This window comes from Nylanderia fulva, unplaced genomic scaffold (assembly GCF_048542155.1).
Source record: "Nylanderia fulva isolate GAGA-0341 unplaced genomic scaffold, ASM4854215v1 Scaffold452, whole genome shotgun sequence".
NCBI classification, from domain to species: domain Eukaryota; kingdom Metazoa; phylum Arthropoda; class Insecta; order Hymenoptera; family Formicidae; genus Nylanderia; species Nylanderia fulva.
In genome coordinates this window covers 6,809-78,897 of record NW_028190535.1, presented here as the reverse complement: position 1 = coordinate 78,897, position 72,089 = coordinate 6,809, and the positions used below count along the sequence as shown (strand labels likewise).

General features: G+C 33.2%; 2 protein-coding genes across 2 annotated transcripts; both read left to right on the top strand.

Moving 5' to 3' along the window:
- The first annotated feature begins 17,272 nt into the window (after positions 1 to 17,272).
- LOC146721563 (uncharacterized) lies at positions 17,273 to 18,754 on the top strand. The gene is made up of 2 exons (XM_085486618.1): positions 17,273 to 17,381; positions 17,535 to 18,754. The coding sequence occupies exons 1-2, from the start codon at positions 17,273 to 17,275 to the stop codon at positions 18,752 to 18,754; spliced, it is 1,329 nt and encodes a 442-aa protein (XP_085342744.1).
- A 12,201-nt stretch (positions 18,755 to 30,955) lies between these two features.
- On the top strand, positions 30,956 to 58,506 carry LOC146721562 (uncharacterized). Its single transcript, XM_085486616.1, has 4 exons — positions 30,956 to 31,136; positions 45,089 to 45,318; positions 56,018 to 56,222; positions 58,496 to 58,506. Exons 1-4 carry the CDS (start codon positions 30,956 to 30,958, stop codon positions 58,504 to 58,506), a joined length of 627 nt encoding a protein of 208 aa, XP_085342742.1.
- Positions 58,507 to 72,089: the final 13,583 nt, after the last annotated feature.

Genomic DNA, 72,089 nt, shown 5'->3' with positions numbered 1-72,089 from the left:
AATTGAAATAATATACAACCTTGTGGACAGATGTTTGTTGTTATCACACCCACAATTTTTTAATAAAAATTTGGAGTTAATCATTAATATATCACAAGCAATGGTTACCCTCTTGATCTGATTTTTAATGAAATTAATCATTGGATAGAACACCTCATATCTAAAAAAAGCATTATAAAAAGACAAGCTAACATAGAAGGAACAGAAATTATTGAAAAGAAATCAGTTAATAAAAAATTCTTTGTCATTCCATATATAAATAGGATCTCAGAAATGATTGTCGCTTCTCGGTAAAAAATACAGAGTGTATAGTAGAATACAGATGTCTCAACAAACTTGATAACATTATTAAAGCACAGAAAGATAAAACTAAACATACAATTCGAATGTTGTTATTATAAGATCAATTGCAACAATTGTAATGCATCTTATGTAGGCCAAAGGAGGAGGCAATTACAGACGAGACTAAAAGAACATAAAAATAATATCAGGTTGCACTCAACAAAATATTCAGTAATTTCTGAACACATAAGAAATTAACACCATACATTTAATTGGGATAAACGTAAAGATTCTGGACAACGAGAATCATTATTATAAAAAACTCATCTCTGAGATGCTACATATTAAAGAACAAAAAAATGGGCTAAATTTAAACAAAGATACTGAATTACTCAGCGAGTCTTATTTTGATAATTTGGATAAATTAGCGAACAATAAATAATAACAAGACAAATAGGACATTAACGGTTTAAACATAGGTATTAGATCATATATAAACACGCACATTCTTCGATTAAGTAGAGTTTGAAATGAGGTGTCTTTTTATATTGTTGGTCTTGTCTTGTGTCATCTTCAATAACTTTTTCAAAAAACGTGGTTCAAACTGTCAGGAAGGACGATGTCAAGTAAGCATTGCTAATTGTAATTGATATATATTTTAATTTTTGACATATGTGAATCGTCAATTTTTTATTAATCGCAGCGCCTACGGAACGTATTAATTTCTCGCATATTAACGATGAAAACTTTTCGAGATTTGATTAAAATCAAAGATCATATCGAGGCGAACATTTGTTGGATATGACGGATTGAAACATGCTTTAAACTGCTCATAAATTCTCGACTCTTATTGAAGAACTAACATTAATTTTCGATATTATGTGAAATTTTTATATGATTTTGTATTTTTTAATAATTACTGTAATATGATACTGAGAAAGACCGCGTGCGGTTTGAAACGTTTATTTTATAATAATTGTAATGTTCGCTTAAGTTTGAGTATAGAATGTTTGTTGTTTTTACATAATAAATAATAATCCTTAAGGTTGCCAGTAATAATTAATAAAAAACCACTCCTCAATGTTTAAAGTCGACCAGACTGGCAATAATTTATATAAATAATTATTTGAAATACAACAACGTTTCGGCTGTCATTGCAGCCCTTTTCAAGTACATCTATAAAAAAAAAGGTTCCATCAAAATAATTATAATTTAATACACTTATTCGCAACAATTAATTATACATTCAAAAACAAAAATGTGTTACATACCAAATTTAAAACAGTAAATCAACTTCTATGCAAACTACCGACAATGTTAACGCTTGTTTTGATGAACAATGCAAGACTGACAGAAGTAAGCACATATTAAATAGATGTTAACTGTTCGCAAGAATCTTAGTCACTAAGCGTTAAGAAGATAGAGACGAAACTAAATGTGTCTTTCGTAGTTTAAATCGTCATAATAAAGTCAAATAAATAAAAATAAATAAATAGGTGGATATAAAAATAAAAATAAAATTAAAAGTAAAAATAAATATAAAACGACTTAAATAACGTCAAGAACACGATCATAAATCCCACTGAAATTCTCCGTATCTTTCTGTAAATTAATACTTTTTCCTTGTTTTTTATGTAAAACATTTCTGCAATTTCTCTTTTTCTTGTCTGTTTTTCCTCATGCAGAATCACCGGAGAATCCCAACGGAACTCATGATCGTTGCAAGTCCGATGTAAACTAACGACAGAATGCAATGTCTTGTCTTTTTTTATGTTATTTCTATGTTCTTTAATGCGCGTTTCTAAATGTCTCTTTGTCTGTCCTATATAAGCCGAATCGCAATTCGCACAATCAATTTTATAAACAACATCAGTTCTTTTTAAGTTTTTGATCCCATCTTTACCTCTTTTTATCAACGTGTCCAATTTTTTTGGGACAGTATACAAAGCATCAATTCCACTTTTATTGATGCCAACGCGTAATATTCTCGCTAAGATCTTTAATGTAACGTAACACAATGCAATTTCGCGTATCAAATTTATTTCGATTGGGCGAGTTAAGATTACCGCCAAATTTAATCGCTCGAAGTCTTTTATTGATGTTTTTGTTTATAATTGTTAACGGGTAACAATTATTAATAAGGATTCTTTTGATTAAATTAATATTTTCTTCATGAAAAATAGGGTCAGCGAGTAAAATAGCCCTATCAACTAGGCTTGTAATCACGCTAATTTTATATCTCATAGGATGATTTGACAGAAAATTAATATAGCGGCCTGAAAACGTAGGCTTTCGGTACCAATTAGTCGTCAATCTACCACCGATACGTATAACGTTCGTATCCAAAAGGGCTGCAATGACAGCCGAAACGTTGTTGTATTTCAAATAATTATTTATAATAAATTATTGCCAGTCTGGTCGACTTTAAACATTGAGGAGTGGTTTTTTTTTACATAATGTTTTATGTTTAGTTTATACATGAAATAAATTTTATTTGACAGAAAAACTCTAATAATTGCTCGATAAGTTGGCCTTTTTATCTATCACTAGAGAATAAAAAATATCCAACAATAAAAAAAAGGAATAGATATATTATTCTCTGGTTTGTTTTATTTATTTATTATATTTATTTTTATTTATTTTATTTATTTATTATATTTTTATGTTTTACTCCCTGCTTTATCGCTTGTTGCTATCTCTTATAGAAATTTATCACTATATCGTTATTACACATCGTTCAATAAGTCCCGAGACTAACAACGAAAACAACATTTTTTTTCAAAAATCATTTTTATCATCAATATAATCTCCTTTTAGAGTGATACAATCTTTTCAACGCCTCTCCAACATTTCTATACCATGTTTATAGAAGGATTTATCCTTTGCTTCAAAATAGGCTTCAGTTTCGGCAATGACCTCCTCATTCGAGCCAAATTTTTTTCCCTGGAGCATTTTTTGAGATCAGCAAAGAGCCAGTAGTCGCTGGGGGCTAAATCTGGCGAATACGGAGGGTAGGGAAGCAAATCAAAGCCCAACTCGTTGAATTTTGCCATTATTTCATGGACTTGTGGCATGGTGCATTGTCTTGGTGAAAAAGGATTTTTTTCTTCTTCATGTGCGGTCGTTTTGCTGCGATCTCCTCCTTCAAACGTACCAACAAGTCAATATAATAATCACTGTTGATCGATTTATTTTTTTTCCAGGTAGTCAATGAAAATCACGCCATGTGTATCCCAAAAAACAGACGCCATGACTTTGCCAGCAGACTGCTGCGTTTTTGGACGCTTTGGGCGGCTTTCGCCAGCCGCGCGCCACTTAGATGATTGCCGATTTGACTTCGGAGTGAAATGATGTATCCATGTTTCATCCATGGTCACGTATCGACGTAGGAAATCCTTTTTATTGCGAGTAAATAGCGATAAACAGCTCTCTGAATCGTCGATTCGTTGCTGTTTTTGTTCCATTGAAAGCAATCGCGGCACCCACTTGGAAAAAAACCTTTTTCAAGCTCAATTTTTTATGAAGGATTGTAAATACGCTTCCAGATGATATCTGTGTCATTTCTGCAATCTCACGGACCTTCACTTTGCGATTTTTCATTACGATTTTTAACACTTCACTCACATTTTCCGGTACAACAGCTTCCAATGGCCTACCCGAACGTTCCGCATCGTTTGTGTCCGTACGACCACGTTTAAACTCAGCATATCAACGACAAATCGTTGATTTGGATGGAAAGGAGTCCGGATAACATTTCTCAAGCCATTGCTGGGCTTCTACGGTGTTTTTACCCATTAAAAAACAATGCTTTATCAACACGCGAAACTCGCTTTTTTCCATTTTTCAAACAAATTACAAAGTGACTTTGCTCTAACCTCAATAACTCAGCTGTTTGTGGTCCGATCGACGTGAAATTTTTACACGTTTCATGTGAAGGTTCGCACTCTAGGGAAACGTGGCCAGCTTGGTACTACTAGCACTATCTCTGGGTTAGTCTCGGGACTTATTGAACGATGTAGTAATGTCAATTTATCACTCATTTCGAGTACTTAATCACTTATTTCGAGTACTTAAATTAATGTATATCAGTATTTTAAGTACTCGAAATAAGATTAATTAGCATTACTAGTGATAAATTTCTATAAGGAATAAGCATTGTACAAGGCCCTTAAATTAAATATATTAAGAATTTTCTAATATAAAAAGTATTGATTACTAATTTTTTAAAATAATTAGGAGATTTTGCTCCCTTTTTGTCGTCAATTTATTACACATGCGCGTATTGCTTGCTGAGTCTACATTGTATTTATTTTATATATAATTTATTTAACATAGTTTATATAACATATTTATATTAATAGATTTTATATATAAATATTTATATATATTACTATATATAACATATAGCTTATGTAATCTACAATCTTGTGTATCTATCATCTATGATATGTCATCTAGTGTAAATTCATTTTCTGTGTATTCAAGTAATTTACAACTATCAGCAAAGATACAAAATTAATTTAACTTATGCTTTTAACTACATTTTTATATTCTTTGCATCTAAAACAGATAATTATTCTTTGTGAACGATAAAGGAAAATAACAATTTTGCAAATTAGTGCAGTATATTATCAATTAATTGAGAAAATACATACCATATTGACACTTTTTTTGCAATTTCCTTGAAGAGAGTCTTTGACAGAATCTTAATTATCTTTTTAAAATTTCTTTTTTTTACCGAATATATTTTAATTGTTAAAAATTAAAGATAAAGTTCATATTTTGAAGGTGATCGATATTGGTTGATTTATTTTGAAATACACTGAAAAAAATCCATGTACTTTTACATGGAAATTACTAGCTCAGGACTGAAAAAGTTACTTGCTTATCATTGTAATTTTTTTTCCATTTGTTTTAAAGTGAAAATACATATTAATGTAAAAATATATGTAAAATATAGGTAAAATTACTATTTTTATGCAAAAATCATATGTAATTTTAAATTTACCATTTTTAATACTTTATTAGAATTTTATTTTATAAATATCTATCTATTTTTTTATTAATAACATTTTATAGCATTTATACATTCCTAACATTTCCTATGTGTAATTACATGTTCAGTGAAATATTCTTAATCTTGAAAATATTTAAGAATATATTTCATATAAAATTACATACAATCTGTAATCTTCCATGTAAGTATCAATATTGCATGATTTAGCTGGGTCGGAAGAAAACCTAGCTTAATTTTACATAAATATTTTTTCAGTGTATATTTGTAATCCACTAAAGATTAAATAAAATTAGATTAATCGAGATGATCAATATCAATTAAAATAATTAAAGAAGACGTATATATGAGAGGACTGAAAAATGTTTCAGGAAAAAATAAATCACACTTTAGTCCATGATCGATTATTATGGTAAAAGCGTATTTCGAATATCTCATCAAAGCCTGTTAATCGCACACACGCACAAACTGATTTGACAAATCGATAATTGAAAGTTATTCTTGTGAAAAGAGAATGTCAGTTTTATTGAGAGATGTAAATATTTTATTTTAATTAAAAAATATTGATATTAATGTAAATGTATTTGTTCCTAAACAAGATTGATTCCTAAACGAAGATGCATTTCTATTTATATGAGCTTTATTATAAACTTATTATAAGTTTATATATCTTAAAAAATATAAATTTGCAATAAAAAGGAATATCTAGATATTAGCAAGAAAAATATACTTCGTATATAAAATTTAATATTAAATTTTATAAAAAATTTAATCGCATGATTAATATCGTATTATTACAATGAATTTGAAAGACGTTTATATTAATATTGTCCTGATTAAAAATGTATACGTATTTTTTTTCAGGAATTAGTAAGTTTATATATGCTTTAGTATGACATATATAAAATTTATCTATATATATAAGCAACCGTCTGTCTGTATATCTGTATGTCTATATGGACCGCGAACTTTTTTAGTTTTACACTCCACCCACCGCACCCACCACGCATACACGTCTTAATTGACCGATTTTCTCGAATCGGAACCAAAATTTAGCAAATTTTTTGGGGATAGCTTACTATGTGATTTTTTTCCTAAATTTTGCCAACCCACTAATTCCCTACGCACCCACCCACGGATTCACGTATTTATTGACCGATTTTCTCGCAAATGGTACTAAAATTTTGAAAATTTTTGGGAGATGGCTACTATGTGTGTGTTTAAGTACACTACGATCTATCCACCCACGCATTCATGCATTCATTGATCAATTTTCACGAAATTAGTACAAAAATTTCGCAAATTTTTCGGAGATGGCTACTATATGATTTGTTTTTAGTTTTGCCCCACACGCACTCCCGACCACGTATTTACACATTTATTGACCAATTTTCACAAAATTGGTAACCCAAAATTTCACAAAATTTATCGGGAATGGCTACTGTAGTTTTTAAATTAAAAAAAAAGAAATTTTATGTAGAGGAGGTTATGTTTTTCGGAAATTTTTTTTTTAGAATTTTTACGCCAATGTGTTTAGAATGTTCCAAAACATTGAAAAAATGATTTTATTAAGTTTTATATCTCCAATCACCCACCCACCCACGCACTTATCCTCATTTAATAAATCGATTCCCTTGAAAATGGTACAAATTTTGAAATTTTTCGGAGATGGTTATATGTGGTTTTTTTAGTTGTCACCGCCAACCCACGCATCCACCCATGCATTTATACATTTATTGACCATTTTATATCGAAATTAATAAAAAAATTTTGCAAATTTTTTGGGGATGGCGGCGATGGTAATTTTTTTAAGTTTTACATCTTACGCACTTATCCACGCATCCACCCACACACTCACAAATTTATTAACAGATTTACTTGAAATTGGTATCAAAATTTTGCTAATTTTCATGGATTGCTATTATATGTGGCTATTTACACCTCCACTCACCCACTCACGCACCCATCCACGCAAAACCAAATTATAATAGACCAATTCCTTTGAAATTGGTAGCAAAATTTTGAAAATTTTTTGAGGATGGCAACAAACTAATGTTACAAAGCTAAACATGAAATTGTGTGCAAATTAAAAATAACAAAAAGATATTAATAAGCAAAAAAATTATAAATATACAAATATAAATATTTAAGTTTATGCAAAACGCAGCGCAAAATAAAATATTCGGGAGTGAAAAAAAGAAATAACATATAGTAGTCATTCTCGAAAAATTTGCAACATTTTTGTATAAATTTTCGTGAAAATCGGTCTACAAATGTGGAAGTAGTTTGCGGTTATATAGACAGAACAACTAATTTTCAGTATTAAACCAGGTTTCATAAAGGCTTTGAGGACCGGCGCTTCGCGGCCTAGCGTAGCTAGTAGTATATAATTGACAATAAAATAATCAAAGAATAATTATTCGTATCAATAAAAAATATTAAAACGCTATAAATAATGGCAAAGAGTAAAAAAGAAAGAAACTAAAATGTGTTAAAAATTAATCAATTAAAAAATATACTAACAAATAGGCAAATTTTTTCATTTTTATATCGATATATTAAATTGAGCAAAAACATTATTTAATAAAATATTGTTTTTTTTATTTTTGTAAATTAATTAATTTTAAGAGTATGTGTATCTACGAAAAAAATTTTACACGAGTTGCAATAACGTACGAATATGCAGTGAGGTATATCGATGAAATATAAACAGAACAGATATGAAAGTATACAAGCAGATGATAGGCGAATAATTGCAATTCTAAGAATGGAATCAAGAAAATCGAAGGCAAGTTTAGTAACGAGATCATATTTCGCCCTTATAGAAATTTATCACTAATAACGCCAATTTATCACTTATTTCGAGTAAATTACTGTATATCAGTATTTTAAGTACTCGAAATAAGTGATTATTTGGCGTTACTAGTAATAAATTTCTACAAGGGCGAGCAAACAACAGATTATAATTTTATCTAATCGTTATCACTAACTCTCCGCTTCCGCTTTAATTGCTTCATTTTAGAGAAATTTATTTTATATATAATGTGAATTCTATATATAGTGTGAAAAAATAATCTATAAATATAATGTGTGAAAAATAATATATGTATAAATATCGCGATATACAGAAGATCGATATTACTGTATTCCTTGAAAAATAAATCTTTTTATCCATTATCAACTTTCATCATATAAATTAATTAAGGATAGATTAATATATATGCCAATTAATTTGTAGAAGAAAGTATGTCAGGACGAATCAAGGATCGAGTGGAATTTTATGAGTCGTAACGTGATGTATGATGCAGGAATTTAAACAATGCAGAAACGTATTGTCAAGTATATATTTTTTATAATTTCTTACATTAGAATCTTAAGACTCCGTATTGAAATATAGAATAAATTTTATATTCAAGATATAACATATTGGCCGTTTCAGTTTATGATGGTCGAAAAAAATACAGAGAAGGATAATATTAGATCGAAGGAGATTAAATGTCAATTTATCAGTGTTACGTTGACTTATCGAACTTATCTTCCAGGAAGTGAATCTATTTTAAATAATAAATGCACTGTTTTTTCCCCCATAGTGTTATAAACTTGCTGTGGCTTAAAATTTGAAGAATATAAAAATCTCTTCTTCTTAAATATTGATATCAAATATTTTCTGCAGCGAAAAGTACTCGAGTAATAGCACAATTGTGCACTCATAACATATCCGATATGCTGAAAAGACTGTTTTAGAAAAAAATATCTTAGAACTTTGAAATAAGAGCTTGGAACGAGACGTAAAAAAGTGAACTGATATACAATCCCTAAAAAATGAAAAAGAGAAAGAAAGAATATTATACATATAAACTAAAATTTTCTTTAACTTTTTTCGAACAGTCGATTCAGTCGGAATTTTTCGCAACTGCAACTCGGTTAATTTCGGAAGCCGATGAGCCCTGTTTTTGTTATAATCGAAGTTGAGCTTTATTATCCAATATTCTTTGTAGACTTGAAACTGATCTTTCGGACAATGTAAAGTTGTCGATTATGACTCGTTTTTCAGAAATATATCATAGCAAAAAAAAAAATTATTACTTATAAATATTATATTATATTTGAAATAATCTCATACTTGAGATTTAATTTTCACAAACCCTCTAACCCCCCCTACGGAATAAATAATAAAATGCGAGAGAAAAATATAGATTCTAAAGTCGCTAAATCGGGAATCGAACCGAGACCTTTCTCTCGCATTTATTTATTTATTTCAGTAGAGCGGGAGGTTAAGAGGGTTTTTGACAATTAAATCTCAAGTATGAATTATTTCAAATTTTAAGGTCTTTTAAGTTAGTACACCGAGAGATTGATACGTGCCTTGTGCACGGTTATTTCCAACGAAAACTTAATTTCGTTGAGGAAATGTTACGCAGCAACATTCGCGTATGCGTGCGTGTGTGCGTGTGTGTGTGCGTTCTTATTTGTGATTATTATTTAATATTACAGACCTTGATATACTTCTTTTGAATAATATACGTATATAACAGGGTGTCTTTAAAGTCCGACCTGAGCTCTTATCTTGAAAAAGAGCCCAGAAGTATCTCAAATCGTTTAATTGAGATACGAAAAAATGTTTCAAACAAAGTTGTAGGGTTTCGAGAGGGACATAAATCGTGCCATTGATTTGACCTTGAATGATCATTTAAAGGTCACCTTCAATTACTTAAATGGGACTACCTATTTTTCATTATTATATTCTTGGAGACTATCTCAAAGTTTTACAAAACTCTATAATAAGTATTTTTTTCATGAAGTATTTTTTGAGTTATAAAGGTTTGAAGTTAACAATTTTTTGACAAAATGTAAAATTATCTTGTAAAATATTTAGTTTTGATAATCATACCTTAATACCAGTTTACACGGAATAATGAGATCAATCAATTAGTGTAAAAAAAACATAGCTGCTTATAAAACAAGTATGTAGCTGCTTATGAATATTACATATTTTTTTTAAAACAATTATCTGTTTTTTTATACCAGTTAATTATTCCGTGCAAAAAATATCGAAAATTGAATATTTTACATTTTGTATCAAAAAATTGTTAACTGTTAACTTTAAACCTTTATAACTCAAAAAGAACTCCATGAAAACATATTTTAGTATAGGGTTTGTAAAGCTTTTGAAATAATCTACAGAATATAAAATGAAAAATAGGTAGTTCCATTTCCATTTAAGAAATTAAAGATAATTTTTACGTGACCTTCAAATAACTGTTCAAGGTCAAATTAATGACACGATCTTATGTTCCCCTCGAAACCCTATAACTTTTGTTTGAAACATTTTTTGTATCTCAAGTCGTTTTCAAGATAAAGAGCTCGGGTCGGACTTTAGAGACACTCTGTATACATATATATTATTCAATTTATTATTCAATTTATACATATATATTATTCAATTTATGATTGATTGACATTAAAAAAAAAATCGTTCTAAATAATCTTAGAAACTTAATATTACTAAAATATTTACCAAAATATTGGCTGAAACATCGAGAAATCTTGATTTATTGTGAGATATTGATTATCCATGGAGTTTCTCTAAACATATGATGATATTAAATTGTTCCCTGCATTTCCAGGAAAAACCACTATGGTTTTTACATTATTCTAAATGTATGAGACCTAAACAACTGATCGAATTTTACTTTACACTTGAGGTAAAAAATCGCACTTTTTGGACATCCTCCTTTGTCCTGTTCGTAGTTTTTTATATGTAAAAATTACCAAACTTACAGAATCTTCAAAAAAAGTAGTGAGCTTTCGAAAGTAGAGATTTCAAATTTTAAAAACCTTTTTTCAAATTTAAATTTGATTCATTTTTAACGAAGTTATAGCTGACTAAATTTTACCAATTTTTTGAGTAAATTTAAGTGATATCTATAATGGTTATGAGTGTATATTGTATAATCTCTAAAAAACTCACCTTTAAAAAAAGGTAAAAAAAGGCGACCAATTAAGGGCACGCCATTAACAAAAAATTATCCATTGCAAACCCATGTAGAATCCTATCCTATGCAAACCCATGTAGAATCCTATGAAAAATTAATCATTGCAAACCCATGTAGAATCCTAGGCAAAATTAACCATTGCAAACCCATGTAGAATCGTACCCATTGCAAACCTATGTAGAATCCTATGAAAAATTAACCATTGCAAACTCATGTAGAATCCTATGAAAAATTAACCATTGCAAACCCATGAAGAATTGTATTAAAAATTATCCATTGCAAACTTATGTAGAATCCTACATTGCAACACCATGTAAAATAGAATTGTATGAAAAATTATCGATTATAAACCCATGTACAATCGTAACAAAAGTAATGAAATAAAAAAAAAATTGCACCAAGTGAAAGTAGAAACTTGTACCAGTGGAAAATTAAAGTTGCAGACATATATAGAGTCGTATAATGAATCAGTAAAAATTTAAATTTGCAAATGTAGAATCGTACCATAAAAAAACTTATCTTTTAAAAAAAAAGATAAACAAGATGCCAAGTCCATGCGCCATGTGAAAAAGAAATAAAAAAATTTTAGTTAAAAAAACTGGGCGCGCTGCTAAGTTTCAAAATTACAATGCACCTTAAAGTAACATTAATTAATTTAAACACAAAACATATTTCAACTGTAATGAGTTTAAAAGTAACAATTTAATTTTAATATTGTTAGAATATTATGTAGCAGCGCTCCCAGTTTTTTTAACTAAAATTTTTTTATTTCTTTTTCACATGGCGCATGGACTTGGCATCTTGTTTATCTTTTTTTTTAAAAGATAAGTTTTTTATGGTACGATTCTACATTTGCAAATTTAAATTTTTACTGATTCATTATACGACTCTATATATGTCTGCAACTTTAATTTTCCACTGGTACAAGTTTCTACTTTCACTTGGCGCAATTTTTTTTTTATTTCATTACTTTTGTTACGATTGTACATGGGTTTATAATCGATAATTTTTCATACAATTCTATTGTACATGGGTTTGCAATGTAGGATTCTACATAAGTTTGCAATGGATAAGTTTTAATACAATTCTACATGGGTTTGCAATGGTTAATTTTTCATAGGATTCTACATGAGTTTGCAATGGTTAATTTTTCATAGGATTCTACATAGGTTTGCAATGGGTACGATTCTACATGGGTTTGCAATGGTTAATTTTGCCTAGGATTCTACATGGGTTTGCAATGATTAATTTTTCATAGGATTCTACATGGGTTTGCAATAGGATAGGATTCTACATGGGTTTGCAATGGATAATTTTTGTTAATGGCGTGCCCTTAACTGGTCGCCTTTTTTTACCTTTTTTTAAAGGTGCGTTTTTAGAGATTATATCATTCATTTTTGTATATTTTTATGACCGGAATAGAACAATTATTAAACATGTTTATCTAAACTTCTTTGCTTAAAATGATGTGTACAATCATATCCTAGAATCCTGATCATTTCCTCCTTGTTTGAAACGCCTAATCGAATATTCTAGACGGGTCGATTGAAAATCATAACAAATAGAGACATAGTTTATATGTATTTCAAGGAAAAAAACCATGTAATAAATCAATCTGTCACAAAAAAAAACCTATCAACTAACAACAACTAACGGTACTGTAACCGTTCCGCCGAATAGTCCGGTTACAGCGAGCATGCGCGAATTCTTACGGACGCCTCGATTAACCAATAATTACCGCGATCGCCCGCTTACGCATGCCTTCTTAGAACACGCGTTTAGTCTAATTTTACAGCGGCCAATCACGAGTGATGCGCTCAGGTCACCCCGCGCAATATTCAAAATACTCGAGATCATTGGCGCTTTACGTAAGAGTGGGTTCCGTCCTGAAAACCTATAAAGGAAAAGCCCACATTCGGTGTGCAGCTTTTTATCGCTTTTCCGCTGTGAACCGCATATCGTAACCGCTTGATAGATAAACCGCAAAATTCGTTGACGACCACCGCTTATTTTGTACTCTGATCTCGATTACGTTCTCTTCCTGTGAAATTATTAACAGTTGTTATAAGTCTTGTCTGAGTGTTCTGTATTTACGTGTGTTTAAGCATTAAATTCTTTATACAAAAGAGAGTGACTTAGCTTTAGTGCAGCGCGACCTCCTCTCACGCAGCGCGTTCGTGAACATAATTTTTGGTCCTTCGAGCCGGATCACACGCACCGGCAACCGCAAGTTCGTGAACGCGATTCTTCGTGCGGCTAGTGAGAGTGCGTGCATCAACATGGAGGTGGGCACGTTGATCGACTGCCAACGGGAGATCCACGTCCGCATCTCACGCTCAGTGGAATATTTGAGGAAGCTGGGCAACGCCAACATTACCTCCAGTGCCGTCAGTACACGCACCCGAATCCTCGACCAGCTTTGGACGAAATTTGAGGCTCAGCACGACCTCATCCGCGCTGCGCTGAAAGAAAGGTTCAGTGACAGCGATTACTTCAAATCAGGGTTACACGAAGATACCGAGAACCTGTACGTAACGCAGCGGAGCACATTGGATGACTACGCCGAGGGATTCGCATCGACGCCCATGCGTCCAGCCACCGACGTCGCATCACGATCTTCGCTGCCACGCATCAAGGTACCACAGTTCTCTGGCACCTACGCAGATTGGCCATCCTTCAGGGATCTTTTCCTTTCCATTGTCGGGAACAATGGGTCAATCTCAAAAATTGAGCGTCTTCATCACCTGCGCTCAAGTGTGACCGGAGAAGCTGAAAAATTAATCAGATCGTTACCTGTCATCGGCGATAATTACGATCGCGCTTGGGCGATCTTGAGCAAACACTACGAGAATAAAAGAGAACTCATCCGCTCCAATTTTGCCGCATTCGTCAATGTGTCCAAGATGAAGGGAGATACCGCCGACGAGCTGAGCCGCATCCACAACGTCGTCACCACCGTCGTCAACGCGCAGGAGAGCATCGGTCGCCCGATCGACAACGCACGGGATGGACCTCTTCAATTACTTGGTCACTGAACTCTTTGACTCAACCACCCGTCTCGAATGGGAATCATCCACATCGGGATCCACTGAACCACCATCACACGAGACACTTCTCGACTTCATCGGCCGCAGAATTCTGACGCTCAACGCCGCACGACCAAAGGGAGTCACCAAAGTTTCAGGAGATACAACCCGAAGCGCGAGATCCCACGTCACTAAGCACGGACCGATAACCCCACAATGTGCACTGTGTCGCGAGAAACACGCCCTCATGGCCTGCCGAGACTTCAAGGCCAAGTCCTCAGCGGAACGCAGAGCCTTCGTGGAAACGCACAAGCTCTGCTACAACTGCCTGGGGAACCACTTTATCTCACGGTGCCAATCGAAGAAGGCCTGCCTCACTTGCAACGCACGTCACCACACGATGTTGCACGGGGCATCCACCACGTCTTCATCGTCGGAGATCAACACTCCTGCCACCGCATCAGTTTCCACACTTGCCACGACACTAGCCGCTACACATCAGAACGAGGATCGAAAGGCCGTCCTCTTAGCAACTGCGCGCGTCCACATCGCTGACAGGCATGGATTTCCGCACTCAGTGCGAGCTTTGCTCGATCAGGGTTCCGAGCTATCCATTGTCTCCGAGACAGTGGCGCAACGCTTGCGACTACCTCGAGCGCACACGGGACTATCCATCTCCGGGGGTCGGAGGAGCCCGCCCAGGACCAATCCGCGGCAAGATCACGTTGAAGGTAACGTCAGACGTGACCAACGCCGAGCTCTCCGTGGTGGGCTTATATCCTGCCGCGCCTCGTGATGACACAGGGCCCCACCTCAAAGACGGATAAACGCTGGCCTCATATCCAGGGACTTCAGCTGGCCGACCCCCAACTTCCAGGACGAACGACCCGGCTGAACTGCTCCTAGGAGCGGAGGTCTGCTCCTTCATAATTGAGGAGGGCGTACGCAAGGGCGGTCCAGAAATGCCTATCGCCCAGAAAACTATCCTCCTGGGTTGGATTCCTCTCCGGTGGATCTGATGCATCGCAAACCGCGGATCACCGACGCACGCTCCGTATCACTGCTGATTACGACCTCGCTGACCTGGTGCGTCGATTCTGGGAACAGGAACAGGAGCCCACCGCTGTCACGTCTCTCACCCCCGACGAACAAGGGAGCGAGGAGCTCTTTGTGCGCAGTCACACTCGCACTGCCTCTGGGAGATACATGGTGAGGTTGCCGTTCTCCTCACCACCGACAAAACTGGAGGAGACTCGCAAGCCAGCGGAACGTCTTCTGATGGCCATGGAGAGACGCTGCATCCAGGACCCTCGCTTTGGTGATCTCTACCGGAGCTTCCTGCGCGAGTACGAGGACCTACAACACATGACGAAGTTAGCCACGGCGTCGACTGACCGGCAGGGCAAGTGTTACTTACCGCATCATGGGGTCTTCAAGGAATCCAGCACCACCACCAAGTTGAGAGTCGTGTTCAACGGATCGCAGCGAACACGAGCCGGGGAATCGCTGAACACGCACCTCCACACCGGCGCAAACCTCTTCCGCCGCTAGCCGACGTGCTGCTCCGATGGGCGTCAAACCACTGCTACGTCTTCGTCGCCGACATAGAAAAATGTACCGGCAGATTCTCGTGCATCCAGACGACTTGCAGTTTCCAGACGATCCTGTGGCGGCACTCTCCTGACGATGAAGTGCACGAATACCAACTGAGGACGGTCACCTACGGCCTCAGTTGCGCCTCCATTCCTCGCCATACGGACTCTTCAGCAACTGGCCAAGGACGAGGAAGAACATTTCCTCGCGGCTCGGTGGCCTTGCGACGGGATTGTTATGTCGACGACCGTAGTCACCGGAGCAAACCACGCTCGACGAAGCAATCGTGCTTCAGGAGGAGCTACGCAACCTCTGCAAGGCGGGGGCGGGTTCCCGTTACGAAATGGGCAGCCAACCACGAAGAGATCCTAACTGGCGTTCCTCAGGATCATCGTATGCAGCAGTCCCAGCGTGCATGGGAAGGAGAGAGTCACTCAACGCTAGGACTTCGATGGCATCCTCAATATATGAGTTCTCCTTCACACTGCTTCCACCGTCCCGTTCGTAGAGAAATATACGAAGAGACGGGTTCTCTCTGAAACCGCACGGCTCTTCGATCCATTGGGTTGGCTCGCTCCTGTCGTCATCCGCGCGAAGATCCTCATCCAAACTACGTGCTTTCAGGGGTAGATTGGGATGCTCAACTGCCGCCAGCCGACGCTCAATCGTTGGCAACAACTGCTGGGTGGCCTCACATCTTCCTCGACCGCCTGAGGATGCCTCGCTGGCTCGGCACGGGCGATGTGGACTCATCGCTGCAGCTACATGGCTTCCGCCGACGCGTCCGGTGCCGCGGGTATGCTGCCGCATCGCTGGAAAAAATGAAACGTCAGTGACACTACTAATGGCCAAGAGCAAGGTGGCACCTGTCACGCAAGTGACCTTGCGAGACTCGAGCTCTGCGCCGCCGCCTTACTCACCACACTGGACGCAGCATGTGCAACGCACGCTCAACTGGGAGATGCACCCACGCATCTGTGGACGGAACTCGAAGGTCACGCTCCAGTGGATCCAGGGACAACCCCTCGCGATGGAAGACCTTCGTTGCCAACCGGGTGTCTCACATCCAGACCCTACTGCCGAACGCACTCTGGAGACATGTGGCTGGTCGAGACAACCCTGCGGATTGTGCATCGAGGGGCATTAGTCCGTTGGAATTGGTAAATCATACGTTATGGTGGACAGGACCTACCTGGTTGCTGGAGGAAGAGGCGGCATGGCCGCTCACCGAAGTGGACACCCGAGAAGACAACCTTATCGAGAGACGAGCCGGCAGCCTGATGACGAGGAGCTTGGTCCGTCATGGACCTGAGCTCCTCCTCCGCTTTTCGTCGTTGAACCACCCTGCTACGAGTCACAGTATGGTGTCGTCGCTGGCTTCGCACTGTTTGCAGCCACCCAACTGTCACCCCTGGACAGCCACCCACCCGCGACGAATTAGACGGAGCTCTATCACACTGGCTACGAGAGGTACAAGCACTCCACTTCCCTGACGAGGTCACCGCTGTTTCTGCAGGGCCGCACTGTCGCAACACGCAGTCCGTTGGCCAAACTAGCTCCATCGCCGATACAACGTGGCGTGTTGAGAGGTAGGAGGACGCTTAAAAATCGCTCTTGTCACAGGACGAGAGACATCCGATGATTGCGGCCCAACAACTTCATGGCTGACTCGACTGTTGATCGATTGCTCATCACCGCCGGACCTTGCAACGGAGGGGGTGCAGTTGACCCTAGGCTGCTTCGGACAGCGTTTCTGGATACCCCGAGGACGTGCAGCGGTAAAACAGCGGCTTCATCGCTGTGTCACGTGCACAAGGTGGCGAGCGACGACACCACAACCACCCATGGGCAGTCTGCCACGCAGCAGGGTCACGCCAACGCGACCATTCCTCCGCACTGGACTGGACTACGCGGGACCAATCCTCATTCGGACCAGCAAAGGTCGCGGCCACCGCGCCTACAAGGGCTACATTGCACTCTTCATCTGCTTCTGGTCGAAGGCCATCCATCTAGAGCTCGTATCGGACTACTCGTCGGAAGCTTTTATCGCCGCCCTTCGTCGATTTGTCTCTCGACGAGGTCTCTGTGCCGACATCTTCAGCGACTGCGGCACGACCTTCGTCGGAGCCGACCGCACCCTACGGGAACTCTTTATTGCAGCGTCTTCGGAGGGTGAAGGAATCGCACGCGCAGCCGCCAAGGAAGGCATCCGCTGGCACTTCAATCCGCCGGCGGCTCCGCATTTCGGTGGATTATGGGAGGCTGCAGTCAAGTCAGCTAAGTACCATCTGCGGAGGGTGATAGGCGAAACCACCCTCACTTTCGAAGAACTGAGTACCCTCCTCACTCAAATCGAGGCATGCCTCAATTCTCGACCATTGCAGGCACTCTCGGACGATCCAGACGATGTTTCAGCACTAACTCCTGGACATTTCCTGATCGGGGCGCCCCTTCTCGCCATCCCTGAGCCACCGCAGGGAGGCGAACATGGAGACACGAGATCGCGATGGCAACACCTCCAGCAAATGAGAGAGCACTTCTGGGGGAGGTGGTCGAAGGAATATATCCACGGACTCAATCCACGCACTAAGTGGCTCAAGGCCGAGGCCGCACCCCACGTCGGTGATCTTTGCATCCTGCGTTCGGAGCTCACCCCCCCGACCCGATGGCCTCTCGCCCGGATCACGAGGTTGCATCCCGGGAACGACGGTATCGTCCGCGTGGTGACAATCCGCACCGCCACTTCTGAGCTTGTGCGCCCGCTCGTCAAGCTCGTCTTGCTGCCGCGCGCGGATCCCCTTCCGAGCATAAACAGCGCGGACGTGCCGGCCGTCAGCCCGTAAACATTCACCAGTCCCTCACCGCACTGCATTACACACCCGCCATTCCACGTCAAACCCGCATTTTTCTGCCTCAGCTGATCGATCCGCACAATACGATCACCACGTGTTCCCATCGACTCAGCTGTTCGAGTCACGCGATCACCACGTGCTTGCCACCGCGCCAGCGCGCGCGCGCCCCACCATCGATCACGATCGACTTGTGATTCCACGGCCGAAACTCGTCGGTATATTGTCACTGCGCGACAAGGCGGGCGGGATGTTTGAAACGCCTAATCGAATATTCTAGACGGGTCGATTGAAAATCATAACAAATAGAGACATAGTTTATATGTATTTCAAGGAAAAAAACCATGTAATAAATCAATCTGTCACAAAAAAAACCTATCAACTAACAACAACTAACGGTACTGTAACTGTTCCGCCGAATAGTCCGGTTACAGCGAGCATGCACGAATTCTTACGGACGCCTCGATTAACCAATAATTACCGCGATCGCCCGCTTACGCATGCCTTCTTAGAACACGCGTTTAGTCTAATTTTACAGCGGCCAATCACGAGTGATGCGCTCAGGTCACCCCGCGCAATATTCAAAATACTCGAGATCATTGGCGCTTTACGTAAGAGTGGGTTCCGTCCTGAAAACCTATAAAGGAAAAGCCCACATTCGGCGTGCAGCTTTTTATCGCTTTTCCGCTGTGAACCGCATATCGTAACCGCTTGATAGATAAACCGCAAAATTCGTTGACGACCACCGCTTATTTTGTACTCTGATCTCGATTACGTTCTCTTCCTGTGAAATTATTAACAGTTGTTATAAGTCTTGTCTGAGTGTTCTGTATTTACGTGTGTTTAAGCATTAAATTCTTTATACAAAAGAGAGTGACTTAGCCTTAGTGCAGCGCGACCTCCTCTCACGCAGCGCGTTCGTGAACACTCCTAAAGCACCCTATTTATATAAATTTACCCATATGTGTGTGTGTGTGTGTATATGTGTGTGTGTGTGTGTATATGTGTGTGTGTGTGTGTACTAATGTCGAGCATTTTTTATACATTTTCTATTAAATTTAGATAAAAGTTGCAGGATTTCGAAAAAGAAAAAGTTGACACAGACTTTTTCCTAAGATGTGCGAGTTTTTCAAGGGTATTTAAAGGTCACTTATATTTCAAAAATAGAATTACTTAATTTTTCCTCATATAAAATCGATTTAAACCTCTCAATTTTACTATAAAATTGTAAGGTTATAAATTTTTACATAATCTTTACATAAACTTCGAAAATTACAAATATTTTATTTTATGAAATATTCAGTTTATGAAAATTATGGTAACTATCTTTTAATTATTCCCTTTTGCCCATCTTCCCAACCCTTACAACCTTTTATAGGTGAATATTGCAACAAGGTTTATATATATAAGTATCATATAACTCAGGTATTATTAATTGATGTTTACATTTATGACATTTATTTTTATTAGACTTACTTAGAGCTCAATGCTCCACATTTTTTGCAAAAACTGTTTATGCTACAGATTTTCAATATGCTTTTAAAAAAAAATGAAAAAAAAAAAATGATTGAATTTTCCTTTTTTGAATTATTCATCTAACAAGGGACATGTCACAACTGTCCGGAACCGATTTGATTCTCCTTGAAATATGTTGTTAAATACACAAATCTAAAAGACACGTATTTTTTTATACGTGCGCAATTTGAGTTTTAAGGGGTGAAACACCCCTTTAAAGAATAACGGTATTTTTCTTTAGGATCAAATATCTGCTAAACTATAAGAGATATAAAGAAAAAACGTACAACAAATTTTAATGGCTTGAAGAGTACTTTAAAGTTATATGAACAAAAATTTTTTTTTTTTTTTTTTTTTTTTAAAAAACCCTCACCACCTAATTTTTTTTTTCAAAATTAAAAATTTTGTTTTACCTAATTTAAAAGCTTATTTTTTTCCAAATTCAACCATGTGTAATAAAGTTATGTTACGAAATATCATTTTCGAAAATTAATTATAAACGCTCCCGTATATACGCTCATCCGTGCTATGTGCGTAAGTAATTACCGTCGAACAATAAAATATATAAAAAATGTTTTTGTATAATTCTTATTTATGTTTTCTATGTATTTATAACTGCGTATTGTGTATATTTAGATTTAAAAAAAAATTTTTAAATATAATTAATAAGAATTTTTTAAATATACCCCCTGCTTTCTTATTATTTCTTTAATATTTAATTTCTTCTATAAAAATTAAAAACAATTATATTTTATAATAAAATTATTTTTTAATTGAATCTTGCGAATACCAATGTCGCAATATTTGGCATAAACAAATTTTATATCTTACGTTAAATGAATCATAAGATAAGATTATGTGTACGTGTTCCAGATAAGTTATAATTTTTACAATAAAATCTTTAATACGTTAAAATAAATAATAAAATAAGATTATGTGATGACGTATTTCTGATAAGTTAATATAAATTGTTCATGTAGCAGCATAATTCTCACAGTCGGTGTAGTCTTTTCGTTGTAATAATATCTGTGTAAACTGTTCTTTTATTGCAATAGAAAGCAAAATATAACATCTTTGAATATGATTATCAATCCGCTTAACGTTGTTAGACTTTTATTGGTGTCAATAAATTCAATATATTTAACAGAAACGCCAGTAACTGAAGCAGAAGTGGAATTAAAGGAAAACATTAAAAAAATATTACTGGATAGCGTTTTTCATTATAATGGGGTGGAAGTAACGGAAGAAATATATCTCGATTATGAAGAACCTTATAAATTACATAGTTTTGAAATAATTGAAGATGACGAAGAAGCATGGCATGAAGATAGTTTAAATTCTCATCCTCATTGTTCAAATGATGATACAAATTTTGATAGTTCTTATAAAAGACGAGCTGTTGAGTATTGGCGATTTCGGGACACTGATGAAAACAGTAATGACAGAAAAAGGAATCGTCCTCTAAGAGTAGTACAAAATAAATTTAGAAGAGTTTCATCTGAACGTCAGTTAAGGCGATGGGAAGAACAAATACAATCAGGTGGAAGTCGTACAGAAAAATTATCTTACATCTCCAAATTTACACATGATAAATTTACTGCAGCTGTCGAATCAGGATTCATGGTTCATGATATTGATTTAAAAAGATGGGCTTTACAAGCTCAAGAAGAAATAGGAAATTTAAATCCTATATTTAAAGCATCTCACAGTTGGATAGCAAGATTTAAGAAGTCTCACCGAATTGTTTCAAGAAAAGTTACGAAGTTTGTCACTAGAAGAACATTAGAAGATTCTGCTGATTTGCAAAAATCAGCTGATGATTTTCTGGAAACAGTAAAACCTCTTATTGAACAGTTTGGATCTGAAAATATTTACAATTCAGATCAAAGTGGTTTCCAATTGGAACTTCACTCTGGAAGATCATTGTCTAACCAGGGAGAAAAGAAAGTAGAACGTGTCGTGCAATCCATATCATCAACAACCCATTCATATACGATACAACCAATAATATCCTGTAATGGCAATTTGTTGTCCCCTTTATTTATTGTATTAAAAGAAGCTAATGGTAAATTTGGACCAAGAGTACAAGAAAATTTATTTAAAGCAGAAAATGTTATTGTAAAAGCATCGAAATCTGGTAAAATGACATCAGGTATTTTCCTTTTATAATTACTTTTTTTAACAACCTTATTTTATTTAACAATTTAATAAGAGTCATAAAAAAACTATTAAATTAACATTTATATTTTGTACAGATCATTTTAAAATGTGGTTAGAAGAAGCTTATTTCGCAAACATTGGTCCTAATAGCGTTCTTCTTATCGATTCATGGACTGGACATTGCCCCAATATGATTTCGGATTTAACACCTCCTGGAACACATATTACTACTATGATAATACCGAAAGGAACTACAGGGAAAATACAACCATTAGATGTTTATGGATTCAGAATTTGGAAAAATTTTGCTAAAAGATTTTCAGATGCGGTTTTACTGTTGGAAAGTAATATAAACTTACATGAACGAAATAATATAATAAAATTGCAATCTTTGATACATAATCAATTGTCATCCCCACGATATCAAAACTTATTTAAATATTCGTGGTTTAAAAGTGGTTATACGAATGAAAGACCAGACGAATTCGAAAATCCAGTACACTTTAGTTTAGACGAAACTTTAACAAAATGTGATATCGAAGGTTGCAATAATATAGCTGTAGTAAGATGTTCTTGGTGCAAGAAGTCATTATGTTTGAAACATTTTTTTGTCGAATATCATTATTGTAATGTGTATAATGAGTGAATAATATAAAATGCAAATACATTTTTAAAAAAATCTAAATATACACAATACACAGTTATAAATACATAGAAAACATAAATAAGAATTATACAAAAACATTTTTTATATATTTTATTGTTCGACGGTAATTACTTACGCACATAGCACGGATGAGCGTATATACGGGAGCGTTTATAATTAATTTTCGAAAATGATATTTCGTAACATAACTTTATTACACATGGTTGAATTTGGAAAAAAATAAGCTTTAAATTAGGTAAAACAAAATTTTTAATTTTGAAAAAAAAAATTAGGTGGTGAGGGTTTTTTAAAAAAAAAAAAAAAAAAAAAAAATTTTTGTTCATATAACTTTAAAGTACTCTTCAAGCCATTAAAATTTGTTGTACGTTTTTTCTTTATATCTCTTATAGTTTAGCAGATATTTGATCCTAAAGAAAAATACCGTTATTCTTTAAAGGGGTGTTTCACCCCTTAAAACTCAAATTGCGCACGTATAAAAAAATACGTGTCTTTTAGATTTGTGTATTTAACAACATATTTCAAGGAGAATCAAATCGGTTCCGGACAGTTGTGACATGTCCCTTGTAAGTTACTTTCTAAAATACCTTCAAATTTCTTTGATATTTCCTAAAAAGTATTATTTTTCTAAATATAAATTTAACGTATAAGACGGGCAACAAGAGCCAAATCGCGGATGACAATGCGTTATCCTAACGAAACTAAATAATTTTTCGTTAGAATTAAATACCGGTGCACAAGGCACCAAATTTTTACTTGGACACGGCCAAGATTTTAAATATGAAATAATCTCATATTTTGAGATTTAATTTCAATACCCCTTTAACCCCCCTACGGAAAATAAATAAATGAATGCAAGAGAAAAATATAGATCCGAAAATCGCTGAATCGGGAATCGAACCCGAGACCTTTCGCTTGCCGGGCGACTGCTCTTCCAGCTGAGCTATTCAGATCCTTTCGATTCTATACTTTTCTCTGTTATATATATTAATGTTGGTAAACAAACGCATTTTTTAAGCCAGCGTGTATCAAATATAAGAGTTTTAACAAGGCTCTGTAATATAAATATAAATTTAACGTATAAGACGGGCAACAAGAGCCAAATCGCGGATGACAATGCGTTATCCTAACGAAACTAAATAATTTTTCGTTAGAATTAAATACCGGTGCACAAGGCACCAAATTTTTACTTGGACACGGCCAAGATTTTAAATATGAAATAATCTCATATTTTGAGATTTAATTTCAATACCCCTTTAACCCCCCTACGGAAAATAAATAAATAAATAAACAAATAAATTTATTTTCCGTAGGGGGGTTAAAGGGGTATTGAAATTAAATCTCAAAATATGAGATTATTTCATATTTAAAATCTTGGCCGTGTCCAAGTAAAAATTTGGTGCCTTGTGCACCGGTATTTAATTCTAACGAAAAATTATTTAGTTTCGTTAGGATAACGCATTGTCATCCGCGATTTGGCTCTTGTTGCCCGTCTTATACGTTAAATTTATATTTATATTACAGAGCCTTGTTAAAACTCTTATATTTGATACACGCTGGCTTAAAAAATGCGTTTGTTTACCAACATTAATATATATAACAGAGAAAAGTATAGAATCGAAAGGATCTGAATAGCTCAGCTGGAAGAGCAGTCGCCCGGCAAGCGAAAGGTCTCGGGTTCGATTCCCGATTCAGCGATTTTCGGATCTATATTTTTCTCTTGCATTCATTTATTTATTTTCCGTAGGGGGGTTAAAGGGGTATTGAAATTAAATCTCAAAATATGAGATTATTTCATATTTAAAATCTTGGCCGTGTCCAAGTAAAAATTTGGTGCCTTGTGCACCGGTATTTAATTCTAACGAAAAATTATTTAGTTTCGTTAGGATAACGCATTGTCATCCGCGATTTGGCTCTTGTTGCCCGTCTTATACGTTAAATTTATATTTATATTACAGAGCCTTGTTAAAACTCTTATATTTGATACACGTTGGCTTAAAAAATGCGTTTGTTTACCAACATTAATATATATAACAGAGAAAAGTATAGAATCGAAAGGATCTGAATAGCTCAGCTGGAAGAGCAGTCGCCCGGCAAGCGAAAGGTCTCGGGTTCGATTCCCGATTCAGCGATTTTCGGATCTATATTTTTCTCTTGCATTCATTTATTTATTTTCCGTGTGGGGGTTAAAGGGGTATTGAAATTAAATCTCAAAATATGAGATTATTTCATATTTAAAATCTTGGCCGTGTCCAAGTAAAATTTGGTGCTTTGTGCACCGGTATTTAATTCTAACGGAAAATTATTTAGTTTCGTTAGGATAACGCATTGTCATCCGCGATTTGGCTCTTGTTGCCCGTCTTATACGTTAAATTTATATTATTATATTATGTCTTACCCCTGATGGATTGGCGAATCTTTAATAAACTGTCATTTTGTAAAGGAGAATTCCACATATGATAATCACCATCCAAAGAAAAAGAATTATGTTGATTTTGAACAACAAATAAATTCATTATTCGAAATTCTGCATAAATCTATAAAAAAAATTATTAAGTATATCGATATAATCGTTTCGAAAAATACTTGCAATAGAAACAAATACTAATATTATATTAGCGCTACTTCTATGTTAAAAAGAAACACTTTCTCATTTCGAAAAACACATACGAATAAATATAATAAAAAATCTAAAATTTTTATTAATATATTTTGCAAATATTATATATTTTTAAAATTATTATCCCATGATATTATATAGCAGAGTTCTCCTTATCAAACCAATTTTAATAAATATCGTGAGTACTAGTTTTTAATTAATTTATTTTATTTAAGATTACATAAAAATTTTTAAATATCTAATAAAGTGTTGTTAAAAAATACAAAAATTTTTAATACTTTACATTATAATTATATGTACGTAACAAAGTGAAAAAAGTATTTTTTAAAAAACAATTTAGAATTTCATATAATGGCAAATATGGCTAAGACAATTTACAAAAAATTTATGTGCATTTTGTAAAAAGAATTTGATCTTCGAAAATCTTGCAATATAAATGCTTAAGTTTGTTATTGTTTGCGTGAAAGTGGGAACAAGATAGCGTTGAATATAGAATTACCTTATCGACAGCATTTGTTGCAAGAAATGCAATAAGACCTTTATTAAACCAGAGAGTCGACAAAGAGTTAAACGGATTGTTCAGATTATAAAACCATTGCTGTGCCACTTTATGTCCTACTAATTGAATTACTTGAATTTCGTGAGCAACAAGATGTAATTTTTTATCGTAGATGATATCTGTTTCCCTGAAAGTTGTATTTGAATGTCAAGACTGAGAAGTTATTTAGAAAATAAAACTTTATTTTTCCTACAATTTTTTAATTTTATTGTTAGAGTTACGATTTATAAACTCATGGGTACAATTTAGCAAACCAATATTGTAAATTGCACCAAATGATATTTTTTCAAATTTTTAATTTATAATATGAGAAAATGATAAATTTGTGTTAATGCGTATATCATTGATAAGAACTATAGATCTAAATAAAAATAAAATTATTTTTTTTTTTTAGTTTTATGTGGCAATTTTAACATTTACCTTAAGAGGTACGATTTAGCGTGCATACGTTCCCTTTTATGTACGTACTAAATTTTTATTCTTAATGAAATTGTTTGTCTTCAAAATGTATCATATTGTCGCAAGTTTACAGAAATAAAATATATAGGTATACATGTTTTTAAACTTTATAAATTTGCATATTAATATAACTTTATTTTTAACGTAATTTGAAGCACTTACCTATAAAAAACAAATCCGAAAACCATGATGTTGTCATGGTAATTTGGAATTGCAACATGATGAGTGACGTTCCAAATCTTGTCCAAACGTATCCATTCATTTTGAAAAAACAACGTGATATTTTCAGCTATACTTTCTGCAAATTTTATGTCAAGTGCAGTTTCGATCCTGCACCATATTTTAATTTTCCGAGATCTGTTTTTATCAATGGTTAGGTCATTAGATACCAGCATTGTTACGAGATAAGGCGACATTGCAGGTGTGGTATGGAAGTGTGTCGAAAACATATTGTTCTTATTAATTTCCGTATTTCGCAATAGCATATTTGACAAAGCCGTGCATACTTTACAACCTATAGATATGCTAAAGGTCGTTTCTAATAAATATCGGGTATCCCAACAATTAATTATTTGTGGAAAATCTATTATCTGGAAATGCAGAGCAGCTATCCAACTACATTTCAAAGAAAATAAATTATTGAAATATTTTTGGCATACATAAAAATATTGGGAATTAAAAAATGTGTAAATGTAATATGTAATAATGTGTACTAAAGATAAAGATTGTTTGCCTTTATATTTAAATTACACGATCTAATAACTTTTTGGATATTTAATACATTAATAATATACTAATTACAATGTCTTATGTAATTGCATATTGTATACCTTTTAATAAACATTTATTAAAAATTTATTACTTACATTGAGTTTTTTTTCCACGTCTAAAATGCTGAAGCTTTCATCAACTTGACCAAAATATTTTATATTTAAAGTATAATTTCCTGGTAATAATTCATCTCCAAAGACAATATTAATTGTGTCTCCACTACTATTATATGTTGGTTTATATACTGTATCTTTATCATTCTCATGATATTTTCCAATATTTGTAAATAAAACTATGTTGTTAATACATAAATTTTCTGACTGTAAATATATGTGTTGCATTTTGTTAAGAATGTTTATGCTGATATTGTATTCTCCATAGAAAAAATTACTTTCAATTTGTGATGTAAGCTTGATATCGTAATGTATTGGTTTCACATATTTTGATGGTTGATAGCATCGAAATTCATTAGGATTGAGAACCGCCGCAGCGGTAAAAATTATTCCGCTACTTAATAATAGTTTTAAAATTATCATTATGTCGGAGAAAAGGAATATTTATTTTAGATCCGAAAAACACTCTGCACAAAAAATAAATAAAGAACTTAAATATAGCTTTGATGTATTTTTAAATAATTCTTGTATAACTATTCTAATTAGTGAAATATTATATGGTGATAAAGCAATGTGCAAATTTCTATTTGCACAATTTTTTAAAATAAAATTATAGATATATATGTGTGTGTCTGTGTGAGTGCGTATGCGTGCGCGCGTGTGTGTATTACAGTGTCGCACATATTGTAATTGACAGCGATAAACAAAAGTTAAATTTGCAATATAGTTTATATTTCTTTATATAATTATTCTCATTGTCAATATATTATATACATCTAAAATTTATAGAATATACTTTAGAATATAAAGACTTATTGTATATAAAGTTAGTTTGCTGAAGCAAATTACTTTTATAAACACAAGAGCCGTTATTTTACATAGATATATACCTGTGTCTACATTCAAAATAGGAAGAAGACAGTAGGGACAAGAAAGACTGAAGAGAGACGAGAGAGAGAGAGAGAGAGAGAGAGAGAGAGAGAGAGAGCTGTCCCAGAACTAGCAGTGAACCTATTAAAGCAGATACCTGTTATTATTTGGAAACAATTTTTTCTCAACGAACAATATCGGAGTACCAATAAATTTCGAGTTATAAGCGATTAAAAATAAATAGTTTTTTGCAAACTTAACCTTATGGAAATAAAATTAACAAAATCACACATTCGTCAATTAATTTTAAATAGAGTTTACTCTTATTAGAATTTAAATTTAAGATTTACAAAAATACATGATGGCAATTTTGGGAACCTGCAAATAATGATAGTCTCCATCGGCATATTTGCGAAGAAAAATTGACTCCAAATGATTAAAAAATCTACTATTTACTGGTTTACTACTCTTTCTGATACATCCTGTATATAATGAAGTTTTTTAGATATTTTAGATTAAACGCCTCAAAATAGATATGGTAACGATTGCTTCAAATCTATGATATAGATTTCTTCATTTGATTGACAATTAATGTGTTTTTTCATTTTACTCTATAATTTATAATTAATAAATAATTATTAAAAATTTCAATTAACACGATTTAACTTTTTATTATAGATTTATTGTGAGATTAGGTATTAAAGCAATAATCTTTATCAATAATTATTTTATCAAATCTTGATAATTGAAATCATATTTTTGTTATATATTCTCACCATCAATATACATGTAACATTATTGTTTTTGATTGTAAAAGCAAAAATTAAATTTGAATCATTAAATTTAATTTAAATATTTAAAGCGTTTCAGCTTTAATGGAGTATCTTATTAAATCAATATAAACTATTGTTTATTCGTTGTTAATTTAATATTAGCATGCGATTTGATCGTTTTATATTAAATATTTTAAAACGTTTTATTTATATGAAATATTATTAAATTATTTCAAATTTTAAGTTTTTGTAGTACACCGAGAATGATACGCGCCTTGTGCACGGTTTATTTCTACGAGAATTTAATTTTCGTTGGAAATGTACGCAGCAATATCCGCGTATGGCTCTTTAAGCCTTTCTTATTTGTGATTTATATTTAATATATTACAGTGCCGTGATTTAATCTTAGTTATTAAAATATTTTATATAAAAAATTTTATAATAAATTTTCTAAAAAATTTTAAAATATATAATATTCTGTCTATTTTGATTTATATGATTAATATAATTCTATTTATTTTGAAGTGTTATATTTATATTTATATCTTACTTAATAAAATTAATTTGTTCACACTTGTTATAATACATTGCCTTTTTAAGAAGATTTATCGAATACAAATTCAAAGCAATTGTTCTATTTTTAATTTTTTTTATTATATACTCTACCTTTGACAATAGAATTAATATTTGATTTTTTTTTCTTGTAACAGTTATTTTTTACTCAATGTCAGCACAACTTAAAATTTTTTTAAATATTAAAATACACACAGTTTTTTTTATAAAAAATAAATACGACGAATTGTAGAGAACTTAATCTTAATAATCTAATAATGAAAGGACAATTAAAAGTGTCTATAATATTTATTATTTGTTATGTAAATTATAGCATTTTTAAGTTTCAGAAATAATTTATTCGGTATAAAATTTTTGTGAGTCCACGATTATTTTAACATTATAATTTATTAAATATTATATATCGGCATTATTTGAAATTATATCTGGATTAAAACTTAAAGATAATTTTGAATAAAACTATTCTATTTATACTAATATGTTGGACATTCTTTAAAATTCCGTTATACTGTACGATTAAATTATTTTTTGTATTTGTAGACAAATATATGTTTTTATATTTTTAACTTATTTTGACTTACCTAATATTTTGGAACAGTATGTTAACTGCAAAATTATATGGATGAAAATGATATATATTTTAAATTACTGCAGCAAATTAATGCTTCAGCAGTATGCAATGGTCGAAGAATATAATTATTCACACACACTTTATTAGAATTATTATATTGTATCTACCACGATATGGCTTGAAAGACGACGAAAGACTGACTGATTTTCTGTACATGTCATTATGATAAACATGATGTGTCAACAAAACTTCTGAAGTCGTTGTATATATATATATATATATATATATATATATATATATATATATACTTATATATATATATATATATATACTTATATATATATATTATATATATATATATATATACACTTATATATATATATTATATATATATAATATTTCATTTATTTATAAAATACATTTTTAATTCATATTCAACCTGAATGATATTTTCTATATGTTTAATTCACTAGGGAATTCACTAGCGAGTTGGAGCGAATTAGAACATAGAGTAAGTGAATCAAAGAAAGAAAGAGATAAGAGAAAAATGAATAAGGAGGAAAAGAATGGTAGTGAAGAGAATAGTAAAGATAGGAGGATAGAAACTACTAGAGATAGGATGGTTGAGGAAGGGGGAAAGAAGGGAGATGAGGAGGAAGTAAAAAAGAAGGCAGGGAGGCCGAGAAGAGTAGATGAGTTAGCGAAAGAGAAGAGGAGCAGTATGGGATGTATAGAGGATTTCTTGAAAAGGAAAAGGGAAGAAGGGGGAGAGGAGGATAAGGATGAAGAGGAAAGAAGTCTGAGAAGGAGCAAAAAAACAGAAAGGCTGAACAGAGAAGTAGGGGGGATAGAAAAGGAGGAGTTAAAGAGGATGATGGAGGAGATAGGAAAGAAGATTACTGAGAAGTTGGATGAGGAAATAAGAAAATTGAAGATTGAAATATGGAAAAAGGAGGGGGAATGGAGAGAAGAAAGAAAAGAAATGGGAAAAAAGATAGAAAGACTGGAGGAAAGGGTGATAGAGTTGGAGGCAAGAATAGAGAAGAGAAGTAAAAAGGAAGAAAGAGAAAGAGAGGGGGGAGAAGGAAAGAGTAAGGGGTTAGGTGAGTCAATAATGGGGAAAATGAGAGACATAGGAAAGAAGTTAGAGTGGAAAGAGAGAGAAGAAAGAAGGAATAACATCGTGATAAGAAGAATAGAAGAAGGGAAGGAAGATGTAAAAGAAAGAGTGGAGAAAATAATGAAAGAAATAGGAGCGAAAACGGAAATAGAATGGATAAGAAGGTTGAAAGGAAAGGAGGGAAAGGAAGGAGAAATGGTGGTTGTAAGACTAGGAAGCAGAGAATAAAAGAGACAGGTAATGGAAAAAAAGAGTCTGTTAAGAGGAAAGAGGGTGAGGAGAGAGGACGACCTAACATGGGAGGAAAGAAAGATGAAATGGAGAATAATGGAAATTGCGGAGGAAGAAAAGAGGAAAGGGAACAAGGTGTGGACAAGCTACGGTAGGATAAAAATCAATGATGTTTGGTGGAAATGGGAAGAGGAAGAAAGAGTGCTCAAGAACTGGAAAGGAGAAATTAGAGAAGGAATGGAGAAAATGGAGGTAGAAGAGGGGGGCATGAAGACAAGAATGGAGGAAAAAAAGGGATAGAAGAGGGGAGAAGAGAAGAAGGAAGGAAAGGAGAAGGGAAGAAGAGTAGTAAGAAGAGAAAGGAGGAGGGAGAAAGGGAGACGGAGATGGAAAGAAGAAAGGAGCAAGAGAGAAAGGAAAAAGGAGAAGTAAGAGAGGAATGGAAGATAGGTTTTTGGAATGTGGCAGGGTTGAAAAACAAGGAAGAAAAATTCTGGAAGGAAATAGAGGATTGGGAGGTTTTTTTTTTTAATTTTATTTATAGTGAAATGTAATAATTTTAGTTAATAAAAAAAATTTATTTTTGAAAATTTATTTTTAATTAAGTTTAAAAAGAAATTAGGATTAGATACCCTATTATTTAAATAAAAATAAAATTAATTAAATATTAAATGTAAAGCATTAAAAATAAAAAATTTGGCGATAATTTATTATATTAGAGGAACTTGTTGATTAATTTGATAATCCACAAATGGACTAACTTAATATAAATATTTTATATATTGTTGTTGAAAATTAAATTAAGAGATTTTAATTATAAATTTATATTATAAATTAAATTCAAATCAAAATGTAGAATTATTAAGATGAGTTATATTGAAAAATATTTTTTTTTGTAAATAATATTTAAATTTATTATTTAAAAAGGATTTAAATGTAAATTTATAAAAATTTATAAGTTGAATTATATTTAAATTATGTACAAATTGCCCGTCATTCTTATTAATTATAATTTGTAAAAAAGTCGTAACAAAGTAAATATATTGAAAAATGTATTTAAAATAAAAAGAAATTTAGTTTATTTAAAAATATTTCATTTACATTGAAGAGATTAATGATTTAATATGATTTATTAAAATTAAAAAAAATTAAATTTAAATATTTATGAAAAATTTAATATGATTTGTGTGTGTGATTATTTTAATTAAATAAAATTATAATAAAAAATTAAATAGAGTTAGTTTTTGAATTGTTGAAGTATTAAAAAAAAATTAAATAAATTATAAATATAAGTAATGTAAATAAAAATTTAAAATAAATTAATTAATTAAATAAAAGTAAATTTTATTAATTGTACCTTTTGTATCAGGGATTATTAAATTTTGTTGTTTATTGAATAATTTAAATTTCTCGGAATAAAATGAGTTAAATGAAATATTAAAGTTAATGTATAAAAATTATTTTAAATATTCATTTAAAAAAGATATTTTAATCCACTTTTATGATATCTAGTTTTTTTTATATAAATTTAATTTATATATAAATAATTTAAATTAATTAAATAAATAATAAAATTTAATTAGTAAATTTATGTAAAAAATTTATGGGATTAACTATAAATTGTAATTAAAATATTTTATGAATATAAATGATTTAAATAGAAAAATATTTTATATTTTAAAAATTTTTTATAAAAATTTCATAATTTATTATGGAATGGATTATTCAAATTTATATATAATAATAATTTGAAAATTTGATTTAATTAAATAAAAAAATATTTTAAATAAATTAAGTATTTTAATAAATAATGATAGTATAAGTATATTTATATTTATTATATAGAAATTTTTAAATTTAAAATATATATGTATATATAATTAAAGAATTAGGCAAATTTATTTTATTAAATTAAAATTTTAATTCACTTGTTTAACAAAAACATGGTTTTTTGATAATAATTTAAAATTATTTCTGCTCAGTGATTTTTAAATAGCCGCAGTATATTGACTGTGCAAAGATAGCATAATCAATTGTTTTTTAAATGAAAACTGGAATGAAAGAATTGATGAAATTAAAGCTGTTTCAATTTGTAGATTTAAAATTTAAATTTTAAGTTAAAATTCTTAAAAGAAATTATGGAACGAGAAGACCCTATTGAATTTAATATAATTTTTAAATATATTTAAGGAAATAAATTTTATTTTAATTATTATATTTTATTGGGAGGATAATTAAATAAAATGAACTTTAATTTAAAGATAATTTTAACATTAATTAATGAAATTTTTATAAAGGATTGATTATTAAATTAAGAAAAATTTTTTTTTTTATAATAATTATTATAAAAATTAATTACCTTAGGGATAACAGCGTAATATTTTTAGAAAGATCATATTAATAAAAATGATTGCGACCTCGATGTTGAATTAAAATAAAAATTAAATAAAGAAGTTTAATATTTTAGTCTGTTCGACTAATAAAATTTTGATTTGAGTTCAGATCGGTGTAAGCCAGATCGGTTTCTATCTATAATAAAATTAAGAAAATTTTGTACAAAAGGACTTTTTTTTAAATTATATTTTTTTAATGAATAAATTTAATTGATTAAATATATGTAAATAAATAAAATTACTTTGGCAGAATTTAAGTGTATTAAATTTAGAATTTAAATGATGTATAATAGAAAAAAGTTATACAAGTAATAATTTGTCAAAATTTAAGATTATATTTTTATAGTGCGTTAAATATATTAAGATTGTTAATTTTGTTGTTAATTATATTAGTTGGGGTAGCTTTTTTAACTTTATTGGAACGAAAAATTTTAAGATATGTACAAATTCGTAAAGAACCTAATAAGGTGGGATTTATCAGGAGACGCGGTAGTGTCTCCGGCCATGTTCAAACTCTAAAAGACCTTAAAAGACACTACAAGTCTCCTTATCCTGCACCATCAAAGTCCATTTTTTGGGGGTGTAGAACTACTAAAATATAAAAAATTTTGAATTGCACGTAATATAACCTGAAAGGCGGCATCGCCACGAGTAATTTGAGCCAAGAAGGAATAAAATCGGTCAAGCCGTTCCGGAGATACAAGCGGTCAAAAAGTGACGTTTTTCATGAAAAATTAAGAAACGTCGTCTTCTTCTTCTTCTTCTTCTCTGTCCGCGTCCGCTGACGTCATCAGGATTATATATATATATAAATCTCTTCTCACCTTTCACTCACACCTCCCTCAACTTCCACCCACCCCTTTCCCTCCCACATCCCGCCCCACCCCTACCCCAACCCCACCCCCACTCCCACCCCCACCCCTCTTTCGCCTTTTTCACCCTCTTTCATTCCCTCTCACCCTTTCGTCCTCTTTCACCCTCTTTCACCCTCTTTCATCCTCTTTCGTCCTCTTTCACCATCTTTCGCCTCTCTCACCCTCTTTCGTCCTCTCTCACCCTCTTTCATTCCCTCTCACCCTCTTTCATTCCCTCTCACCCCCTTTCGTCCTCTTTCACTCTCTTTCGTCCTCTTTCACCCTCTTTCGTCCTCTTTCACCCTCTCTCGTTCTCTTTCACCCTCTTTCGTCCTACCTCACCCTCTTTCGTCCTCTTTCACCCTCTTTCGCCCTCTTTCGTCCTCTTTCACCCTCTTTCACCCTTTTTTGTCTTTTTTCACCATCTTTCGCCTCTTTCACCCTCTTTCGTCCTCTTTCACCCTCTTTCATTCCCTCTCACCCTCTTTCGTTTTCTTTCACCCTCTTTCGTCCTCTTTTACTCTCTTTCATTCTCTCTCACCCTCTTTCGTCCTCTCCTCACCCTCTTTCATTCTCTCTCACCCTCTTTCACCCTCTTTCATTCCCTCTCACCCTCTTTCGTCCTCTTTCACCCTCTTTCGTCCTCTTTCACTCTCTTTCGTCCTCTCTCACCCTCTTTCATTCTTTCTCACCCTCTTTTACCCTCTTTCGTCCTCTTTCACCTTTTTTCACTCTCTTTCGTCCTCTCTCACCCTCTTTCATTCTTTCTCACCCTCTTTTGCCCTCTCTCATCCTCTTTCGACCTCTTTCACACTCTTTTGTCCTCTCTCACCCTCTTTCGTCCTCTTTCACCCTCTTTCGTCCTCTCTCACCCTCTCTCACCTCTTTCACCCTCGTACGTCCTTTCTCACCCTCTTTCGTTCTCTTTCACCCTCTTTCGCCTATCTCGTCTTCTCTTACCCTCATTCGTCCTCTCTCACCCTATCTTCAAAAAATCATAAAAATGAAAAGGTCAAGCCATGTTCAAAAGAAGGTCCTCAAAAATTTAAACCTAGTCTGTACAATGAAAAATAATTACTCGTAATTCCAGAGTTCCAATTTGTTAATATCGAATAATGTATTTGTTTCAAGTAATGGCAGTAGAGTCAAATACATACCTACGTATATGCAGTTTTTGCTGTTAATTGTACTTGAACGAAAAAAATAATTAAATGATTTAAATATAGCACATTTTAAATCAAGAAACTTATATAATCGAACTCTGTTTAGGAAAAGGTAGAACATTTCATTTGCCTCTGCCTTTACAAGAAACATTGGATAAGGTATGTCCTCCGGAAGATCCTATAAATTTGAATCACGAGTTGCACATTCTCGTTCGAGGTATACCCAAGAAATCTAAAGTGGTTTGGGAAAATTTAGTAGATATTAATAAAATGTATAAGGCTTTACAATGGTTGAAAGAAAATAATCCTCATTACTCAAAAATTCGTCTTCCAGCGTCATCTGATAATCTATTAAAGGATAAGTTGCAGGAAACAGAATATAGGATTGTCGATGAGGAAAGCGACAATGACGAAATAAATGAGGTGGTTGAGGAATTACCAGCATTGAATTTGTACAATGTACAGCAAAACAAAAATAATGATGATCAAACCGTTTTAAAACGTACGGCTTTTCTCACACAAATCACTGAACATTCGGATATTAACGATCAGTATACAATATACCCAATACACGCGAAAAGAATCGATAACGAATCTGCATTGAAGCTTTATCAAATGGTGAAAATTGAAGATTTTCCAATGGATAATCGTTATAAATATCTGGATGTCATGTGTTTCCCTGATTTATATCCTGATGGTGTCAATGGACAACGAGAAGATAGAAACTTTGCATTGCCGGAATATTTATTTATTAGAACACGATTGATGTCGAAACATAGTAGATTCAGGTTGAATCTGCAGTATCTGTTCTTCCTTCTCAATGATGCTAACTACCGACAGTTGAAAAGTGGTATCTATTATACGATGATGGTTACTAACCCACGAGAGAGATACACTGCTGGTAGATACTTGAACGAATTGAAAGGTTACGAATTAGAATCGAATTTAATGAGTATTTTCGCAAAATTGAGAAATACGGATCAATTTTGGCGACAACCGTCCAATAATGTAAAATGCATGACTTTGCATTACGGTCCAGCGACGTGGTTTTTGACTTTGAGTCCTAGTGAATGGAAATGGTCCGATTTGGGTGAATATTTACGAGATATGAATCCCGATAAAGAGAAGTTAGGCATCAACGAACTAATCGCATACGATCCTGTAAGTACTTCTAGATTCATGTGCATAAAATTCAAAGCCATGATTGATTTTATTTGTTCGTCCGATAATCCTATAGGAAAGGTTATTCATTACTTCTGGCGACTGGAATATCAACGTAGAAGTATCCAGCACATGCATTGTATAATTTGGATAAAAGATGCTCCAGTATTAGGAAAATCGCCGGATGAAGAAGTTGCTACGTTTATTCAAAAGTACGTAACGTGTGAAATTCCAGATGAAAATGTTTCGCCAACGTTGTACGATACGGTAATAAGTGATCAGAATCATAAACATAACTCGTATTGCATGCGTACGAAAAAAACGGAAACTAATATATACAGAAAGTGTCGGTTCGATTTTCCTCGGCCAGTTACTGGGAATTTCGTTTTAAGAGACGTTATCACTTCGATAGTCGGTAGAAAAAATTTACGCAGTAAGAGCAGATTGTACGATCTTCCTCGCAAGGAGTCGGAAAGGTTTATAAATGATTATAATCCGTTTATCAAATTAGCCTGGAAGGGAAATATGGACATACAATTTATTAGAGAAAAATCAGAGTTTTTAAACTCATATTTAACAAAATACACGACAAAGTCGGAAAAATGCAATACAGACTTTGAAGTGATAGATTCGAATAAGTCCTTGGCATCGAAACTGTGGAATTTTGCAATGCGTTCATTAAATAACAGAGAATGCGGTGCTTTAGAAGCTGCGGATACACTATTAGGGAATCCCTTGTACGGTACGGATAATGATACCATGGTCAAATGGATCGATGTTAATGAGGTGAGAAATAGAAAAGTTAAAACATTTAATGAAATTTAAGCTCTGGATGAAAATTCTACTAATATTTACTGTTCGTCACTCATCGATGATTACTATCCAAATAGACCTCAGGAATTAGAATCATTGAATTTGTACGATTTTGCCAGATTCTGAGAAATTACGAAACAGATGTCAAATAATGACGAAGTCAAGTGTTACAAACTGGCATCGGGTTTATTTTTAAAAAAACGAAAAAAGGGTTATTTAATTAACCATTATCGATTTAATATAAAAACTGAGCCCGAAAAATACTTTTACTCGCTGCTTCTTCTGTTCAAACCATGGAGAGATTTGAGTAAACTCAAAGGTACATTCGAGACTTACACGGATGCCTTTAAGAATTCAGAGTCTGTTTTAACGAAAGTAATGAAATATCACGAAAGGCTCGAAGAAATACAGAAAGCTTTTGAGAACGTTGCTGAATTAATCGAGAAGCGCGAAAATGATCTGAAAACAGCAGACAGAGACAAATCCGATGACGATGAACTGGATTGTAATCCGATAGAAGCTGACGACGCGATGAAAGATCTGGAAGATTTTGGTAAGATTGACGACCCGATTGATTTATCGCAAATGATGTCGCAATTGAACAAAGACCAGAAAAGAGTCTTTGATGGAGTATGCCAAGTTTTACAAGATAAGAATCAGATTCTGCGACTGTACGTAAGTGGCGAGGGTGGTACAGGGAAAAGTTTTCTAATTGAAACGATTAAACATTGGATCAGAATAAATTTGGAAAAAACGACTGCCATATCTGCTCCCACGGGTATCGCAGCATTCAATATCGATGGCTTGACAATCCATAGAATGTTTCAACTTCCCCTTTTAGTCATGAATCTACACCAAAATATACGCAATTGTCAGACATGGTCTTGAAAACTTTGAGAGACAAATTAAAGAATGTCGAATTATTTATAATCGAAGGAATTACATGTAACAATGCAATGATGGATTTAGGAACGACTGTATTCAGTGATGGTCAAGCCTATGTAGGTTTGTCACGAGTAAGTAAATTGGAAGGCCTACATTTGATAAATTTCAATCCAGCATCAGTTAAAGCAAACTCGAGAGCCATTGTAGAATATAATCGACTGAGATCTATATTCAAATCGAACTGCCACAAATCAATCCGTCCGAGAAAAGGTTGTGAACATGTACGATCGTCGATGGGCTATCCCTAATATCATTGATGATGTGCAGAATTATGATTGTGAGGACCAGAAAGTATAGTTACGTGGAAAATATATGGCCTTTGCAATAACGATGCTGTTTCTTGGTTACGCTAATGTAATATTACAATTGGCGTTTCATTGCGTACGTATTAGGCAAACAAATACTGAAAAAATAAAGCATCGAATGCATTGACTGATGCTATCTGCGCGTATGGTGAACGTAATATTGCAAACATTCAAGCGGTTAGAAGATCTGTCGGAAAACGCTTCGAAGAAAAACGAAAAACAACAAAATTTTTTGGAAATTTTTTTGGGCCCCTAATGTCGACGTTTTTCCAAAAATTTAAGGGGTTTTTTTAAAAAATCGTTTTAAACACGTAACATGTTGCCCCGAAAAAAAAGAAATTTTAAAGTAAACTAAGCTGGAAAGCAGTATTTTTTTAAAAAGGGAATATAAAAATTGACTTTTAAAAAGGAAAAAAAAAGGGTTTGTCACTTTTTCAAAGGGGGTTAAAATTTTTAAAAAATTTTTAAAATGGGAAAGAAAACGGCCAGGGGAAAGAATGTAAGGGGGCCCCCCTTTTGGGAAAAAAAAGAAAACCTTTTAAAAGAATAAAAAATTTTTGTCGTAGTTTTTCCCGCTCAAGGGTTTACTTTGAAAAAGGTTTTTTTTTTTAAAAAAAAATTTCAAAAAATTGGAATTAAGCCGTGCCGACGAGTAATATACTTTTTAATTTTAAAAAAAATAAAAACTAATAAGCGCTATATTAAAAAAAGGGGAAGAAAAAAATCGTGGTCCCACACTTGTATTTTTTAGGGGGGGGCACAAAATCGGAATGGTATACTCTAAAAATTTTGGAAGTGTTAAAAAAAAAAGGCCCAAAGGGGGGACAAAAGGGGGTTTCATATTGTTTTAGAAAAAATTAAAAAAGGCGCGTTTTTTAGGCTGCCGGGTTTTAAAATACTTAAAACATCAAATGTTCTAGCGCTTTTTTAAAAATTTTTCCCTAAAAAGGGCCAAAAAAAAAATCGGCGGTATGGCGCTTTTTTAAAAATGCTGTAAGCGCTGAATTTTTAAAGAGTGAAATAAGTTTCTAATTTGGGCCCCGCTTCATACATTTTTCCCAAAAATCCCGCAAAAAAAATTATCAGACAGAAATTTTTATGCCCCGTTAAAACGGAGAGGAAGGGGAAAAAAAAATTTTTTGGTTTTTGTTCCCACAGAATGGGGATGGAAAAGGGGGTTATTCTTTTTTTTTAATATTTTTTAAAAGAATTAAATTCATTCTGGTTTTAATTTTAAAAAAAAGTGCAAGTTTTTGTTTAAAAAATTTTACAATTAAAAAATTTACATTTTTTGATTAAATTAAAAAATATATTGGGGACCAAAATTTTAATTTATATATTTTATATATGTACAATATTACCATATATTTCAATTTTTGAAAAAGTATTTTTATAAAATTTGTTACTTTTTCAAAGTTATGTGATAAGGGGAACGAAAATACAATTTTAATTTTTTTAAACTTGGGGAATTTCCCCAAAAAACTGCCCCTTTATATTGTACTTTAAAAAAAAAGTGGGGACCCCAAAAAAAAAAATTAAAAAAATGAAAAGGGGAGGCCAGTTCAAAAAAAAGGGACTCAAAAAATTTTTAAAGATCAATAATAAATTATCAAGAAAAATTTTAATATTTTGGGGTTTCAAGGTTTTCCCGTTTAAAAAGAAAATAAAGGTACGTAAAAAAGATATTATCAAATTTAGTAATAAAAAATTACCAGGGGAAAAGGGGAAAGGGGATTTTTTTTTCAAGGAAAAAATTCCCTTTGGTTCCCTACATATAAGTAAAACTGTTTTAAAAATTTTTAAATTCTGGGGAAAAAAGTGCAAATTGTTATTTTTAGTGAAAAAAAATTTTAAAAAGGGGCGTTTTTTTGAGTTTTGGGATTTAAAAATTTATATGCCCGTACAAAAAAAATTTTAATTTTCTGTAATTCCCGGAAACCCAATTTTTAAAAGATAAAAAAAAACATGGGGGCCCCGCTCTAAAAAAAACTTTTTATTTTTTCGAGGGCCTTTTTGAAAAATGAAAGTTTTCCCCCCGAAAATTACTACAACATTTGAGTATAACTTTATTGTAGTTGCGTATAACTTTATTGTAAGTTGACTGAGAACTGTACATTTATAAATTTTACTTAATATACACCGTTTACTACCGTTTTACTTACCGTTTTACTAAAGAAGCAGATTGGAGGTTTTTAATTTATACAATTTTCACAACTCTTATTTCAATTATTTATTCTACCCATCGAAAGTTTTTGAGAGCAGGCCGCCATGTTATTTTTCTGAGTCATTAACAAATTGGTACTCTGGAATTACGAGCAATTATTTTTCATTGTACGGGCTAGTATGAATTTCAAATCAAATCTCTATAAACGACTATTATATTTTGTGCACTAAGAATAAACATATCGCACTTATTTTCTAGAATCAAATTGTAATCAGTTTTACTTATATGTATGTATATTCAATGTGAACTTGCACCTTGAATAAAATATCACAGTTACTTTTTCATGGTAATATATATTACTAATTTAGATAAATAACCCCTTACGTATCACTTTCGTTTACTTTAAAGGCACCTTGAAAACATAAGGGTTTCTTTTCCCCCCAAAAATTTATTATTAGATCGTTTAAAATTTTTTAATCCCCCTTTTTTAACAGGCCTGAAACCTTTTTTTTTATGATTTTTTTGGGGTAGGATTATTTAACCCTTTTAAATGATGCTATTTAAAATTTTTTTTAAAAAAAGAATTATTTTTATGTATATAAATCTAATTATAATTTTTTTTTTATTTATGTCCTAAATTAGATTTATTTTTAATAATTAATATGATTGTATTTCCTTACATTACTAATATTTATTTTTTAACTTATTCTATTTTTTTAATAATTGTTTTTTTTTAAAATAATAAGGGTAGTTTTTAATTTTTATGGGATGAATTTTTCTAATTCGATTTTTTCAATAATTTGGGGCCAATACGATCAGTTTTCAAATTTATCATAGAAGTAAAATTTATTTTAATTTTTTTTAGAATTGTTATTATTTTAGTAATAAAATTTGTTATTATATTAGTAAAAAGAGAAAATATTTTTTTTTTTGATTTTATTAATTAAACAATTTTTTTTTTATGATATATAGTAGTTTTATATCCTTTGTTTATTATATTTTTATTAGGATTTTTGTGAAAATTTAAATCGAACCACACACATCGAACACGTGGGAATTTGCCTTTTCGCCCCACCCGACCGGACCGCCCCACTCCAAGTTAGTTGGAGGGGGCTGACCGACGGGTATATAAAGCGGCGCAGCCGAGACTTCGACACCAGTCCCGTCCTGGTCTCTTGAGCGTACTCAAGGACCACTCCTCACCTCCGAACATCACCCCGGCCGACGAGCGTTCTCGTCGGGTAGGCCGAGCGTCCTCGGTCACCGGATCCTCTCCGAACAGCACCCCGGTCGACGAGCGTTCTCGTCGGGCAGGCCGAGCATTCTCGGTCTCCGGATCCTCGCCGAACATCACCCCGGCCGACGAGCGTCTCGTCGGGCAGGCCGAGCGTCCTCGGTCACCGGATCCTCTCCGAACAGCACCCCGGTCGACGAGCGTTCTCGTCGGGCAGGCCGAGCGTCCTCGGTCACCGGATCCTCTCCGAACAACACCCCGGTCGACGAGCGTTCTCGTCGGGCAGGCCGAGCATTCTCGGTCTCCGGATCCTCTCCGAACATCACCCCGGTCGACGAGCGTTCTCGTCGGGTAGGCCGAGCGTCCTCGGTCACCGGATCCTCTCCGAACAGCACCCCGGTCGACGAGCGTTCTCGTCGGGCAGGCCGAGCATTCTCGGTCTCCGGATCCTCTCCGAACATCGCCCCGGTCGACGAGCGTTCTCGTCGGGCAGGCCGAGCGTCCTCGGGCACCGGATCCACTCCAAACATCACCCCGGCCGACGAGCGTTCTCGTCGGAAAGGCCGAGTTTCCTCGGTCACCGGATCCTCCGAGAGCCACCGACATCTTGCGGAGCTCGCCCTTCTCAGGGCGCCAGGCGGTTTACGGAGCTCGCCCTTTTTAGGGCGCTCGTATCCACGCCGCGTTGGGTAAATTTCGTCCGCCACGCTACTATCTTAGTTATAAGTCGTGTCCGCGTCCGTATGATTTGGTCGCGTTTCGTCCGTCGCGTTATTATTTGTAAACCTTTAGTTATAAGTCGTGCCCGCGTCCGTATGATTTGGTCGCGTTTCGTCCGTCGCGTTATCATTTGTAAACCTTAGTTATAAGACGTGTCCGCGTCCGTATGATTTGGTCGCGTTTCGTCCGTCGCGTTATCATTTGTAAACCTTAGTTCCAAGGCGTGTCCATGTTCGTATGACTTGGTCACGCTTCGTCCGTTGCATTCCTTGTATTCCTTAGTTATAAATCGTGTCCGCGTCCGTATAAGTTGGTCGCGGTCCGCACTTCCTGCGATTCTCCTCTGTACGCGTAGACTAGATAATAAGCCAACTCTTGCAGGGCGGCTTCAATAAACTCTGTTTTTACCAGAACGATTGGCGTGGTTATTGCGAACCTGAGTCTCCCCCCTCTTCCCGAATCCTGGCACCGACGAGCCGATCCGTGGCGTCGGGAAAGGAGCCCCGTTACAAATTCTAAGAGAAAATTCTCTTAGATTGTGATTATGATTGTCGTGTCCTTGCCGTGTAAACTATTGCCGTCCGCATCGAGTAACGTGTGCTGTGCGCGCCGCGCGTTTTTACAAGTAATTTTTAATAATTAATCAAAACACTGAGAGAATTTTCTCTTAGAATTTACCCTAAAAGTTATAGTAATTGTAAGAGAATATAATATGGAAAGAATTTTATTAGAATTTCTCTGATTAATAATTATCACATTCAAAATAATAATATTTATCACAATAAAATATAAAATATATTTCATTAATTTTACTTTACGGTTTAGTAAAATTAATAAAACATGTTTCATATTTTATTGTGATAGATATTATTATTTTGAATGTGATAAATATTAATTAGAGGAATTCTAATAAAATTTTTTCCATACAATATTATCCTACGATTACCACAATTTTCAAGGCAAATTCTAAGAGAAAATTCTCTCAGATTGTGATTATGTATTGTAATTTGTAATCAGTTATTTATTACAATAATTTTTAATCAAGTGCGTGAGTCAAAGTGTCAATAGAATTTATTACAAAAAAATGATTTCATTATGCAGTGTGTCACAGTGTGTCAATATCGGATTGTATCCAGTCAGGCAACAATTATTCGTCAAAGGACATCAAACATCTCTACAAGGTAAGAATCAGTGAGAGAGAGAGAGAGAGAGAGAGTGTGTGTGTGTGTGTGTGTGTGTGTGTATACGCGTACACACACACGCACACACACACACACACACAAAACGCCGCGTGTAACAAACAGCTGATCGCTTCGAGCGCCCACGTAATCGCCCGCGTCGGATAATGTGGTGCGCCGCTCCTGATTACCGCCCGTACTCGTGCTGTAATTCGCTAACTATTTCTTTTTATATTTCAAAAACTAAGCTTCGGATAAAATTTTGGCAAAGGAAAAATCGTCTTAGAATTGAGTCAGGATTACGACATTTTAAGGACAAACGGTTGTTTTGAATCACCCTGTATATATATATATATATATATATATATATATATATATATAATAAAATATTTTTTGCAGCAATACCGCTACCGTCACTGGGACTACCCGTGCCGGTTGAGCACGTGCCGGGTAAGCACGTGCCAGAAGGAGAGATTGCTGTGCTGCACGACCTACCGATGCCGGTGCACGGCCTACCGGTGCCGGTGCATAGTCTACCGACGCACGGCCTACCAGTGCACGGCCTACCGATGTACGGCTTACCGCCCAGGCCTGGATGCATTGTTGTAATGCTTAACGCACGACAAGCAGTAAGTAATTTTTTAAAATATTATTTCATATATCAATCAAAATTAATATTGGACGCTAGTGGTGAAAATAAACTTGGCAAACTTGATTTCGACATAACTAGCAATTTTATTTAATTTTTTCACGACGTTTCGACCATTTGGTTGTGGTCCTTATCAAGTGAAAATTCTATAACATAATATTACACAATCGTTTTTACCAATGTTGAAACATACAAGAAACTATCTAAATGTTAAGTTAATAATATAAATATAAATATTATAAACATACCCATTAATTAAACTGAGATTAACGCAACATCACACCGGTCTTATTTAAAATTAATAGTTAAAGTGTTCCTCTTTTATTTTTTAACTATTAATTTTAAATAAGACCGGTGTGATGTTGCGTTAATCTCAGTTTTAATAACATTTTAATAACATTAAGGTACACAATAGTAATTATTCAGTCATTAGTAATCATAAATTCGATAATGGTCATGATTTTGATTGGTCCGCTCCTGAAATTTTACATCATGAGAAATATGTACAAAAAAGAGAAATCGCGGAGATGTTTTTTATCAAAAAATTTGACAACACAATCAATTTACAAAAAGACACGGATAATCTAAATATTGTTTACGATAAACTAATAAAGGTCGTTTAGTTTGATCGAAGTAATGAGTATATAAAGAACTTGAAACCAACACAATAATATAGTTAATTGTTTCACATTATATCATGTCACATTTTAAGATCAGAAATTAAGTTTCTATATAGAAAGTTGTGTTTTAGGTAGGATACATATTAATGTGTGGAAATATTTATTGTTACTCAGTTACTTTTTAATTAATTTTTTAATTTTCTAATAATTGTCGTTATTATAATTTGTAGCACTTGATAAGGGCCGAAACCCATGGCCGAAACGTCGTAAATATTAAATAAAGATTATTAAATAGCCAGAGTTGGTTGATTAAATTACTACCATTTATATAATGTTGTTGTGACTTTGATTAGTGTTGGTAAGGGAGTCACTTATGTGCTCTGCTTCCTTCCTGACGATGGTCACCGTTAGGGAGACACTCCGACGGCCGGACAGTGTGAATAGGGAGGAGAATAACATTTAATTTGTTTTGCGGATTGTATGTATATGAGGTTTATATTTTTATAATTGTAACGACTATTTTTGATTTCTTGAATTTTTTGTATGTTGTAGCTACTGAAGAAGACCCAAAATGGGTCGAAACGTTTAGAATTTAATAAATGAGCTTTATTTGAGATCTCATTTCAATTTATTAATTTTGTGCATGACATCCGCACAGGCTCCGATTGCCATCGATATTTCATTTAAATTCATTGACTTTCAATGTATCCGTGTACTACAGATACGTTGACGACATCTTCACGATTTTAACACGCTCTAAGGTTAATGAAATGTTATCAGTTTTTAATGCGTACCACCATCGCCTAAAATTCGCTTATGAAATTGAAAAAGACAATTGTTTAAACTTTCTTGACACGAGTGTCATCAGATGTAATGATGGGAGATTGATCACTAATTGGTATAGGAAGCCCACTTTTTCGGAAAGATATATCAATTTTCTTTCCGCGCACCTACTTAAATATAAAATTAATTGCATTAACAACTTAGTCAATAGAGCCATTCTACTGTCTGACAATAAATTTTATAATGACATAATTTAAATTATTTTAAAGACATTCTAACCAATAATAATTTTCCATTTCATGTTATTAAAAAACATATTAAAAAAAGATTACATGTAATTAATAATATTACTTATACAGCGGTATATATACAGCGTTCTGACATTGTAATTTATAGATATTGAATTTGCTTCTTACAAAGTATACATTGTTTATAATGTTTTTTAACAAGAAATATTTTAAAGAATTTTTATCGTCTCGACATAGATGTAAGTGATCACTATTAATTTAAAAATCAAATATCCAATATTCAGGCTAGCACATTAATTATTTCACAACTCATTACATATCATTATTACATCATGGATTACAAAATCAGACGTTTATTTAAAAAGAACTACAGAAATCTGATGTTCGGGGTTAGGCTCTTTAACGACTAATTTGAATGATCAATATTCGTAATTCAAGCCAACAATTATAATGTGTTATACTGCGTTTTTCATATTATAAGTCTATATATTTTACATGTATGATATAAGTTCTGTCTTTCCAAATTATTTGATTTATGGATATGTTAGCAAAGCGATATTTGTATTGATAAAGACTGTCGTACAGTTGAAATGTTTACTAATTATCATTTGTATTAATTTCATGACGTAGAATAAATTGTTAACACCTAATTAATTAGCTCGTTAAGTTGGCCTTTTAATTTATAACTTATTTTAATAATATTACTAATAGTTTTGACAACAAGAGAGATGAAAATAACAATAAAAAATTTGACATGTCTTCACATATTATGTTACCGTATATCAATAATCTGATGGATAACATTTCTAAAACTGTTAAGAAAAAAGGATTAAAAATAATTTAAGTGGGATAGAGGCAGGATTCGGTCTACACGAGGCAAAACGAGTTAAGAGACGGTTTGCGGGTGTTGGCTGGGGGTGGGAAAGAGGCCCAAAAGCCCAGTGGCACTAGCGCGTGGCGACATTCGAGGACGAATGTCAATGCAGGACGGCCGAGAGTAGTATCGGGACTCCTCCATAACGCATGAGTGGGTGATGCGGAGAAGGTTGGGCAGAGGGCCTAGGTTGCTTAATGGTTAGAGCAGTCGCTCGGCAAGCGGAAGGTTCCGGGTTAGAGTCCCGGTCTAGTCACCCGATTCTTTTTCGCAGATCCCACATTTATAAGATTCAAAAAAATTAAACACGCTAATTAAACGTGGTAAAGATGTATTATCGAAGATGAACAAAACGAATGTAGTATACAGACTAGAATGTAATGATTGTGACGCGTCGTATATAGGACAAACAAAAAGACATTTGATTACTAGAGTAAAAGAACATCAGAATAATATAAAAAGACATGAAACAAGCCACTCGGTGGTCAGTAAACATAGAACCGAATGCAATCATGACTTCCGATGGCTTGAGCCATGTATTTTACATACCGAGAAAAATAGACGAAAAAGAGAGATCACTGAAATGTTCTACATAAAAAGACAAACAAATAAAATTAAAAACAAAGTGATAAATATAAGGCCAACTTATCGAGCTGAATATTCGAGATGTTCAGTCAACTACCATTTATTACATGTATAAATTATAAAACTACAGTCATTATATTAAAACTAACGCAAATTACAATCATTCTATAAACGTTTCGACCGCACGCGGTCTTCTTCAGTATAATTATTGAAATATAAATTCTTACAATTCACATAATATCGAAATTTAATTATAGTTATTCAGAATCAAGAGTTTTTGAGCAATTAACGCGTGTTTCAATCCGTCCTGTCCAACAATGTTCGCCTCGATATGATCCCTGATTTTGTTCAGATCTCGGATAGTTTCATCGTTAATATGCGAGAAATTAACCCGTTCCGTAGGCGCTGCGATTAATAAAAAATTACCGATCAACGTATGTCCAAATTATAATATGTATCCCCTACAATTGGTAGTATGCTTACCTATCATCGTTCTTCTTGACAATTTTGCTACTTATTAACAGTTATTAAGGATGACACATAACAAACCAACAATACAGAAAGACAGCTCATTTTAAACTCTACTTGATCGGAGAGCGTGCGTGTTTATATATGATCTAATATCTATGTTTTACTCGTTAATGTCCTATTTGTCCTATTATTATTTCTTGTTCGCTAATATATCCAAAATATCAAAATACGACTCGCTAAGTAACTCAGTATCTTTGTTTAAATTTAGTCCATTTTTTTGTTCCTTGATATGTAGCATCTCAGAAATGAGTCTTTTATAATAATTATTTTCGTTGTCCATGATCTTAACATTGTCCCAATTAAAAGTATGATGTTCATTTATTATGTGTTCAGAAATTACTGAATGTTTCGTTGAGTCCAATCTAATATTATTTTTATGTTCTTTCATTCGCGTCTGCAATTGCCTCTTTGTTTGGCCTACATAAGATGCATTACAATTATTGCAACTGATCTTATAAACCACATTCGAATTGCATGGATGTTTAGTTTTATCTTTCTGCGCTTTAATAATATTATCCAGTTTGTTGAGACATCTATACCCTACCATACAATTTTTATTTTTTACCGAGGAAACAATCATTTCTGAGATCCCATCTATATACGGAATGACAAAGAATTTTTTATTGACCGAGTCATTTCCTATACTTTTTGTTCTTTCTATGTTGGCCTGTCTCTCTATAATGCTCCCCTTAGATATGATGTGTTCTATCCGATGATTAATTTTGTTAAAAATCAGATCAAGAGGGTAACCATTGCTTCTGAGTATATTAATAATTAACTCCAAATTTTTATTAAAAAATAGTGGATGTGATAGCAATAGACATCTGTCTACAAGGTTATATATTATTCCAATTTTGTGGCATAATGGGTGGTTTGAATAAAATGATAACGTCCTTCCTGAGAAGGTTTCTTTTTGATACCAGTCTATATATATTTTGTTATTAATAATTTTAAGTGATAAATCTAAGAAATTCAAGCTATGGTTAACCTCTTGTTCCACCGTGAATTTAAGTCTTTCATGATAGTTGTTAAAATTATTCACAATGTGAGTCATATTAGTCATAGAGGTGGCCACTATTATGTCATCCACATAACGAAAATAAAACAAACATTCCAAATTCAACGCTTTGAGAACTGTATCCTCAAGATCTTGCATAACCAGGTCTGCAATAATTGGTGATAACGGTGACCCCATAGGGGTCCCAAACGTCTGTTTATAAATTATGTCATCAAATGTAAAATATGTAGAAGTCAATATGAATTTTATACCCCCCAAAAATTCGTTTTTCGGTATTTTAGTATTTATTCCAATGTAATCCCATCTATCGTTAATACCGTCAATCGCAAGATCCAGAGGAACGTTCGTAAACAAAGACACCACATCCAAGGAAAACATCCTATCATTCTCATCAATCTTTTTACCAGACAATATGCTGTACAAATCAAAACTATTATTAATATGACTTTTCGCTTTGGGTAGGCTAGTTCGTAAGGTGTTTTGTAAAAACGAAGCCAGCGAGTATAGAGCTGTATCAACCGATGAAACTATGATTCTAACTGGATAGTTTTCCTTATGGATTTTAGGTAATCCATACGCTTTTGGAAGGAGAGAATCACTACAACGTAATTTATAATATTCGTTTTTTGAAATATAATCTTCCTTAAGCCATCTCTTCAACAAATCATTCAAATCGTTCTCTATTTTTTTGCACGGATTTTTTTTAACAATAGTGTAAGTGTTGACATCTTTTAAAACGTTTTCCATTTTGTTAATATAATGAGATCTTTCCATTGCCACCGTAGCATTACCCTTGTCCGCGCGTGTGAATAGAACATTCGGATTGTCTTTACAAAATTTTATTAAATCTCTGTGTGCACCAAGTAATTTTTGTTGACTTACGTCATTTTTATCCTTCGTGTTCAGAAGTTGTGCAAATTTTGGAACCGCGATATTTCTGATCGTTGTGAGATTATTAATATTATTTCGTTTGCTATTACTCTCTATGTCCTTGATGAATTCATGTATCGCTGTTTTTTTACTAATATTCGGAAGACAGAATTTATCACCCATTTGCAACAGATTAGAAACGTTAGGCGGAATGTCTGTGTTGGAAAGATTAACAAACCATTTTTTATTAGTATTTTCCAAAGGGTTAATTGTATCATTGAGAAATTTATTGGCTTCTATGTGTATATTGATCTCCTTGGCATCATTAGTGATTGCCCTGAGAGAATTTTGTGATATTTTCGTCGGTTGTGAAGTTTCAAAATGTAAAGAACAATATATATCTATAGGTTTGATGCTGTTGATATACTTATAGTGTTGTTTTCTCTTAAGCCAATTGAATTTCTTTTCGTGTGCAGTAACCAATCTGTTGTGGCAATTTTTAAAAGCAATGTTATGATGTTCGAAAATTCTATTCCACGCGAGTACAGGTAAACGATTAAATAACCCGCTGGTGAGATGAAAAATCCTATTTTGTAATGACTCTACCTGTCTATGCAAATCAAAGATTTCAATGCTCATCGCATTTGTTTTGAATTTGTACAACATACTATCTAGTCTTCTGATCGATCTGTGATGAAAAACGTTAAATCTAATGCGGCAAAAACCTTCTAAATGTGTAGGAAAAATATCGCCATTTTTACAATTTCTTAAAAATTCCAATTTTGCTCTCGCTCTTATTAACAAGTAATTCGCATTAATCCATTGTTTAAAATAATCTGCGGTTATTCTTCCAAAAACTCTATGAATAAAATTAAAATTAAAATAGTAATCAGTCCGTTTTGTGTTAAATTGACGCATTGTAAGGCCAGCGTATATTAAAAATAAATTAATACAATTGTCGCTCGTATATTGAAAACAAAGTGATAAATATAAGGCCAACTTATCGAGCTGAATATTCGAGATGTTCAGTCAACTACCATTTATTACATGTATAAATTATAAAACTACAGTCATTATATTAAAACTAACGCAAATTACAATCATTCTAAATATAGAATGATTGTAATTTGCGTTAGTTTTAATATAATGACTGTAGCTTTATAATTTATACATGTAATAAATGGTAGTTGACTGAACATTTCGAATATTCAGCTCGATAAGTTGGCCTTATATTTATAACTTTGTTTTCAATATACGAGCGACAATTGTATTAATTTATTTTTAATATACGCTGGCCTTACAATGCGTCAATTTAACACAAAACGGACTGATTACTATTTTAATTTTAATTTTATTCATAGAGTTTTTGGAAGAATAACCGCAGATTATTTTAAACAATGGATTAATGCGAATTACTTGTTAATAAGAGCGAGAGCAAAATTGGAATTTTTAAGAAATTGTAAAAATGGCGATATTTTTCCTACACATTTAGAAGGTTTTTGCCGCATTAGATTTAACGTTTTTCATCACAGATCGATCAGAAGACTAGATAGTATGTTGTACAAATTCAAAACAAATGCGATGAGCATTGAAATCTTTGATTTGCATAGACAGGTAGAGTCATTACAAAATAGGATTTTTCATCTCACCAGCGGGTTATTTAATCGTTTACCTGTACTCGCGTGGAATAGAATTTTCGAACATCATAACATTGCTTTTAAAAATTGCCACAACAGATTGGTTACTGCACACGAAAAGAAATTCAATTGGCTTAAGAGAAAACAACACTATAAGTATATCAACAGCATCAAACCTATAGATATATATTGTTCTTTACATTTTGAAACTTCACAACCGACGAAAATATCACAAAATTCTCTCAGGGCAATCACTAATGATGCCAAGGAGATCAATATACACATAGAAGCCAATAAATTTCTCAATGATACAATTAACCCTTTGGAAAATACTAATAAAAAATGGTTTGTTAATCTTTCCAACACAGACATTCCGCCTAACGTTTCTAATCTGTTGCAAATGGGTGATAAATTCTGTCTTCCGAATATTAGTAAAAAAACAGCGATACATGAATTCATCAAGGACATAGAGAGTAATAGCAAACGAAATAATATTAATAATCTCACAACGATCAGAAATATCGCGGTTCCAAAATTTGCACAACTTCTGAACACGAAGGATAAAAATGACGTAAGTCAACAAAAATTACTTGGTGCACACAGAGATTTAATAAAATTTTGTAAAGACAATCCGAATGTTCTATTCACACGCGCGGACAAGGGTAATGCTACGGTGGCAATGGAAAGATCTCATTATATTAACAAAATGGAAAACGTTTTAAAAGATGTCAACACTTACACTATTGTTAAAAAAAATCCGTGCAAAAAAATAGAGAACGATTTGAATGATTTGTTGAAGAGATGGCTTAAGGAAGATTATATTTCAAAAAACGAATATTATAAATTACGTTGTAGTGATTCTCTCCTTCCAAAAGCGTATGGATTACCTAAAATCCATAAGGAAAACTATCCAGTTAGAATCATAGTTTCATCGGTTGATACAGCTCTATACTCGCTGGCTTCGTTTTTACAAAACACCTTACGAACTAGCCTACCCAAAGCGAAAAGTCATATTAATAATAGTTTTGATTTGTACAGCATATTGTCTGGTAAAAAGATTGATGAGAATGATAGGATGTTTTCCTTGGATGTGGTGTCTTTGTTTACGAACGTTCCTCTGGATCTTGCGATTGACGGTATTAACGATAGATGGGATTACATTGGAATAAATACTAAAATACCGAAAAACGAATTTTTGGGGGGTATAAAATTCATATTGACTTCTACATATTTTACATTTGATGACATAATTTATAAACAGACGTTTGGGACCCCTATGGGGTCACCGTTATCACCAATTATTGCAGACCTGGTTATGCAAGATCTTGAGGATACAGTTCTCAAAGCGTTGAATTTGGAATGTTTGTTTTATTTTCGTTATGTGGATGACATAATAGTGGCCACCTCTATGACTAATATGACTCAGATTGTGAATAATTTTAACAACTATCATGAAAGACTTAAATTCACGGTCGAACAAGAGGTTAACCATAGCTTGAATTTCTTAGATTTATCACTTAAAATTATTAATAACAAAATATATATAGACTGGTATCAAAAAGAAACCTTCTCAGGAAGGACGTTATCATTTTATTCAAACCACCCATTATGCCACAAAATTGGAATAATATATAACCTTGTAGACAGATGTCTATTGCTATCACATCCACTATTTTTTAATAAAAATTTGGAGTTAATTATTAATATACTCAGAAGCAATGGTTACCCTCTTGATCTGATTTTTAACAAAATTAATCATCGGATAGAACACATCATATCTAAGGGGAGCATTATAGAGAGACAGGCCAACATAAAAAGAACAAAAAGTATAGGTAAAGACTCGGTCAATAAAAAATTCTTTGTCATTCCGTATATAGATGGGATCTCAGAAATGATTGTTTCCTCGGTAAAAAATAAAAATTGTATGGTAGGGTATAGATGTCTCAACAAACTGAATAATATTATTAAAGCGCAGAAAGATAAAACTAAACATCCATGCAATTCGAATGTGGTTTATAAGATCAGTTGCAATAATTGTAATGCATCTTATGTAGGCCAAACAAAGAGGCAATTGCAGACGCGAATGAAAGAACATAAAAATAATATTAGATTGGACTCAACGAAACATTCAGTAATTTCTGAACACATAATAAATGAACATCATACTTTTAATTGGGACAATGTTAAGATCATGGACAACGAAAATAATTATTATAAAAGACTCATTTCTGAGATGCTACATATCAAGGAACAAAAAAATGGACTAAATTTAAACAAAGATACTGAGTTACTTAGCGAGTCGTATTTTGATATTTTGGATATATTAGCGAACAAGAAATAATAATAGGACAAATAGGACATTAACGAGTAAAACATAGATATTAGATCATATATAAACACGCACGCTCTCCGATCAAGTAGAGTTTAAAATGAGCTGTCTTTCTGTATTGTTGGTTTGTTATGTGTCATCCTTAATAACTGATAATAAGTAGCAAAATTGTCAAGAAGAACGATGATAGGTAAGCATACTACCAATTGTAGGGGATACATATTATAATTTGGACATACGTTGATCGGTAATTTTTTATTAATCGCAGCGCCTACGGAACGGGTTAATTTCTCGCATATTAACGATGAAACTATCCGAGATCTGAACAAAATCAGGGATCATATCGAGGCGAACATTGTTGGACAGGACGGATTGAAACACGCGTTAATTGCTCAAAAACTCTTGATTCTGAATAACTATAATTAAATTTCGATATTATGTGAATTGTAAGAATTTATATTTCAATAATTATACTGAAGAAGACCGCGTGCGGTCGAAACGTTTATAGAATGATTGTAATTTGCGTTAGTTTTAATATAATGACTGTAGTTTTATAATTTATACATGTAATAAATGGTAGTTGACTGAACATCTCGAATATTCAGCTCGATAAGTTGGCCTTATATTTATCACTTTGTTTTCAATATACGAGCGACAATTGTATTAATTTAAATAAAATTAATTTACAAATAGGCACTGATAACCTTAGTCCTCTATTTATGACAACATTATTTAAATGATTTAAAAAACATAATACTAGTCTACAGTAGCTAATAGATTGTCGATATGACAGGAGAACTTTCATGTTTCTATTTTTAATTAATGTAATTGCTGAATAAGAACAAGTATGTATTACAGATCAAATTTAGTGTTAATGTAATGTTAATTTCGCTTGCCAAATTATGTATTTTTGTATTCTAGCACTTGAGAAGGACCACAATGTGGGTTAAAACGTAGTGTGTACTTATTTTCAATAAATCAATAGCCAGTTTTTGGTCGAATTAAATTGCATCTTATTATTTGTTAATATAATTAATGTAATATTTACTCGAATGGTTTAATTAATTTTATACATATTAAAATTATTAAATTTAATTAAATTATTAAAAATAAAAGAATAAAAATAATAAAAATTAAAATAATAATATAAAAATTATTTTTTAAAATAATTATTTTTTGTACAGTTGCCTCAATCAGAGCGAAGAAGGCGGTGCCGCCAACGTCGCCGCGAGCGACGGCTACAACAATCTGTGCCACCGCCAGTGCACTACCAGTGCACCACCACCAATGTACCACAAGCATCACCACCACCACCACCCTCCTCATTACAATCGCCACCACAACTACCTCTACGTGAAAGAGAGCGGAATAAAAGAGGCCGGGGAAGAAGTCGCGGAAACGAAAAAAAATTTATATTTGGAATTTATATTAAAAAAATATAATGTAAACATGCAAATATGCAAATAAATTCCATTGTTTACTCAAAAGGAAAGCAAATGCTTCATTTTTTTACTAATTCCAAGAAGGGCAGATGTTCCTTTTGCCTTCAATAACTGGTTGAATCTTCACTATATATATATACTGTCTCAGGTAATGAATAGATTTCTTGAGTAGTTTGTCGTAAATGTAACTTGTCTAAATATACATATAAAAGGCAATAAGAGCTAATTAAGTTATTTCATTAATATTTATTTGTGGAAAAAGATTTATAACATAAAATATTAGACAGAAATAAATTCGAACGTTTCGGTTGCCTTTTTCAACCTTCTTCAGCGCATCATTTAAAATTAAAGATTAATTAAAATTAACAATCAATTATTCATAACTGTAAATATAATAAAACTATACAGAAACACAGTTATTCGCATAAAACTACGTCAAGCTATTTTTTTTTTAAAACGAAATCAACGCATTTTTATATATTCTATTCCTCGAATCATCATTCTATGTAATTGTCGCGAAACAGATCTCTCGCTAATTGTTCGGTTAGGAGGTCGGTTGCGAATCTCGATAACAGCAATTGTTAATATGTCTATAAAATCATTGTATACGAAAAATTAGCATTAAAAGATAAGTAAATTAATAAAAATAGACTTACAATTAAATCGAGTAAGATATTATATTGTGACGTGAAGGCTTTCAGATGTTGATTGCTCGAGGTTACAATAACGAATGATTTTTATCTTTTAAAGAGACAACCACACAACGGAGAAAATAGTTAGTTGTTTATGTTTTTTAACTTTCATATCTTAGGTAGTCTATGTATTATATTGTCATAAATTATTGGCAAGCCATCAATATCTGTTTGTAAATTAAGACTGTTATTTTGCCTTTTTATGAATATCATCTCTGAAATCAATCTTTTGTTATATTGTGATTCTTTGTCAAGTATTTCTACATCGTCCCAACTAAATTTATGATTATGTTTTAATCTATGGTCAGTGATTACAGATTCTTTTACGTTTCTATGTATATTAGATCGATATTCTGATATTCTAGTAGATAATTTCCTACTAGTCTGACCAACATACAATGCATTACAATCTTTACAGTCTATCTTATATATAACAATGGTATTTGAACACTTAGAAATAGGATCTCTATGTACTTTAATATATTTATTCAATTTGTTAAGACTATAAAAAGAGAGTTTAACATTCATATCTTTAATGATGTTTCTATATTGTTCAGTGAGTGTCGGTAAGAATGGGATGCAGAAATACGAGACCTTTAAATTTTGGTCATTCTTGTTTGTAAGAATTTTCCGTTGTTCTATTAAATGTTTTAGTCTTTGGTTCATTGTGTCAAAAATCAATTTCAGAGGATAGTTATTTTCGAGTAATATTTTGATTACTAACTCTAAATTTTCTTTGTAAAATTCTGGATTTGATAATAAGAAGGCTCGATCCACCAACCCCATTATTGTACCTCGTTTTTGACTCATAGGGTGTTGAGAAAGGAAGTTCAGATATCTACCAGAAAATGTTTTTTTATGATACACATTATATATGTTGTAATTTTTTAATATCAATGTTAGGTCGAGAAAATTAATTTTATTATTATCTTGAATTTCAAGAGTAAACTGGATTCTTTTGTGAAAAAAATTAAATAAATTTAATGTGTGATCTATGGAATCCGATGGAGCAGCCATTATATTATATTATCCACGTATCTGATGTATATGGGTGGACAAAACTTTAGTAGTTGAAGAGTTTTATTTTCTAAATCTTGCAGTACAATATCAGCTATGATAGAAGATAAAGGAGAACCCATTGGTGTGTCGAAGGATTGTCGATAAAAAACATTGTTAAATGTAAAATACGTAGAATTTAATACGAGGCTTACTCCAATTAAAAATTCAGACTTAGGGAGATTGCAATTATTTTCAATATATTGCCATCTATTGGAAACACTCTCGAGAGCTAAATCGATAGGTACGTTAGTAAAAAGTGAAATAACATCAAAAGATAATAATTTGTAGTCATTATGGATGTAAATATCTGAAATTTTGTTAACCATTTCGAAACTATTTTCTATGTAGCTATTACAGACAGGGAAACAATTGTTCATAATTTGGTGTAAGTGAAGTGCTAACTGATATAAAGGAGTATTTATAGAGAATACAATTAGTCTAAACGGACAATTTTCTTTGTGGATTTTAGGTAAACCGTAAGCTCTCGATAATGTTCCCTCACTAAATGACAATGAACGATATGTCTGTACTGAAATGTAATTGCTATTTTTTCATCTAGTAAGTAAATCATGGAGATTCGAGATTAATTTTTTAATCGAATCCTTATTTTAAACTAAATAAGTTTCATCATCGCTTAACATGTCTTCAATCCTTTCAATGTATTTATCTCTATCTAAAGTCACAGTTATATTACCCTTATCGGCTCTTGTTAGTATTAAATTATCATTTTCTTTAAGGAAATAATTTGTAATAGTATTTAAATATATTAATTTTTTGTTGGTTTCGCTTTTAGGATACAAATATGTACCGATAGATTTAAGGATGTTATTAGACCTTTTAATGATAGTCTTGCGATCAACGACTGGAAGTTTTTTCAGATTATTTTCGATATTTTTGATAAAATTTACAGTTAGATCAATATTATTAGTATTAGGTAAACTAAAGTTTTCACCCACTTGTAGGAGATATCTGATCTCATCAGGTATGTGGATGGAAGACAAATTTATAAACCATTTGTCATTCTTTGTCAAAATGTTAGGTTTAATATTAAGAAAAGAAGTAGGTTTAATTTCAATTTCAATATTTCCATTCCTCTTACTGTTATTAAGTGTATTTGTTTCTCGGTTTTCAGCGAATTGTTTATTTTTCGAGAAAGAATAAAGACGTGGTTCTATTTGTTTTTTTGTAGATAACAACTGATGATAGAAATAATGGACCGGTTTAATGTTGAGGTCATTTAGATGTTTCTGTAAAAGATATCTGAACTTTCTCTCGAGTCTGTCTCGCTCTTTAATATAAAAAGAGAAAAGTGGGCCAGATTGTTTATTAAAGAAAGATATGTAAAGTGAGATAGGTAAATTTTTGTACATGTCAAAACACACATTGAATATTCTACCATAAGTTCTGTTAATAATATTATAACTATCATCAATCTCCAAGCGTATCAGTCTCTTAAAAAATGTTCTTTTAGAGAGTTCGTAATTACGTGTTGATTTGCGGCTCGTAAAATTATTTACATAGTTATTTAATAAACAACTAATATGCGGCAGAGTGACATATTTCAAACAGTTACGCAAAAAATTAATTCTTAGTATGTTTATAATAATTATTTTAGGAAATTTGATTCAAAATTTGAATAATTTAACATTTTCAAACCCAAAATAAAATTTAACAAAATCAAAAATGTATTAACAAGACGCATCTTTCAACCTGGCGTTAAATTAATATAATTTGTATTACACGTGCAGGCAATGTGGCACTTTCGGTGTATGTTTTCTGTGCCGAAAGCGGCCGATTTCCCCCGCCGCCATCTAGCGGCGACGCGGTGAGTGAATAAGCCGCTTTCAAAGTCATTATCTACGACTGAGCCGCGTTAAAAGTCATTGTATACGGCTCAAGCCGTAGGAAATGTATTGAAACCGGCTATTCCCCCACCGTGCCGCGGCAAGATGGCGGCGTGCGATCGGCCGCCTCGCGTACAAAAAACGCGCTAAAACAGCCACTTTGCCTACACTTGCAATACAAAATAGTATGTGTATCAAGTGCGGAAAGTTGACAATTGTTCACTCGTGTGGGGTGGTCGCACTCGCCTTTGGCTCGTGCGTCCATCCCCCACACTCGTGACCAATTGTCAACTTTCCGCACTTGATACACAATATACTATTGTAACAGCTCTTTAAAAATTAATATACATATAAAAGGCAATAAGAGCTAATTAAGTTCTTTCATTAATATTTATTCGTGGAAAAAGATTTATAACATAAAATATTAGACAAAAATAAATGTTGTTGTTTGAAGTTAAAAAAAGTATTATAATATTTAAGGGTCGACAGGCGACATGGTGGAGACGCCTATCGGCCGGCCGGGAATTACGGATTCTTATTTTCCAGATATTAGCGAAAATATTGAATGAATCTTATTAAATTTAGGATATTCTTAATCAGTAAGCTCATTTGTAGTCCTCTAAAGAGCTATTTTATGAAAAAAAGATAAAAATAAAAATTTTTAATAAACTTGGGGGAATGCACAGCTAGGAACGGGTAAGGTTGGGTTAGCCGCGAGTCCGTATTTTATTTATTATAAATTTTTAAGAGCGAAAATGTAAAATCCGGCCTTTTAGAGGACTGCTTTATTATATAAAGAATATATTAAAAAAAAATTCACGAAGTTATGTCACTTATTTTATGAAATATCTGGACGATAAGATTCTCACTAGATTCATAAGGAGCAGGGGAAATTTCTGTGGTAACATGCTGACTGCTTGACAAGGAGAGAGCATCATTCCATCTTTGTCTCTCTTACATCGCATATGTAGTAGCGTCCATGTAGGTACAAACACTAATACGTGAGCACACGGATGCAAATATTGAGAGATAATATCAGCAAAAAGGCTATCATATTATTTTTATTTTTTTGTATTTGTATATGTATGCATATGTAAATAAAGAACAAAAATAAAAACTATTTTAAATAATAAGAATCTATTTGTGTGTGTGTGTGTGTAATTAAAAATTAATAAAAAAATTAAAAAATCAATTTATATACCATATATTTTTTTTATATCATATAAAAAAATCCTAGAAATGTACTTAAATTTTTCGTAGATCCTCGATTTTTTTCATTGCTTCTAAACATTCAGCTAAAAGAGCAGTTGAGACTATTCAAATAAAAAATATTTTATCTTATTTTTTGTAAATAATATAATATATTTTTTATTTAGGAGTCCAAAAATATATGTTACGCATAAGTTATTTATAATTTTCGTTCAAATTAAGAGAATATTGTATTAAATATATTGTAATGCATATACACATTAATTTTCATTAACATGCAATTATACGGACTTGGTAAAGAAAATAAGGTTTTCAGTTTCTTGTATACAAATGTATATTTTTATTATACTATTTATATCATCATTCATTTTTTATTATGACATCAGCCAGAAGGCGAGTTAAGGTAAGGAAGAAAAATTTTTTAATTCTATTTTAATTAATATTATTTTATGTAATAATATTAATGAAAATGGAATTGAAAAATTTTTCTTCCTTGTTTTCCACCTCGACCTCTTTGTCCCCTTCTTCCCCCCCAATCCCTATTTTCAAAATATGGATATGGTGGCGGTGGCGGTGGGAATTGTGGTGATGGCGGCGGTGGAAATTGTGGTGGCGGCGGCGGTGGTGGTGGATATTGTGGTGGCGGCGGCGGAACTTGTGGTGGTGGCAGCGGCAGCGGAAATTGTGGCGGTGGCGGCGGCGGATATTGTGCTGGCGGCGGCGGTGGTAGCGGAAGCATTTGCTCCTGTTGCTGTTGCCGCCGCTCACGACGACGTTGGCGATAACGTCGACGACGATCCATTTGATGAGTCTAAAAAAATTAATTAGTAAAATTTATTCTTTCTCTTTCTCTCTCTCCTCTCTCTCTCTCTCTCTCTCTCTCTCTAAATACATTTATTTTATAAAAATACTCACAGCTGGAGGTGTTTGCACAAAAATTATGCATCCTCGGGGCACCGGTATATGGCCAGGAACGGGCGGCACAAAATTCACTGGCAAGTCGGTATTGCTGCAAAAAATGTTAATTATATATAATGCATACAATATTATTTGCATATGTATTTATATACATATATGTATATACATTGATATAAATATACAAAGGTCAAATAGAGGTTATTACAGGTTAGACAAAATCATTGCTTATAAGAATAATGTTACGCCATAAAAGAATAAATGAATACTTTATAAATGTGCAATATTTTAAATATTTGGATATAATATGTACGTATACAGGGTTTGTCCGGAAAGTAATGCGTCGCATTTTTTTAAAAAAGAATTTATTGATCGCATAGGTAAAACAACTTAAAATTGTTCGAAGTATGACCCTTCTGCGTCAATACATTTTTGCCAACGCGATTTCCATGCGTCATAAGATTTCTGGAACTCCTTGACTGGGATGCTGTTCAGGGAGGCCGTCGAAGTAGCTTGTACGTTGTCAACCGACTCGAGCTGTTGTCCTTTGAGCTCCCTTTTCAGCCGAGGAAATAAAAAAAAGAAATTGGGATTATCTGCACAGAGTTGCTTGAGTTCTTCACAAACTTCCACTCGGTGTTGCTTTTGCGCATCGGTCAACACTCTGGGCACAAGTTTTGCGCAAATCTTCCGCATGGCCAAGTCTTCCGATACAATCTCGTGAACAATCGTTTTCGGCAAGTTCAATAATTCCGACATTAAGCGAACATTCATTCGACGGTCTGAATTCAATAATTGGCGCACACGAGTCACATTGTCGTCCGTTCGCGATGTTGACGGGCGTCCTGCGCGGGCCTCGTCGGCGACCTCCTTCCGACCTTCTCTAAACATCTTGTGCCATCTGTTTGACTGCGAGCGATTTGGAAAGGCAATCGTCCCCGAAAACTTTCTTGAGCATTTCAAAAGTTTCCAGCGGCGTCTTGTCCAGCTTCACGCAAAACTTTATCGCATAGCGTTGCTCTATCGTTCTCTCCATCACAAGTTCGACGCGACCACTAAGCAGAGGTTTACAGAATAAGCCGTCCTAACCCTCCAAGCGCATGGAAACAATTGAGCGACCTACCGTTGGAAAGCTAAGGGTACCCCCCTTCCTCCCCAACCGGTCCCATCGCTCTGCGATGTATAGTCGCGTCACAAAAAAATGCGACGCATTACTTTCCGGACAAACCCTGTATATACATATACATATATAAATACATATATAAATAAAGAGAATTACTTACCACGTTCACGGTTCGCCATTATGCAAACATATGTACTTTCGGTTTTCGAGTGCAGTATATATCGTTTGCAATACAACGTAAGCGTGACCTAGCTTTCATGTGATTTTAGTAGCATAGAGTATTTATTGTGTTGTACAGAGTAGTGTTTTGTTGTCAGTGCAGAGTATTCTATTTTTTATTATAGCATTTATTAATATTATTTAGAGCATATTGTACAATCATTATGCCTAAATATAGTAGGAATAAAACAGTTAGTGCAAAACGTGTGTCTATATCACAAAAATGCGTCGCATGCGACAAGCGCGTGACAAAATTTTTTGTGACAATTCTTTTATGACTCAAGAAAGAATTGATGAGGACTCCGAAAAAGAATCATTAGATTGTGGATCGTATTTAGAAATTCCAGGTAAATCACACCAATTATATGCATGCGAGGATAACAGAAATGTAGATAACGACATGTCGACATCATTATCTTTTATGAAAACATTTTCTCAATCATCTGTCGATGTATGCACACAAAAATTTCAATTAGACAAAAGTATTTTCGATGATGATTCTTCTGTGGGATCATTATCAGATATTCGTGAATTTTGTGATAATTTGACAAGTTTGTCGATATAATATACATATGAGACAAATGTCATGACAGATAATGATGCGTTGACACCACAGTCGTTTACATTTCTTGATAATTCTGCAAATTCATGCATAGAATCAGAAAGTATGCCAAACAATATCAAAGATATCAGAGACACTGAAAACATTGAAAATGTCGAAGACGTTCAAGACATCGAAGACGTTGAAAATGTTGAAGACGTCGAAGATATCGAAAATATTGTTTTGCATACAGATAGGAATATCGACGCATATCGTTTATATTCTGAAGAGATTAGTGGACGACATATCGTCGATTTTGGGCATGTTTTTACTGAATTGCAAAGACTGTCCACTCATTGGCTCGGCGAATGTCGTTTTACTGATCTCGTATTGAGCATAAAGAACCATGACGGTCTGAAAACCCAATTTTCTGTCAAATGTCGAATGTGTCACACCACAGGTGACTTTTGGAGTGAACCAAAAGACGACAGAAAATTGGATGTCAATAATGGTATCGTATCCGGTACTATATTGACAGGGACTGGTCATAAGCAGCTTGAAGAACTTCTTGCTGCTGCAGATATTGCATGCATGAACAATAAAAAATATATAAAGCATTACAACGAAATGTCGGAAGCCTTCGCCGCCGCCGCGGAAGAAGAAATGCGCGTGGCTGGCGAAGAGGAAAAACGTTTGGCAATTGAAAGAGGAGATGTCATAGACGGCATTCCGCATATACCCGTGATAACAGACGGCTCGTGGATGAAGAGATCCTATTGTTCTGGTAGTTACGATTCTCCATCTGGAGCAGCTATTATTACGGGATATTATTCAAAAAGAGTTTTATTTGTCGGTGTCCGAAATAAATATTGTATCATCTGTGCAAGAGCAACTAAATTTTTTTTAAAACCAAAAGAACATAAATGTTATAAAAATTGGGGAAATAATCAAAGCTCGACAAGTATGGAAAGTGATATAATCCTTGAAGGCTTCCGACATAGCTTAGAAATGCATGGATTAATTTATAGTAAATATATTGGCGACGGAGATAGTAATGTAGCAAAAAAATTGAGAGATTTTCCACCATACCCGAATATTGTTGTGGAGAAGATTGAATGCACAAATCATCTTCTCCGCAATTTATGTAATAAAGTACGCGAAGCGGGTAGTAGTGGTGGTAGAAATATCGCAAAATTAAGACAAATCGTTTCGAACAGCTCGATGAAAATTCGAAACGCTATAGTAAAGGCTGTAACGTTTCGCCGCAATAGTAAAGCATCTTGGAAACAAAAAATTGCTGGATTAATTAAAGATTTACAAAATATACCTAGCCATGTATTTGGTGAGCATAAAGATTGCCTTTCTCTTCAATATTTTTGTACTGGTGAACGAAAAGAAGGTGAAGAAAATCTTGTGCCCCAATTACAAAAGGCAGGATTATATTTAAAAATAGAAGTTGCAATGAAACGCATTATAACAAATGCTGATAGTTTATTATATCAATTTACTAGTAATTCCGGTAGAAAGTTGCAATGGAATTATTAGTAAATTTATTGGCGGCAAACGTATTCATTTTGCAAGGAGAGGATCTTATGAAACACGCGTAAAAGCTTCTGTAGTACAATTTAATACTTGGGAAGCATTGAGTTCTACTTGTCGTGTAATGGGTAAAGAACCACCAGCACGTACCAAAATAGTAGAAAATCGAAATATAAAAAAGAATAATACTTACCAGGAACGCGCATCACGCAGCAAAAAAATTAGGTCTCTCTGTTCGTACATCTAAATATTTTGCTAAAACGTTAACAGTCTGATAAAGATTATGGACCAAATGCGGAACGGCCAGATGTAGAAGGTTATATGTACGAACAGCTGAAATCTAATCATTATGAAATGTTAAAAGATCAGCAAAGTAATCGTGCTGTATTGGAGTGTGCTACACGGGATCAGCATGAAAACCCGGTGTGGCACAACATACGGCGAAATCTTCTCATTGCTTCAAACTTTGGTAAAGTTTGTAGTAGAAGAGAAACAACTTCGTGCACAAATTTAGTTAAAACAATTCTTTATCCTCTTTAATTGATGAATGCGGCTGTTGAGTGGGGTAAAAAAAAGAAATGGTAGCACGTGAGCAATTGCAGGAGGAGTTGGGGATAAAAATTTATAATTGTGGAATATTTATTGATGAAAATATTCTATATCTTGCTGCGACGCCTGATGGCATTGTCGGAGACGATACTATCGTTGAGATTAAATGTCCTTATACGGCGCAGCAAGTGTCTCCCACCGCTGCAATGCTCAATAAGATTTCAGACATTCATAGAATATTTGATAAAACGGATGACACTCGAATGAATCAAAGACACATGTACTACTTCCAAGTACAGGGACAGCTCCACATAACGCAAAGAAATTATTGCATTTTTGCTGTGTGGACACCCCTTGGATTGAAGTACACGATTGTCGAGCGTGATAACAGATTTTGGGAAACAAAAATGTTATCACAGCTTACACAATTCTACGAAGTTTGCTTGGTTCCTGAAATAATAGATAGTAGAGCGGCAAGATATATGCCTATTCGAGAACCGCAGTATGTCATCGAAGCGCAAGCAGCTAAAAAAAATGACATAAAAGTGGACAGTGTTATTGAAAACACTACTACCACTGTTGCTATTCCAGAAATGGAGCAAGATGACGATTGCATTATAACTGATTACTCAAACGAAAAAAGAGATCTAACTGAGGATGATATAAAAAGGCAAAGAAAAATGTTAGATAATATAATATCTTCGCTCTTATTAGTGAAGAAAAATGTATTGCCCATAAAGAGTAAATTAAATGATGAATCGTTAGATCTATTTTTACGCGTAATAAGAGAAACTTCTTGCTTTGAAACACAAAGTGTGTTATATATAGAATACCCGCATATAATTGAAGCTAGTCGTAGCAATAAAAGCTTACAAATTATTGGCGGAAATTGCACAGATCATTGGCGATGTATTTATTTTGATGGCACCAAACTTCACGTGTACGACAGCTTATCTGGTACTACGTACGAAACATTGGCTGCTAAAGAAAAAGAATATATTCGCCTTTGTTACCCTAAGATCAACAAATATGATATAATTTTCGAAGAAGTGCAAACACAACCGGATTGCACCTCTTGTGGAATTTATGCTGCGGCTTTCACTACAACTGTAGCCTTGAAAGGAAATCCTTGTAATGAAAAATATTCCAATAACGTTAAATGCATAAGACTCCATTTAATTAAAATTCTAGAAAGTAACATATTATTGCCTTTCCCGAATTAATATTTTTCATTATCTTTGTAAGCTTTTATTACTGCCATTATGCAAAAATAAGCAATCATAAAATAAGATGGTAGAAGTTATCTGCAATCGTCATTGTATAGAACATATAGTATAACATATAAAAACGGAGAGACGATAAAAAAATATTGGTTGCGTTCTCACGAGAATGGGCGTTGGAGGGGCCCATTCTATATTTTATATATATATGTAATATTAAATTTATTGTGACAATTATTTTATGTTATACTTTTGTTTTGAAAATAGTGCATTGCAAATTATTAGATCGCAATTTGAACTGAGGTGATTGCGTCGCAAAGTATTAATATATCAGATAGGTTTTGTTTTGCAATGTACTATTTTCAAAAATATTTAGTAATAGATAGATAAATTACAAGATACAAGTATAGAAACACATAATAAACAAAGTTGCATATAAAATAAAAAATATTTTATAGTGCAAGTATACTTCCCATAATATGGTTGAGGTCACTTTGCGACGCAATCATTTAACTTAGTTTAAATTGCGATCCACTCGAATTATATTAATTCGTGTTGTTTATTAACTTCAAATTATAGAAGAGATATTTAAATGTATGTTTATATGTACATTGCTTGCTATTGTTTACTGTACATTGTATACATATTATTATATATCTTTATCCCACACTCATAAGATGAGTAATCGTACTACATTAAAAACTTTAAAATAGAAAGATCTCAAAAATAAAATACAATCAAATATATAATTCATAGATTGTTTTATTGCATTGAAAAAAATTGCATATATCAGACTTTTATTAACATTTCTTGTTATTTATTTTATATTTTTATATTTATATTACATTTTTTAAAAATATTTTGTATTAAATATTTATATATAACAATTTTCGGGATAAGAATATGTAACAATATGTTGTAGCGCTTTTATTGTTGTGTTTCCGATAAGCGCAAAAATTTATGATGTTATTTTAAGTAATTAATATTTTAATATTATATAATTTACATTGTTTTTCTTTCAGATTTTATAATAAATATTTTTTTATTATAATTATCTTTATGCAGCATAGAGTTGTTTGTTGCAAATAGATTTAGAGATGTCTAAAGGGCGGATCACTTTCAATGAAGAGGCGTCGATACCTTTGAATCAACGCCATTATATTGTAGCAGGCAACGTATGTACAGTAAGGGGTTACAATGAGTAAGAATCTCACACTACTCCGGAAAACCGGGATGCCTTTTGAAGGTTTCCCCCACTTAAAAAAAAAAACAACAACAAAAACGCTACTGCCATATTAGAAGCTCTAGCTTCATTCAATTAATAATCCAATATAATAATCAACAATTATTTTTATATAATATATAGTATTTTTAAATATTTTTAAATATTTAAAAATAATTTTTTTAAGATTAATTAAGGAAAAGAATATTTTAAACATTTTAAAATATTTAAAAATATTTTTTTTATGATAAATTGAGAAAAGAATATTTTAAATATTCTTAAATATTTAAAAATATTTTTTTAAGATAAATTGAGGAAAAGAATATTTTAAATATTTTTAAATATTTAAAAATATTTTTTTTAAGATTAATTGAGGAAAAGAATATTTTAAATATAAAAAAATATTTTAAATATTCTTTTTCAATTAATTTTTAAAACAAATGTTTAAAAATATTTTTATATATTCAAATACTTATTATATTATATAAAAATTATTATGAATTATACTCATTGGAGTAATAATTATTGATTGAAGCTTGTTATGGCACAAACTAAACATCTTGTACATTGTCTGTATAATATTTCACTTATTTATTAAATGTATTTTATAAATAAATAAAATATTATATATATATAATATATAAGTTTATATATATATCAACATGATTATTTTAACGAGCGTATTTCAGAGAGTTCGCACATAGATGTGCTTATTTCTTACGAACGTGGAATTGTACAATTCATATAATTTATTTTATATTACCTAAAATTGAGGAATAAAATTATAAGGTAGAAAATTGTCGCTAATATATGAGCGAGTGCTGAGAATTTCTAAATTATACGATTACAATTCCACGATGTAGTGGCGAGAGTTCGGTTTATATATTTCGATTACATGATACAATATATGCCCTTTCTTTTAGTTACTTTATTTACGTAAACTTTACTGTAATTTATTTATTATAGATTAGATCTTAAAATCTTAAATTTTTGAGATGTCACTTTTGATGAGATTATTCAATAATCTAGAAGGTAAGGTTTCGTGAATATAATTGACAAGTTAACGCCCGATAAAATGGCGTTTCTCAGGTTAGGCATCGCTAGAGATTTATGAAATCTTCATAATAACTTTGTCAAGGCTAAAGCCTTTATTATAAAGGTGGTTGAAGCACCTTATCAATCATTCGAGTATTCGAAATATTATAATTATATTATATTATTATGTTATGATTCCATAAGTTTAATTGTTTCTTAATTTTGAACATGTTAGTGTCGCATTTATATGCGGTTCAGTTAGTCGCACGAATGTATACGTGTGGTTGGAAGTATGCGCTCCGGTATGGTCTAGTGACGCTGTCCGATTGGCTGAGCCGCTTAGTTAGAACTAGGAAGACCCTATATGTTAGTACGGTTAGTAAAATCGTCCCAATAATTATAAATAATGAATAATAATAATAATATTGAAAAATACAATTGCGTTTCTTAAGTAATTATTTATAAGAATTTGTAGCGCACAAAAATACGGTTTCGAAAAATGACGGAATGTTACAATGCATATGCTTATGCGCTTAAAGTGCAATTTCATGGACGCTGGAAACCAGTGTCAAATTTAAATCACTAGACTTTCTCTAGATTCGGGGTCAAGAAAATATAGTGGGAAATAAAGTTCAGACCGTTTCAATTTTTTCAGCGTGCCGCGAATTCAACAGTACTTCTTCTCTATTATGGCTGCTTAGGCTTCCAGAGAAATAGGCCTATACACCATTAATTGAATTCAACAGTAATTGTAATTAACAATGAACGAAGAAGAAGAAAGAGTTGTTTTTTTAACATTATTCACCTGCCTCGCAATTCTGTCATCCATGCACAATATTTCTGCCTGTAAGCCATTATATTTTCAATTTTATCGGCGGTTCACCAAGAAGTGTTCCGAGCCGAACCTCTATAATAAAACAAATATTATTTGAAACATATAGTTTTATAGCATTACATCCATCTGATAATTTTAATACTTTTTTATCACCAATTTCAGTTATTAAAAATAACTGTGAGACGACCCAACTGGCTTAAATTAATTCTTATTATTATTAGTTTGATGTCATACAAGAAAAGACAACGTTTCGACCTTAGGTTTAGGTCCTTATCAAGTCTTATAAAATCTTTAGTACAATATATAATTAAGTTTTTTCATTTTACATATTTCAATATAAATACTGTGTCACGTAAAACGTTCAGTATGGATGGTAAAGACGAACTAAAGACGAACAGTTCGTCTTTATCATCCATACTGAACGTTTTACGTGACACAGTATTTATATTGAAATATGTAAAATGAAAAAACTTAATTATATATTGTACTAAAGATTTTGTAAGACTTGATAAGGACCTAAACCTAAGGTCGAAACGTTGTCTTTTCTTGTATATGACATCAAACTAATAATAATAAGAATTAATTTAAGCCAGTTGGGTCGTCTCACAGTTATTTTTAATTTTATTCATCACTGGCGATACAAGATACCTGCTATTAATTTCAGTTATGTTAGTAATAAATAATTTAGGATATTTTTGTTTTTGCATGATGAGAAATTTTTCAGCGTATGATGGATCTTAAAATTTAAATTATGATAATTTTTTATCTACTGCAATAACATTATTTTCGAATACTTACCGCTACGAGCTAAATCGTAAATATTTTTTAGCACTAAAAAATTATAAATTTTATATTACAATCTTGAATCTCTAATTTGAACATTTTTTTATATTTTTTTAACGATACACGTAACACGACTAACACGTAATGGATTTACAGGTTATGATCACAGATTACTGTTGGTTATGATGCTTTATAGTTTATAGGTTCGGTTCGGAACACTTCTCGGTTTAGTCAAGTTAAGTTGCTGCCAACATCGAAAAAAAAAAAATTAGCCAAACTAGCTCCGTTCGGAACCCAGATAGCCATAGTAATTATTATGACATCATTTTGATGTCAAAATGTATCATTTGCCATCAAAATAATGTCATAATAATTACTATGGCTATCTGGAAATATACCCTATAAATATATTGTACCTACCTATGTATTATACATGGTAAAGCGAGGAGCACATACTCTTGCATAAAGGCATAAGCATATGCATAAGAAATTTGATTGGTTGAATTTCTTATGCATACGTTCATAGACCAATCAAGATTCTTATGTTTACGCTTATGCGCCTACGCCATAGAAATATTATATATATTGTGGCGATTACATCGTCACATATTGTACTTCCCTGAAATTAATAAGGAAAACACGCATACGAATACGGACACTCACATATACGAAAAGGACAAAGGCACAAATAAATATAAATAAAATATTACAGACGAGACGAAAGACGAGTAGGACAGAAACAAACAAGTAAAATAGATAGAAAATTCGCGAAGCCTCTCGAAGCCTAGCGAAGGGCGTTTTTGAGGCAAGGTATAAATAGAACATTCTTAGATAACAGAGATTCCGTCTTCGACAGTCGCCGCGCACGGACGCATTACTTTATTAATCCGAGCGATACAAGTACGTGTATTAACATTTATAATTTGCGTTGAAGAATATATTCAGTTACTTATAATCATTGTATAACTTTAATTAATTCCCGCATCGTTCCTTCTAAATCATCGCGACGCGCGAAGTGTTGCTAAAATA

What these genes read in the sequence shown, in the direction of transcription:
- LOC146721563 (XM_085486618.1), top strand. Translation starts at nt 17,273, where the DNA reads ATGGTGTCGTCGCTGGCTTCGCACTGTTTGCAGCCACCCAACTGTCAC. An exon ending in TATCACACTGGCTACGAGAG is followed by an intron (nt 17,382 to 17,534) that starts GTACAAGCACTC and finishes CTCTTGTCACAG; the next exon opens with GACGAGAGACATCCGATGAT.
- LOC146721562 (XM_085486616.1), top strand. Translation starts at nt 30,956, where the DNA reads ATGAATAAGGAGGAAAAGAATGGTAGTGAAGAGAATAGTAAAGATAGG. An exon ending in GAAGAGGAGCAGTATGGGAT is followed by an intron (nt 31,137 to 45,088) that starts GTATAGAGGATT and finishes TATTTTTTGCAG; the next exon opens with CAATACCGCTACCGTCACTG. An exon ending in TGCTTAACGCACGACAAGCA is followed by an intron (nt 45,319 to 56,017) that starts GTAAGTAATTTT and finishes TTTTTTGTACAG; the next exon opens with TTGCCTCAATCAGAGCGAAG.